Source organism: Cannabis sativa, chromosome 5 (assembly GCF_029168945.1).
Source record: "Cannabis sativa cultivar Pink pepper isolate KNU-18-1 chromosome 5, ASM2916894v1, whole genome shotgun sequence".
Classification (NCBI taxonomy): domain Eukaryota; kingdom Viridiplantae; phylum Streptophyta; class Magnoliopsida; order Rosales; family Cannabaceae; genus Cannabis; species Cannabis sativa.
This window is the reverse complement of record NC_083605.1, coordinates 45891813-45963901: the sequence shown is the minus strand read 5'-3', so window position 1 is coordinate 45963901 and position 72089 is coordinate 45891813. Positions and strand designations below refer to the sequence as shown.

The window sequence follows — 72089 nt, the reverse complement described above, 5'->3', positions numbered from 1 at the left end:
TTGGGCATAGGCTCACCTGATTAGGTGATGCAGTTATGCGACATATGGGTGCCAGGCTATGGCATGGGCTTGCCTGATTAGGCGATACAATACAAGATCATCAGATTAAAGCATCGACTTGCCTAATTAGGCAACATGATGTCATGAAGATGGTTGCTTTATGAGGTAACATATATATTATTTATATGATTAAATGAATATGAATTCCATTATTGGTATAATGGTTTTGTATTACCAAATATCTGTATACTAATGTTTATTCGTGGCAGATGCCAGTAGTGATTTGGATTTCATCTTATGAACAAAGTGTGATGGTTTGATTCTTATTGTGTATAAATGACAATATTCGAATAATAAGCTATATGATTGTTATTATTACTTTTCTTGCTGAGTCCTTGTGACTCACGGGTGCTATGTGGTGCAGGTAAAGGCAAAGAAAAGCTAGATCAACCATGAGGTGGCAGTCTTCTCCAGCAATGTACATATTGACCTCGCCGGCCTGCGTGCCGAGTTGCCAGGAGTTGTTTTAGACTGGTTGTATCTGCTGTGTATTTTGATTTTATGTTTAAATGGTTGTCGTACATATTTCTTTAGCAAAACTTTTTACAACAGGGATTCCCGGAACACACTTTTTACCATTTTTAGTGTTTTATTTTAGTCAAGTTTTTAATATTATCACGGTTTTTAATAATTAATTATTCTATTAGTATTAAACTAGTTTATAAAATCACACACGTGGCGTCCTTATAGATTAGGGCGTTACAACTTGGTATCAGAGCAGCCATGGTTTTAAAGGTCCTGAAGACTGGTCGAATATGTACATTTGCTGCGAGGACGGGTCGACCCATGGTATAGGAAATATTTATATTATTTGCTATTGGATTACCTGCCCTAGGCAATTATAAAGTATGTTGGGAAAAGTAACATACTGATAATTTTGATAAGAATATGTGTATGGTATATGCATATTGATATTAATATCCGTCTGAGTTTTAAATAGTTAGAAGACGTGGACTAAATATGTGATAAGTTATACAGTAAGGGCAATCAAATAGTCTGATTAGCGAGCTATTTGGGCTCAGGGCAAACAATATGGAAGAGAATTATTTATGACCATAATGCTGGGAACATGTAAATTCTGTTATACAGGACATGGTTAGACGACAAGGAGAAAAAAATAAATCTAAGATTTGAAAAGATAAGCAGGCTCATCTTGTGTACGTTCTTATACTACCGAGACTTCCTGTTGTACCACTAGATGTGGTGGAATATATGAAGCCACCTTACTAATAGATCAAGAAGCAAAAACTAAATGAACCACAAATTATGGGATAAAACGAAAGGTTCTAGGGTGACCATGATAGCGGTCAAAGTGAGTATAAGAGATGGTGACCTTATCCTGAGTGTTCAAGATGCAAAAAGGCGCCATTTGAGCCAATTTAGAGCCATATCTTGTTTTTTTTTATGGGGTAGCGGGTCATCTGAAAAGAACCTACACGTAGTTAAGAAAGACTTATGTTAAAGGAGAAAAGTGTACGGGTCTTGCCCAAGTGCTGGTTATGACTCAAGGGGACAGGGATATCGGTCCTTCGGCCAACTCAAGTTAGAATTTATGGGCAATATTATAATTACTATTGATATTAAACATTGTACATTTAGTTAGAGACATCAAGAAATGTTTGAATGGTGTGCATGTATGTTATTTAATGGTAATCCATTTAACAGGATAGACAGATTAGAAAGATGACAATATGAGTTAAATTGTTGATATTCCCTAGTGGAATATAGAAAATGAGTAGTTAATGGAGGCATCGATCTAATTGATTCAAATAACAAAATCTTTTGTTTAGAAGTGATCTAGCGTTACCAAAGGTGGGACAATTTATGAGTATTGTCTGGAATCCCAGATGAATTGAAGGTGATGATTGTGTAGTAATTTTGAGATTATGTAGTCGTTGGACTACCTATGTTAGCAAGAAGCATCTTGTTTTGGTAGCTCGGCATGAAGGAACTCCATGGTTGAGTGTCCTTGACTTGGGGTGGTTTCATTTAGGAAATTTTCCCATGAAGCGTGCGAGTCAGAGCAAAGCACGTTAGAAACACTTGGATTGGTTCGTGGGACCAGTCGTCAGTCCAAGAAACAACTAGAGTGATGAAGTCATGTATAAGAGCCATCATTCTATGGGCGTAAGGGCCCAATGGAGGCATAAAGTGTGTAACGTATAAAAGAACGTCAGGAAGAGTAGTGGTATCACTGAAGTAAAGAAGATTACCTAAATTACTTAAGGTGATACGGTAATGATGGAGAGTACTTTATAATTGTTGGATAGTCAATATGGTATATAAGGAGACCATTGACATTTTGGAAAAAGATTACTTTATTGTGCAATTATGGAAAGGCATACTCACCCAGAATGGAGAAAAGCTTATGAATTGAGATGCAATTTAATAGACACGTAATTGAGTGATTGGTGGATGTTGGATCACAAAGTAGGTTGTTTATTAAACAACGAGTTATATAATTGAGTGTAGAATAAGTTTTAAAGTGGTTAACGAAGTATGAAGATAGTGATGATTGCGAGAGAAGCAATGGTATCATATGAATCAGGGAGTGAAACCTTAGTGGTGATGATGAAAAGAAACTTCAGGATCAAGGAATGATCTTTAATTAATTGTTATTAGTTGAGAATTCGGGAAATGGGTATTTCCAGTTTAGTTGTGGGTACCTAGTATGAGCAGTGTTGCCTCTACTGTATAGGTTTAATCAAATTACTTTATAATGGTGGTTAATCGTAAATGATTGGAAAAAAAAAATTAATTAAAAGTTGTTTGTCAATTCAAGGGAAATTGATACAAGTCAAAATAAGTGGAGATGAACAAGATTTAAGTTGACAATAAGATGGGAATTCCTCGAGTTTAAGTGAACAAAAACCGATGAGGAATTGCAAGAGGTTTATGAAGGGAGTGATAGCAATTGAATTTTATTAATGAAAGAATGAAAGCAAGAAATACAATTAAGAACGACAAAGAAGCATCTACTTTCTGATAACCCACCATGAGTATACTTTGGAGTTAAGCATATTTAAGTTGGGGTAATCTCAAGATGGGAAATCCTTCGGGGAGTCACCCCGGGAAGTGTATGAGTGAGGACAAAGTACGCTAGAAAGATTCATATTAGGATGCAAAATCGGTAGTCGTTCCAGAAATTATTAAGAGGAAGTGATGTGTTAATAAGCAGAAATTTACAAGGTATTGAGACAAGTAAGTGAGTGGAAATAAGAAGTGCTCTAATTGAATATCTATCAGAAATGAATACTTAACTTGTTACTAAGTTAAGTCAGTAGATCGACTTAGGAGATCTCATAGAAGGAATAGAAAGACATAATTATGAATTATGTACTATGGGATCTTATGATTTTGACCGAGTAGTAACGATTGGACATACAGAGTTAATATGTTGTCTATCAGTGTAGACAATTTATACTATAAATGAGAATACAAAATTCATACAAAGGAATAGTCTAATCTTGTAAAATTCCAAGGTTGATATTTTTGGCTATGATGTTAAGAATTAAAGAAGGTTATTGAGAACCATGGAAGTTAAAGCGAAAATAGTATAATGCTTTATTCTTGAAAGGTGGGTAACTGCGAAGATCAATAGAATATTAGAAATATCTTGTGAGCATATTTGATAAAGGTTAGAATATCTTAGAATAATATCTTCCCTTATGAGGTGTTTATTTAAAAAGTGATAATTAAATGTACCACCTGGTTAGGTACCTTAATAAGTGTGGTACAAGAGAACTATTATATACATGTTCAACTGGATTAAATAGGCTAGGTAGCCTATTAGCTAGCCTTAACTCTGCGTTGTCGGAGTATATAATGTGTTTCATGTCTCCATGTTGAGAAAATATGAATCAGACTCGACCCATGTTCTGAGTTGTGACGATGTTAAACTTCAGACAAATTTATTATATGAGAAAAATATCTTGTCCAGGTTTTGGACTAGAAAGATGAAATGAGACAATTCTACTAGTTAAGAAAGTGCTATAAAAAAAAAACAGTAAGATAGAAGCAGCAATTTGAGAATTAGAATCATAAATATTGGGGTAATATCCCGAATTGTTAAAATAAATTTCGAGGACGAAATTTCTATAAGGAGGGGATGGTTGTAATATCCCGATAAGTTAAATGGTAAATAATTAGGGTTTATATTGATATTATGAATTAATCAGGTAATAAGTGGGATTATGATCCTACTAATTTATTTCAGCATAAAATTTAAATTTTGCTATAAGTGAGTAAATAATCGTAATTTGTTAATTACGGAGATTTATATAGCATGTGTGAATGTAATATGAGCTATGTGTGGAATAAAAATATTTCAGGTTCGACGACCCCGGAGACTCAATAAGTGGATATATAAGCGTAATTTGTTAATTACGGGGATTTATTTGAAATACGTGGATATAATATGAGTTATTTGTGAAATAAAAATATTTTCAAGTTTGGCGACCCTGGAGACCCGATTGGAGGCCAAAAATGTCACAACAGTTTTAGTTAGAAATATTGATGAGATTATTGGGATAAGTTGATTTTAGAAATATTAGGGTATTTTAGGGTACTCGAAGTTGACCAAATACCCTAAAAATAGAGATTTCTTAGTGGCTAAGAAATAATAAGATAATTATTAATAATAAAGTTTTTATTAATATTATTATATTATTATTATTAATATATTATATTATTATTATTATTATTATTATTATATTATTATAATATTATTTATATATAAGTTAACGTAAGTTAACTTTTATATATATATATATATTAAGTTATCAGTGAAACAGAACAGAACGAACGACGAACGAAACCCTCGTTCTCCCTCCTTCGATAAAACCTTCTCCCCTTATATCTATTTTCTTCAATTTTCAATCCAAAACTTAGCGATCTAAGCTGCGGTAGTAGCGAGGATAGCAAATCTTTGAAGAGGGAAGCTTAAGGTATGGTTTAATTTCGTTTTAAGTTTAAAAACAATTGGTTTCGTATAGGGGTTTTGTGAATTAGAATAGTTATGAAGGTTCTGACCTTATAGAATTGTTCTCGGGTAGTCATGGGACTAGTTTCGATATTTTCTTGTTGAATTAGAAGTGATTTTTGAGTTAGAAATCGAGTTTGGAACTTTTTAAAGCTTAGTCCGAACGTTAATGGCGTTTTTCATTTAAGGGGTCGATTTTTATTTCTGTTACGTAAGGATGGTAGTATTTATGGCATACATGCACCCTGTGAAGTTTGGAGTGATTTGGATAAGTTTTGGTAGTGTTTCGGTGAGTGCGAAAATTGAAATTTTCGTATTTCACAGTTTATAGAAATTCCTAAGAGATCAGAAATCGTATTTTTGTCATAACTTTTGACTCGGGTGTCCGTTTTGGATATTCTATATACCGTTTCGAAGCTTGAGACGAGCTCTACAATATGGTGTATGTTTTAGAGCTGAAATATAAGTTTTATTTTAGTGTATTTATACCGCGGGGTTTGGTAGAAAACCAAAGATTGTCTTATGTGAATATAAGCAGTGTTTTAGGATAAACACTTATTAGTTTATCGTTGTTGTGACATAGGGCCGGGATCATCGAGGATAGTTCTCCACTTGGATTGATTGAAATGTATGAACCTGGATTAAAGGTAAGAAAAGTATATTGTATTGCATAGTACTTTGTATGTAATACCGTTAGTATTGTTATGAATTGATCAATATTGAGATATAGTTAATATTGTTATATATAGAAAAGTATATTGTACTGTATAGTACGTTGTATGTAATACCGTTAGTATTGTTATGAATTAATCAATATTGAGATATAGTTAATATTGTTATATATAGAAAAGTATATTGTACTGCATAGTACGTTGTATGTAATACAGTTAGTATTGTTATGAATTGATCAATATTGAGATATAGTTAATATTGTTATATATTGAAAAGTATATTGTACTGCATAGTACGTTGTATGTAATACAATTAGTATTGTTATGAATTGATTAATATTGAGATATAGTTAATATTGTTATATATTGAAAAGATTGATTGGTTGAGTATTGATAATGTGATAATATTATGCATGTGATATGTTGGCTCACCTGATTAGGTGATGCAATTTTCACAGTAACGTCTTTTGGGCGTAAGTACGGGCGTTAGTGATATATGATGAGTACCGAGTGTAGGTACAGGCTCACGATTAGGTGATGCGATTTTCTGGCGACGTGCGGGCGTAAGTACGGGCGTCGGTGACATGATAAGTACGGGCGTAGGTACGAGCTCGTCTAATTAGACGATGCGATATATTGGTGCCGCATTGTGGCACGGGCTCACTGATTAGGTGATGCAATTGTATGATATATGGGTGCAGGTTTTTGGGCATAGGCTCACCTGATTAGGTGATGCAGTTATGCGACATATGGGTGCCAGGCTATGGCATGGGCTTGCCTGATTAGGCGATACAATACAAGATCATCAGATTAAAGCATCGACTTGCCTAATTAGGCAACATGATGTCATGAAGATGGTTGCTTTATGAGGTAACATATATATTATTTATATGATTAAATGAATATGAATTCCATTATTGGTATAATGGTTTTGTATTACCAAATATTTGTATACTAATGTTTATTCGTGGCAGATGCCAGTAGTGATTTGGATTTCATCTTATGAACAAAGTGTGATGGTTTGATTCTTATTGTGTATAAATGACAATATTCGAATAATAAGCTATATGATTGTTATTATTACTTTTCTTACTGAGTCCTTGTGACTCACGGGTGCTATGTGGTGCAGGTAAAGGCAAAGAAAAGCTAGATCAACCATGAGGTGGCAGTCTTCTCCAGCAATGTACATATTGACCTCGCCGGCCTGCGTGCCGAGTTGCCAGGAGTTGTTTTAGACTGGTTGTATCTGCTGTGTATTTTGATTTTATGTTTAAATGGTTGTCGTACATATTTCTTTAGCAAAACTTTTTACAACAGGGATTCCCGGAACACACTTTTTATGCCGTTATAATGTCCATTTTTAGTGTTTTATTTTAGTCAAGTTTTTAATATTATCACGGTTTTTAATAATTAATTATTCTATTAGTATTAAACTAGTTTATAAAATCACACACGTGGCGTCCTTATAGATTAGGGCGTTACACACTGTTTAAGTGGACTTGATAATTATTAATATTTTTTAAGTAATTGTACTAATTTTACCATGTTTTGAATTTTCTTTTTCAAAGTAGCTTGATGTACATCTCTGAAATTTGTAACTCGCACCCCTAGTCGATGCATGCAAGTTTCTTACATGACCAAGTTGGTCGAATGTCCACCAGTGACATTGTTTGGACATCCTACAATTCATGCATGACTTCGACCTGTTGGGAATATTTTACCAAGATCTAGATTTACTAACAAGTAAGTTGATTAACATCCTAAATATGAATATCTCTAAAACAATGAAATTAAACATATAAGATTTTAGAAAACCTTACATTGGTTGCAGCAGAATACAATGACTCCTTCCGCTTAGAGCTCTAACCCTTGTTATTTTCTATCGCAGAGTATTATCAAGATCTGAGCCTGGATCTCTTTCTCTCCTTCTGGTTTGGTTACCACCTCTTACTCACTATGATTGAGTACTTGACTTGCTATGTGTGGGCATGGCACTCTTTCACTAAGGGTTCGAATATGGTGAAGAACAATGAAGGAGGTGAAATCACTATAGAAAGAACTCTCTCATCTACTAGTTGTCTAATAAAGAAAACTAGATTTTCGGCAGGTTCAAAATCAAGTGGATGAGTGAGAGCATCATGTTCCTGTTATAGTGTTTCAACTAGAGCTTAGGGCTAAATTATATGGATTAAAAAAAAATATTGGGCAAAATCAACTTAATGGTCGGCTATGAAGTAGACCAGTTTCTAGTTACAATTTTGCTACTTTATTTCAACCAATTTGTTGACCGAGGTTTTCGGCAACTAATAAAATATTATAAGTTTATAGAGCTGTAAGAAAATTAGAGAAGGATTTTTACGTGGTTGGGGTGTTAATGAGCCTTAGTCAACGAGTCTTTTTTATTTATGGATGTATTTAATACAGCGAATGTATTTGGTGAGTGTTTTACTCTTATAAATACATAGAATGTTCTTGGTGAGTATTTACTCTTCTTGCTCTTATGCAGTCCAAGATTCTCGATCCCATTTAATGAGCTTTGAGGGGGTATTTATAGTGTTTTTTGGTGGGATGATCCCCAAAATTATCTTTACAAGTGTATCTGTAAGTATCCATAAAGTTGGGCATTCCCAATGAATATACCATGAGTAATGCATGGTCAAATCCCTAGGTGCTATAGGGCTTTTATGTGGAATGTCCTTATTGTCTTTTGACTGATGTGACTCTTCACAGTGTAGCCGTCGCTAGACTTAAATGATCATTACTTTGTAGCTGCTGGTTGGAGGTTGTGCCGTCAGACTTTATTGCGTGTAGCAGTCCCAACACGCTTCCTCCCATGCGGCATTAAATGCGACTTGATTGCTCAGGAGAAACCTGACACCTCGCGGAGATGCCTTAGCGTTACTCGAGCTTCCGGGAGCGTATGGGGTTCCATATGCCTTCTCCGGGAGCTACGTCCTGGACACTGCCTTACATCCACGTGTCCTTGTCTGGTTGGTCCACGTACATTGGGCAAAATCAGGGGCAACATTTACCCCCCAAGCCTTGTTTATTTGAAAAATAAAACAAGGCTTGCTCAAGTGCTTCCGGTTGACTCCTCGGTTTCCTGGCACGAGCTTTGAGCGCGTGAGGGTGTATTTAATGATGGCTTTTAATGCAGCGATTCACTTTTTGCAGAGGTCGATTCGTTTCACGCCCATTGATTGATACGGCGCATTAATGGTGTCAGACGGATACTCAAACGTTTCCACTGCCATAATTGCAAATCAATCTGGTCCGTTGATCTTTGAGAATTCGAATCGTGCGTTTCCTCCACCATTTAATTGGTAGGTGACGACGCCTGTTCCTCATGCAGCTTTGCCTATAAAAGCCACCACATTTCCTTCATTTCGGTTACTTCCCATTTCTTGCCAACTTTGCTCAAATTTCCCAGAGAGAAAAAATTCTCAGACCCAGAAAAACATTGTTGAACACTTTGCAATTTTTTTCAGTTCATCTTCGTTTACTACTGTTAGTCCTTCTTATCTTCGTTTGATTCACAGCAGGACCCCCAGTCTCAACACTTCATTGTAAGTTTCTTGCACCCTTTGCTTTATTGTTAAGATGCATGGCCTGCTGTTACTTATCTTCTTGTTTTTTCTGGGTTTTGTATTCGAAGTTTCTGGGAATGCAAATGTTTAGATTCTTCACATAATCGGTCTAGGTTCACCATTCTAGTGATAGGATTACTCTTGTCACGCATTTGTTATTATCTTTTTTTTTTTTAAAAAAAAAGACCATACGTTCTTCGTATACTGGTCGCTTAGGGCATAGGACAAATTGCTTTCTTTTGACTTTCTGCCCTTTCTTTTTCTCTGGTGCGCAATGTCGTCTTCTGTGAATTTATTGCACCCGACCCTTGTCCAGGGAATCCTTCTAGGGTTTCTTGTTTGACAGGTGTCCAGAGGGGGCCTCTTTCCAGCGGTTAGGGGACCCCCATTCCCTTTTTCTTGGTTTAGGGTTTGGTATGGGGCCTAACTGCTGGAACCTTAATTCTTTTTACAGAATCAAAACATGTCTGCTTCTGGCTCAAAGTCATCCAAGAAGAGTGGTAAGCGTCTGGCTACCCTCGAAGAGGTGTCGCTGGGTCCCGTTGCCCAGGAGGGGTACAAGTCTCGGGCCACCGGATGGGAGGCGGCAGAGCTTCACTCTACTCTAACTTGTGCCCATCAGTTGGAGAACATCGTGGAGGTAGCTGGAATCAAGCCTTCCACATGCGGGACCTACCACCGGCCACCTCGTGATGCGGAGACGCCCAATCACAACTACGGCGGCTTCGGGGCCTGGAGCCAGACGCACTTGATGGCTGGGGCCATGCTTCCTCTTCAAGATTATTTTGTTAATTTTTTAGTTTTTGTCGGCCTTGCGCCATACCAACTTATTCCCCAAGCATACCGCCTGCTCTCAGGCTTATTTATTTTTTACTCCGCCCGGGGATGGGGCTCTCCCAGCCCGGCGGAGATATTGTACTTTTATGAACTTATTTCTGTCCCCAAGAAGGGGGACAAACTTAAAGACGGTTTTTACGGGTTCCGGGCCCACCCTGCCAATGATGGGGTGGTCCCGTATAATAAGCAAACTCATGTTAAGGAGTATCGCCATCGTTTTTTCTTCTCTTCCAGGTTCCGGGCAGTGGACCATCCGGAGCTCCTCACTGAGTGGGTTAGGATTCCTCCTTACGAGTGGACCGCACCTACTCAGGTCTTTCTTCGGAGAGCCCAAGCCTTCGCCTCTTATGACCGAGCGGATCTCGACGTCGGAGGCCTGGTTACGACGGAGAACTGCAGGAAGGCAAAACTCATCCTGCCGCACCAATCCGTGGAGGACTCTAACCTTTCCCGGGTTATCTGTCCCAACGTGAGGGTGGCCGCCGCGGAGAAGACCTTCCGGGACAAGATCATCGCCACTGCCAAGAAGATGTACCAGGACTATCTCTACCGGAAGGCTTAGGAGAAAGCCTACTCTAAGGCTCAGGCAGCTTCCGGGAGGCCACTTCGTGTGGGGAGCCCGGTCGAGAGAAGAAGCCAGGAGATCGCTGGGAAGCCCCTTCATATTGGGGGCTCGACGGAGAGAAGGGCTCCCAGGCCACAGCCTTTGGCTCAGGAGCCGAACACTGGGGCTCCCGGCGCCAGCACTTCCGGCTCCGGTGGTAAGTCTCCTTTAGCAGTTCATTACGTCCCTTCTGTTGGCGAAAATGCCAGTCTTAGGCCTGTAGGGTTCGATGAGCGTCTTTATAGGTTTAGAATGCCCTCGACCCGGTGGGGAGACCATATGAAGGAGTTTTATTTTTCCAACTTAGGAGATTTCCTAGGTCGGTCCCGGATGGGTTCTGGTCCTCCGGAGCCCGTTCCCTTAGGCCCTTCAGCTTATATTACATCCAGCTGGTTTCGGCCTTCGGACAGCTATCTCGGAGACGATGCTGCCAGCATTAAAATTCAGAACTTTGCTAGGGCCGAATTAGAGAGTCAGGGTAGGACTAGCTTGTTTGTTATATCTGAGTGTTTGTGGTTTCTCCGAATTAGAGGCCAAGCGGAGGGAAGCGCAGGCAGAGGCAATGATCCGGGAGGAGGCCCTGCGGAGAGATAGGCTGGAGGCCAGGCACCAGGAGGAGCTGAGGAAGGAGGGCGAAGCCACTGCGAAGGCCACGCGGGAGCTTCGGAAGGCCAGGGAAGCCTTGGAGGAGATGGCTGCCAAGGTGAGGTCCTTAGAGGAAACTCACCAGGCAAACTTAGAATCCAGGGCCACCCTGGCCGCGGAGCTGAAGGAGCTCAGGGACTTCAAGGAACAAGCCTCAAAGAAGGCAAAAAGAGATGAGCTTCTTTCTCCCGTCTCCTGCAGCCGGTGCGTCAAGCGTTTTGCTGATGGCGTCTTCATGGCCTGGTCTACAAATGACCAGAACATCAAGCTTACCTTCTACCCCAAACCCGACGAGATGATTTCCAAGTTCCAGGAGAAGAAGAAAAAACTTGATGCCATGGTGGAGGCACGCATCGGACCTCGTCTTCCTCCTCGCATCGATTAGGCCGCTCCGAGTTTGACCCAGTACAACCAGGATTTCACTCTTTTTTTTTTATTTACAGCTATTTTTCTTGTATTTAAGACAATATTTACATAGCTGTTTTATTTAAAGGGGAGACAATTTTTAGGGCCTGTCCCCGGGCCATTTGTATATATTTTGACCTGCCCTTTAGGGCTAGGATTTTTATATTTATATATGATCTCTTTTGATGCACATATCTTTCTTTTGGACCTGTCCTTTGGATCAGGATGTTTATACTTATGCTTTTTATTTTTGTGCATACTCTTTTTTGACCTGCCCTTTGGGCCCGGATATTTTACTTAGTTTGGTTTTTGTCTGTCCGTGCGGTATACCCTAGTACCCCCCTGAGTGGCATAGAAACTTTGTTTTTGAGGCACTCAGTTTTATTTAACATGCGGAGGCTGTATACATTTTGACGGTACAAACTCTTTAAACAAAATCTAAGTTACATTTTGGCTATTGGTAATATTTTCTGAGGTGATCGGCGTTCCAGGCTCTTGGCACAATGGTTCCGTCCATACTTTTTAGCTTGTAAGTGCCTGAGCCAATTTCGTCCTCGATTTCATATGGTCCTTCCCAATTTGGCCCAAGTACCCCCACTCCGGGTTCTTGGGTGGCTAGGAAGACTCTTCTTAAGACCATATCCCCAATAGAAAACTTTCTGCTTTTAACTTTGGAGTTAAAATACTTGGTCACCTTCTTTTGATAAGCCGCCATCCGTATTTGAGACTCGTCCCGGAGTTCTTCAACTTGATCCAGGGCTTCTTGAAGCAAAGCTTGATTCGTGACTGGATCGTAAGTCGTTCTCCTGTGGGACGGGAGTAACGTTTCTACCGGGACCATCGCTTCACAACCGTACGCCATTGAAAAAGGCGAGTGGCCGGTCGTGGTTCTGGGGGTCGTCCGGTAGGCCCATAACACTCTTGGCAACTCTTTAGGCCAGTTGTTTTTGCAGGCCAGCAGCTTTTTCTTCAGGGTGACCTTTAGGATTTTATTGACTGCTTCCGCTTGACTGTTTGTTTGAGGTCTGGCCACCGCAGAGAAGCATTTCACTACTCCGTGTTGGTTGCAGAAGTCAGTAAATTCTTCGCAATCAAATTGCTTCCCATTGTCAGAGACTATTTTGTGAGGCAGGCCATATCGACACACTATGTTTTTGATAACAAAGTCTAGTGCTTTTTTAGCAGTTATAGTCTTCATGGGCTCAGCCTCCGTTCATTTGGTGAAGTAGTCTACTGCTACTATTGCATACTTTACTCCTCCTTTTCCTGTTGGCAGGGACCCAATAAGGTCTATTCCCCATACCGTGAAGGGCCAGGGACTAGTCATCAGGGTGATTTCATTTGGAGGAGCTCTCGGTATGTTCGCGAACCTTTGACACGAATCACACTTTTGGACGTAGTCTATACAATCTTTTTTCATTGTTGGCCAGAAGTATCCCTGTCTCAATATTGTCTTTGAGAGACTGGGTCCTCCCGTATGATCTCCACAGAACCCTTCGTGGACCTCTAGCATGATTTGTCTAGCTTCAGGGTCCGATACACACCTTAAATAAGGCATGCTGAGTCCTCTTCGGTAGAGAATTTGATCCATCATTACATAACGATGAGCCTGATACTGAATCTTTCGAGACAGTGCCCTTTCTTGGGGCAACTCGCCTTTTGTTATGTATTTTATGATGGGGACCATCCAGCTGGGTTCTTGCCCAACCGTTATTGTGGCCTCTTTTATTTTGATGCTTGGCTCTGCCAAGCGTTCCACTGGTACAACCCCCAGCTCTTCGATTTCACTATCTGAAGCTAACTTACCCAAACAGTCCGCGTGAGCATTCTTTTCCCGGGGGATTCTTTCTATTTTGTAGTCTGTGAACTCGTGGAGCAGCTCCCGGACTATTGTTACATACGTGGCCATTCGCTCGCCGCGTGTTTGGAACTCTCCCGATATCTGGTTTACGACCAGCTGGGAATCACTGTAGACTTCTACTCTTTTGGCTCCTACGGCTTTTGCTAATTTCAGCCCTACTATTAGGGCTTCATATTCGGCCTCATTGTTCGAAGCTGGGAAGTCGAACCGTAAGGCCGCCTGGAGTCGCAGTCCGGTCGGAGATATCATTGCCACTCCTGCTCCGGACCCATTTTCATTGGAGGCTCCGTCCACAAACACTCTCCATGTGGGGATCAGCGGTACTGGCATATTTGCGGTTGCCTCGGCTTCGTTGGATTCAGTAATGAAGTCTGCCAAGGCTTGGCCTTTTATGGAGATTCGGGGAATGTAGTGCAAGTCAAATTGACTTAACTCCATTGCCCACTTGAGGAGCCTTCCGGATGCTTCAGGTTTTTGGAGGACTTGCCGGAGCGGGTGATTGGTTAGTACCTTGATCGGATGTTCTTGGAAGTATGGCCTCAATTTCCTCAAGGCCATCAGGAGGCAAAAGACCAATTTTTCGATGATGGGGTACCTCGTTTATGCTCCTATCATGCGTTTACTAACATAGTACACGGGATGCTGAGTTTTCTCTTCTTCCCGGACTAGGGCAGCGCTGACCGCGTGCTCGGAGACAGCCAAGTATAGAAATAGGTCTTCTCCGAGAACGGGTTTTGACAGGATAGGAGGCTTGGCCATGTGTTCTTTTAGCTTTTTGAATGCCTCCTCGCACTCGTCTGACCATTCGAACTTTTAGCACTTCTTCAATATGTTGAAGAAGGGGATGCATTTGTCTGTAGACCGTGAGATGAAACGGCTCAGGGCAGCCACCTTTCTGGTCAGGCTCTGCACATCTTTATGCTTTTTGGGGGATGGCATGCTCAGGAGAGCCTGGATTTTTTCCGGGTTTGCCTCAATCCCCCTCTGGTTGACGATGAAGCCCAGGAACTTCCCTGACTTGACCCCAAAGGTGTATTTCTTTGGGTTGAGCTTCATGACGTATCTCCGGACTACTTCGAAACATTCCTCTAAGTCGTCCGCATGTCTATTGCATGCTTTGGACTTGACGAGCATATCATCTACATAAACCTCCATATTTCGTCCCAGGCCTTTGAACATTCGGTTGACCATTCTCTGGTAGGTCGCTCCGGCGTTCTTCAGTCCGAAGGGCATGACTAGGTAACAGTATACCCCCTTATCGGTCCTGAAGCTAGTGCACTCTTGGTCTGCCGTATGCATCTTTATTTGATTATACCCGGCATAGGCGTCCATGAAGGATAGTAATTTGAATCCAGAAGTGGCGTCTACTATCTGGTCGATCCTGGGTAGCGGGAAGCAGTCCTTCGGACAAGCTTTGTTTAGATCAGTGAAATCTATACAAACTCGCCAAGTCCCGTTCGGCTTGGGCACCAGGACCGGATTGGCTAGCCATTCTGGATAATATACGTCGCGGATCATGCCGTTGGTCAAAAGCTTATCCACCTCTTTCTCCAGATCCTCGGCTTTCACCGAGCCGAGCGGGCGTCGCTTTTGCTGGACTGGCGGCGTGTCCGGATTGACGTTGAGGATGTGGGTGATGACGTGGGGGCTTATGCCAGTCATGTCTTCTTGGCGCCATGCAAATATGTCGATGGCGCCCTTCAGTGTTTTTATTATTTTCTCTTTTTCCTCCGGATCTAGGCTCTTTCCCAGCCGGAGTACTTTGGTGGAGTCGAGGTCGCACACTGATAATTCCTCGACATCCTCCATTGGTCCACAATTCTTTCGGACCCCACACGGGGATCCAACTCATCTTCCTCAGCCATTTCTGGCTCAATAGATTCCCGGACCATCAATACTGGCAGGTGGGTTGCAACATTGTAACATTGCCTTGCTTCCCCCTGGTTTCCTCTCACCGTCCCGATCCCAGCTTCCTGGGTAGGGAACTTTAGGCACAGGTGCCGAATGGACGTGACTTCGCCAAAATCTACCAAGGCCGGTCGGCCGAGGATCGCGTTGTAAGCAGTCGGACAATCCACCACCACAAAAGTGCAGTATTTGAATGTTCTTTGGGGGGTGTCCGGACACAAGGTGACTGGAAGCCTTACTTTTCCCATCAGAATAAGTGTCGTTCCATTAAACCCTGTGAGTTGGGACCCACTGGGTGAGAGGTCTCGGTCCGTCAAGCCTATTGCGGTGAAGGCCTCCTTGAAGAGTAGGTTCATGGAACTTCCATTTTCAATTAAGACTCTGGCCACCACTTTATTAACGATGGGGGTCTCTATGACCAATGGGTCATGATGAGGGAAGCGCACCGTCTTGGCGTCTTCTTCCGTGAACGTGATGGGTTGGTCTATCAGCTGGGGCCTTTGAGCTGGGAGTTGAGTAACCTCCCAAACCACACTGTGTTTCACGGCCCCCGCGTACCGTTTGAGCTCCTTGCGAGTAGTACCTCCGATATGGGGACCTCCGGAGATCATGGCTACCCTCCCGTTAGGTCTGGGCGGCAGACCGGGGATGTGCTTGGCGTCGCCCGCGGGAGCAGCTGGAGCCAACGCTCCTGTTGTACCCCCCGGTGTTCCCTGGGGCACACCCCCTGTCGCCTGGCCCGGATTGAGGTGAGGCAGCCTATTCTTGATCCACTCATAGAGGTGGCCCAATCGGATCAAGTTTTTAATCTCGTCCTTGAGATTCTTGCATTCATTGCTGCTATGACCAACGTCGTTGTGGTACTCGCATCTTTTGCTCGGATCTCTCCGGGAGCTATCTTTGTACAACGGTTGTGGTCTCCGGTAGTGCGTATTTTGCCTAGTAGCAAAGTACACACGCTCTTGGGAGTCCGTCAGCTCCGTGTATTGGGTGTACTGGGGAGTGTACCTCCTTTTCTGGCGCTTCTCCCCTGTCCAGGTGCTGCCCTTGGAGGATCTTTTACTCCTCGAACCCTGGGAAGGGCCTGCCAGGCTAGCGGTTGGAGCGGAGTGCGAAGGAGCTTGTCCATTCATCCCGGAGGGGTTTCCAAAATGGGATGATGTTGGCGCCAAGGCCTGGCCGCGACTATATCCGGGAGTGGCAAAGAACTGTATGCCGCTTGTCTGTGGAGCCGCGGTCGGGGCAGTACCCGAGGGCGGTACTCTGGGTATGTACCCTGCTATCCTGGTGAGATAGTATCCTCCATAAGCCACTATTTGGGCTTCTTCGAGGTTGATATATCTTTGGACTCTCTTCTGGAAGTCCTGAAGGCTAGCAGCTCCCTCTTGCTGTAGTTCATTCCAGAAGGGAGTCCCCATACGGATGCCTGCTTGGAGAAGCGCAAGCTGTTGTCCATCGTCAACTTTCTTAGTTTTCGAGGCTTCCTCTCGGAACCTCTTTATATAGTTCTTCAAGGTCTCGGTGGGCAGTTGCTTGATGTTAGTCAAGGCACTGACCTCCAGGTTGACCTTTCTTGCGGCGACAAACTGTCTCCGAAAATTGGTCTGTAGCTTGTTCCAACAGCCCACGGATCCTGGTTCCAGCTTCTTGAACCATTCCTTCGCGGACCCACTTAGAGTAAGTGGGAAGCACAGACATTTGGCGTCATTGCTGACTCTCATGACCGTCATGACACGGTTGAACCGTGACAAGTGGTCGCTTGGATCAGAGTTCCCGGTATAAGCTGCCATTTCGGGCATCTTAAAGTTCTTTGGGAGCTCCGCCTCCAGGATGTGCTTAGCACATGGCTCTCGGTCCTCGCAATCTGAGTCGGAGTCGTCCCCTTTCTGCCTTCGGGAGACTCGGGCAATGTCTTTTCGGAGTATGGCGAGTTCTGCCATAATTCCTTCATTTAACGTACCCGTGGAGACCGCAGGTCCGTATCTTTTTTGGTCAAGGTGATCCCGGAGGTCACCTTGGTTCCCATTGATTTGATTTCTCAGATCAACGGGAGGACATCTCTGTCCTCTTCTTCCTCTACCCCCGGGCTCTTGGTGCACGGAAACGCTTTTTCGGTCCTCTCGATCCTAAGGGCCAAAACTCACTTTTTGGGGCTTGCCCCTCTGCGGACCTTTCCCTTTAGGGAAATCTGAGCGGACCTTTCGCGGATCCTGCGCCTTTTTCTTTCGCCCTGGGGTAGAGGTAGGGTTTTTTGTTTGATTCCCTTCAGCAGGGTACCTTATAGGGCTAGGCTCCCTAGACTTCTGCTGTTGGGAACTAGGCGAGGATGCCTCTGGTTCCTTGCCAAGTCCAGCAGTCATTACCTTGGGATGCACGTGAATGCCAGCCGCCTCCATGGCTTTTTGCATGGCCAGCATCACTTCTTGCATTTTTTAGTTTTGTGTTTTTTGAGCTTCGATCTCGGCTTCGTGATCGATAGCTTTTTGTCTGAGTAGCTACCTTCGTCATAGGCATACTCATCGAGGTTTCCCTCGTAGTCATCATCTGGAATTCCTTCTTCTTCCTCAGAACCCTCAGCTGCTCTTGAGGCTACATCTTCCTCATTTGGGTCTTGAGCATCTTCTAGTGGGCGAGGCTGACGAGTACTTCTAGTCTCCACCATTTTTGTGAAGTCAAGTGTTCGTTTACAGTAGCTTTCTTCAGCTCTCAATGAAAGCACCAAAATGTTGACCGAGGTTTTCGGCAACTAATAAAATATTATAAGTTTATAGAGCTGTAAGAAAATTAGAGAAGGATTTTTACGTGGTTGGGGCGTTAATGAGCCTTAGTCCACGAGTCTTTTTTATTTATGGATGTATTTAATATAGAGAATGTATTTGGTGAGTGTTTTACTCTTATAAATACAGAGAATGTTCTTGGTGGGTATTTACTCTTCTTGCTCTTATGCAGCCCAAGATTCTCGATCCCATTTAATGAGCTTTGAAGGGGTATTTATAGTATTTTTTGGTGGGATGATCCCCAGAATTATCTTTACAAGTGTATCTGTAAGTATCCATAAAGTTGGGCATTCCCAATGAATATACCATGAGTAATGCATAGTCAAATCCCTAGGTGTTGTAGGGCTTTTATGTGGAATGTCCTTATTATCTTTTGACTGATGTGACTCTTCACAGTGTAGCCGTCGCTAGACTTAAATGATCATTACTTTGTAGCTGCTGGTTGGAGGTTGTGCCACAAGACTTTATTGCGTGTAGCAGTCCCAACACGCTTCCTCCCATACAGCATTAAATGCGACTTGATTGCTCAGGAGAAACCTGACACCTCGCGGAGATGCCTTAGCGTTACTCGAGCTTTCGGGAGCGTATGGGGTTCCATATGCCTTCTCCGGGAGCTACGTCCTGGACGCTGCCTTACGGCATAAAGACTTAGCAAATATTTTTGGATTGTAAATTGCTTGATCCACGTGTCCTTGTCTGGTTGGTCCACGTACATTGGGCAAAATCAGGGGCAACACAATTATTCTTCTTTCAATAATACTATATTTTTCAATTCAATCATATAAATACCAAAACTATTTATTTAATAATTATAATTAATTACTAAATAAAATTATCATTTATATTATTTATTAATTAGACCATACAAATTCTCTTAATTAATAAATTGACCCTAAAACCTCTTTTCTTCACAATTAAGTCCTTGCTTGGTAAAAATTCTTAAATAAGACATAGTCTAATTTTAGAATTATAATTGATTAATTAAAATCAATTGACTGAGTCTACAAGCAGTATTATCTCAACTAGTGAGGGGACCGTTGGGCCTAAATAATCGAGCTTTCAATAAGTAGATTTAGAATTTACCAAGTAAATTCTCTAACTTATTAATTCCGCCTTGTGCCACTATAGATTTGTAATTGAATAGCACTCTCAATTATATAGAACGCTCTATATGTACCACAATATAGATACGTTATGATTATCCATTGTTAAAATCCTAATAGTCAAAGATCCTCTATAAATGATCTACATCGAAAAGGGACAAATTTACCGTTCTACCCTTCAATGTATTTTATCCTTAAAATACTTAGCTACCTATAAATGATACTTCAGTAAACTAATATAATTACTGAAATGAGGCCTCAATCATTTATCTCTATCCAGCCAAGCTCGAAGGAAATCATTGTTTCACTTCTAAATACTTATAGAAGTTATAGATTCCATATATATGATCAATGCTCTCACTCAATTGAACTACCATGTTTCCAAGATGTAAATATCCACCTGAACCATTTGTTAGCTTCCACGAACAACTTGAAGAACATAAAAAATACAACTAAGCTGAACCCAACCATATCAGGATTAAGATCCATAGACCTAAGATCAACCATTGATATTGACTTAGAAAGATATAACAGTAATCTTATGATATCTTATCTAAGATCAATATCGGTCTCTTCCAATGTATACTCCATACATTCGATACTGGTAAACTTTACCAATGTCTTGGAAAGGATATAACACTTATCCAAGGTGTAAGTATACTTTATCGTCAATTATCATGTCAGTCTATATCTAGTGAACTGACAAATCATGGGAATTAAACTTTTGAATATATAATCATGATTATATTCCACTGTGCTGACGACACTATAATCATGAACAAATATATATTTATATATATTCTAGACTTAATAGAATTTATACATTAAACATAATCATGAAATAAATCATGTGAACCATGCAACATAAAAGCAATTTCTACTCTTTATTAATCAGTAAATCTGATTATATGAAAATTGGTTTTATTTAGGGCACAAAACCCAGCACGAGCTTCATATCAATCTTCATAGGCTACTAGGAGCAGAATCATCTGACCAAATTATGAAATATGATACATGTGTTTCCTAGTCAGATGTCACGTCATAGTGTAAAATTAAAATAATACGTGTATCACCTATCCAAAAATGCAGATAACAAACTCTAACGAAGACTTTAAAAGTCTCATATGTCACTAACGTTCAAAGTTGAAGAAAAATGTAATATCCCGAAAAATAATATGGTATATATTTTATTAAATATGTAATTCTCTTGATAATGAAGTAAGATTATGATCTTACTTAAGCTAATTAGTGTGAATTTAATAAATGATTAAATAAAACGTAATTTATTAATTACAGAGATTTTTTTGAATTATGTGGGTACCGTAGATACCATTTTTGAAATAAAATGTTTTCGGGCCCGACGACCATGGGAGCACGGTGGAGTGGTCAGGAATGTCACGATAATAAAGTATAGATTGAATTGGAATTATACCAGACTAGTTTAGAATATTAAGTTGTCGAGTTAGCAGATTAGTTAAGAATTACCTAAATTACCCCTAGGTTATGTTTTGGTTTAAGTGTAGTATTGAGGGCAAAATGGTAAATGTGCTAAGTTTGACTTTAGGGTTTTAATTATTGTTTAGGTATTATTTTGTTAGTTAAAATTGTATATTATTAATATTATTAAGTTAGATATACATGAGATTAAAATTAAAAGCCTAGAGGAAAAAAATTATAAACGGATCACCATTCTTTCTCCTCTTTTTCGGCTAAAGGAAACCAGTTGAATGCCAAGGAGAATTCAGCTCACTTTAGCAAATTCTTGGTTGAATCTATAGCACTAGGTGTTAGCCAAGTTGAGGTAAGTTCTTGGTACAATTTCCTTTGATTTTTCATAAGTTTTAAGTTGATTTTGGTTAGGGTTTTATGGTTTCAGGGCTGTGATGTTAATTTGAGTTTAGATTGTGTTTATAGGTTTGTTTTAGGGTATGCCTGAGCTTAGGTTAGGTGATTTAAGTTGCTGATAGAGTTGGAGTTAGCAATTTTAGTTTAGGAACTTGATTTTGGCTCTAACTTTAAATTTTGTGTGGTTTGATAAATTATGGTGTTTTGATGCATTGAATATGTTGTATTTATGGTACTATAATGTTCTGGAGTTGTTGGACAGGTTTGGGAGGGTTTTGGTTTGAGTTTAGGGAGAAAAACCTAAGGATTTGTGGCCTGCCAGAACCGGTCGACAGGTTGGTTCTGGTGCAACAGAACTAGTCGACCGGTTGTCCTGCAAGGGAAATTCTTGGGTTTTCCTCAAGATCATTTTTGGCTCAGGGCGGTACCTAGTATCTAATTTAAGGTTATTTAGGTGTCATATGGCCTATTTTGGAGTTATTGGAGGTTAGGTTTTGTCCGAATACGAGAATTAGGGTTTGTTCTCAAAATTTTAGTTTAAAATATTTATTGAATTTTGTTGTCGTGACATAAGACCCGGGATCGTCAAGCTTTGTTTCCAATCAGGTTGGCCCGCACGCCTGATACTGCATTGAGGTAAGAAAAGTGTTACGCACCACTGAATGGTTAATTAAGAAGCGATTATGATCGAGATCTTGTTATGTGTTTGTCATGCCTCGATTATGATTGAGGGTTGGAAACAGTCATTACTGTTATGAATAGTTACTCGTTGAAATCGCAGATAGGTTTCTTACTTATCGTTCGCTTTATCGGGTAACGATAGTGACATACATAGCTCGTGGATAACGTGTGGTAAGGGTGCTTTATGAAGCACTGAGATTATGTGAATATGTGTTGTGATTGTATAAGCATGTTGTATTATGATTGCATACATTTTATCACGGTATAATTACTTGAATTTACATCGCTTTTGGATTCAGTTACTTTTCTTGCTGATTCTCTGTGACTCACGGGTGCTTAATGGTGCAGGTAAAGGGAAGGGTAAAGCTGATCAACTATGAGTTTGAAGCTTCTGTAGCAATGTACATATCAGTCGCGGTGCCACAGCTTTGGTGGACAGAATCCACCCTTTTTGGATGTATTTTGAAGCATGATCTTATTTTGTAAAATTACTTTTAAAACAGATTGTAAAAGTTTTTAACACAGGGGGTCCTCGTATTTACCAATAGTTATCTTTTATCAAATTTATGTACTTGACTTGATTAAGGATTTAATTACACCACTTTTCATAAACTACTTTTATAAAAATAGTAAAAGATTAATTTTGTAAAAGCACACACGTAGCGTCCATGTGGGACAGGATGTTACAAAAAATATTTAACATGGGCACAATCTTATTAATGGCAAAGTTCAATAAGCAAAATACATATTTATTTCATATGCTACTTAACAAATAGGTAAGTTAGTAAAAAGAAAAATAGCTAAGAAATTAATTGTTACTACAAATAAATTTAATTATTACTTTATTTATAAAATGTAAATTAAATAGCCAACAGAGGGGTCCATAGCTCAGTGGTAGAGCATTTGACTGCAGATCAAGAGGTCACCGGTTCGAACCCGGTTGGGCCCTTCAATTTTTTTTCTTAAAAATACATTAATCATAAAATGAGTTATTGATAATTGCCAAAAGTTAGTTACACCGAAGTTTGAGTTCTGCAACTTAGCTTCTTAAATTTTGAAAATTACGAATTTATATAAATAAATAATTAGATAAATGTTAGCTAACACGTTATTGGCTCATTACCATGTGAAATTGGTGGACATACCTTCAAACTTCAATACAAAAGTTTTGTTTAAATGCAGTGAACATAGCAATTGGAACTACCAATTTCAATACAAAAAGTTGTCTGATTTGATAATTATCATTTTACAAACATGTTAAAATGTATGTGGCTCATTACTTATCAGCATGCGAGTGATAGAAGCACAAAGCAATTGAAATAGCACACTTGGAAACAACCAATTTCCATAAAAATAACAGACAGCCATGATGAGCAAGGGAGCTTTACAAAAATTACAAGAAGAAGAACACCATCAATAACATCATCCCATAACCCTTTTCAATGTAACATTCTAAACAAAAGTTGAATCCTTTACAAAAATATAATCTGTTTCTGTTACTCCCATGAAACAGGCCAGGCAGCAGCAGCAACAACAACAAACCATTTGCAAATCCTGTCGTAAACAATAATTTTCCCCGACTCAACCCAACCCGACCCACCCCACCAACCCATGGCCTTGCCAACTCATCCACCCAATACCAATAATGTTACGTAGCAAAAGAATATGCTTCAAGATATAACAAATGAACCAGTTCATAATGCCATAGAAGATAACCCATTAACCATCACCACTACCACTACCACCACCCATTTCTAAATGTAATTCTGAGCTGCTTTGATTTTTGACAATATTAGAAACTCTGATCAATTTGCTCAACTCGAATACAAAGACGATGCCTGTACGCAATCTGGTGCTCGTCTTCTTCAACAAAAGAACAATTTTTTAAAATAAAATTTTGTTTTTGACCTTTCATTGTTTTGGTGGTCAAGCAGTTTAATATTTTTTACTTTCGAGGACAGAACCCTCTTTGAGGGCTACTTGTGCCTCATTTTCCTTTCCTTGAGCCAAAAGCGATGCAGCTTGCAAGTAGGATGCAATATGCCAAACTGGAGAAATTACTTGGGCTTGAATTGCATCATTCAAGGCTTCTTGTGGCATTTCACTTATGAGATAAGACAAGCTACGCCGTGCATAAACTGTTGGAGATACCATAGTTCCACCCTCTATGAACTGCAAGTCAAACAAAAAATTCCATCTGTGAGGACATTTCAAGGTAAACTAAAACCTCATTGGTGAATGAAATTGTAAGGTACATGGGACACATACCACCTCCATCAAATATAGACTAGGATTTAGCAATCATATTATACTATCATTCAAAATAAGTAACCACTTCAAAATGTTCCTTTAAAATTTGAGTTCATATAAAGAGGCAAAGACAACAGCAAGGCTGTATAATATAAGGGCTGGCAATTGGAGTACGTAATGCTTTAAGTGAGAAAATAGTGGCCATCCCCTAATGCTTAAAGTTAGAGTTCGAATCATACCGGTTGCACCCAAACCAGTTCATGTGAATTCAATTGTACCATTCTCACACAACATTTGTTCTTACTTTGTCATGTATACCACTAATGTATATTTGTAAAGATAATCAAGTTCCCAAAATTTCAAACAGAGCAGATCTATCAGGTATTAATCATGCCTTATCAGGTGAATAACTTTTCATGGTGAAATAATCTTTACCACGGTGTAGCACTCAATGGCAGCTTTAAAATCTTTATGCCGAAAAGCCACATCACCCTTCTTCTTTGAGTTTAATGTCTCCTGCATCTGGTTGGTCCACATCTGGAAGGAAAGCTACAGGTAAAAAAAACAAAATAGCAATTAGCTTTTGCAATCATAAGAAATCAATAGCATAATATGAATTAATTGAAGAGGGTAAAACACGTTGCTTGCTAGTTTATTTACCGCCACTCTAAAGTACATATGTTAAGTCCCAAGGGCACTTAATTTACCATCCCCTAATGACTTTATAACTTTTGCTAAATTACAAATCAAGAATCATAGTTGTAGGTTAAACTGCCAGAATGGTGCATGTATTATGATATTAGAATGTGATCCTATGATAGTAATACAACAAAACAAGCATCATTACAAAATTAATCATGAAAATGAATTTTCATTATTTTTCAAACATGCACCAAATATCCTATGTTAAATGATAAGATCCTTCTGTCGTTAATACTTAGTTCTGTTCTGATATATTGAAAACATACCTCAGTTGCTGCACCTTCATCATCCTTGTATCCAAGCTTTTCTAGGATCTCATGTATAGCTGTCAAATCCATTCTAACACATGCTTCACCAAGTGGTGAAAGAGGTAAGGCAGCACCATTCTGAGGGATCCCCATTAATTCATGCGACGGAACCTGCCCAAAATTTTACCACAGCTCATTCAAGATATTGTAAAAGTAGTATTCAAATTGGATACTGTCCGCAATGACACAAAGAGAGCAACATGCCTATAAATGATAGAACAGATATTTTCTGACGTTGAAAACTTAAGCACCAGATAGACTCCTATATAACATCTTGGTACTTACAGTTGACTACATTAACAAAATAATATAAACTCTAATAGGTTAAGCAAGTAAGGACAATTTCTGAAGACAGTTATCTAAAAAATTGTCTGATAACATGAAAAGGCAAAACTAACCTCAGTGTCCTTCTGAAGAGGATCTAGAGCAGTAACCAATGATTTCGGATTAGGACGTTCTCTGGGTTCATATTGTAGGCAACGCGAAGCTAAACGTACTAATTCTGTTCCCTCATCATTTGAAAACTGGCCTTCTAAACAAGAATCTGTTAGCATCTGAAGATTCCTGTCGCGTATTAGGTCGAGGGCCTGAAATTTATTTAAATTAAAATAAATATATTATAAGGAGATTTAAATGGAAATTAGAGTTGCATGTCTCAGAAAAACTAAACCAGAAAATGAGCACAGTAATTAAGAGAGCTTACAGAAATTTAGCATGGTATAAAAGGCATATAACCATTTATTTATTTGCACTAGGAATACTTTTTATTGTTAATGAGACTTACATGGCTTGGAGGAATATGTTTACCGCTGAGAAGGTCAAGCAAAAGAGTGCCAAAACTATACATTACACTTTCTGGAGTAACTCTTCCTGCAGAGAATCATATAAATAGTATTTAGACATATAGAATGAAAATTATCATGCACAAAAACACAAGATAAAAATAATTTTATACAGAACAGAGAATATCCGTGGAGAGCAGAGAATCAGAAGCAACAAAGATAATGTTGTATGAGACTACCAAATGAAGAATAATGATTGGATGGAAAGAAAAATCACAGCAATAACATATGTGAATTACATTATTTTGCATTGTGCTTTAGCTTAAAGAGAGGAAAACATAAACCACTTTGTTAAGAGAGAGAAAGGGAGAGAAACCAATGAGAAGGAATTACAGAAATTTTATAGCCAACCAGCTATGGCATATTTCAAAAAGTGGACCCAACAACGCAGTAACATCATACCATATAAAGAAAACAAAAGAAATGGTTATACCAACAGAATATGCTCACAAGAAATCATCACATGATAAACACTTCATAAAAACATGTCAGAAAGTTAAGGTCAACTGCCACATTTATTAATTCACTCAAATACATCACACTATTATTCATATGAATATCAATAAATACCAGCATGTGTAAACAGAAGCTTGATTAATTCTTTTCATAGATATGTACCTGTCCTTAAATACTCGGGAGGAGTAAATGCCAAGTTTGTACTGTAACTTTTCCCATCTCTACTGTTTTTCATCAGACCAAAGCATGAAAGCCTTGGGTTGCCATCCTGAGATTTATTGAGAGTAAAATTAGACTCTGACTATCCAAAATGGGCAAGAGTAAAAAAGCCATTGCATGTAACGAGATAAATAAATTACATCATCAAAGATGACTCTATAAGCATTTAGATCATGATAAAGTGCACGCCCTTTATTGGTACAGTATTCAAGAGCTTGTGCAAGATGTAAAGCTACACGTAATCGCATTGCCCACTTCATAGGTTGTGTTTCCCCTACATAGAAAAATGATAAAGTCTTACTAGTAAAAACTGTGTATAGGATAATCTACAAAATTGCCGAGAGAAGGAGGATGAACATTTTAGTACTAGAACCCTACATTCAATAAGCAATCACAAACAATTACACAATTTCCGAAAGAATGAATTTTAAAGTCATAATTAAGAAATCAACAGCAGATATCAATTGAGGGATACACAAGGGAGGGTACCAGAATAACACACTTACAATGGAATAAATGCTTTGCTAATGTATCATTGGGCAAATATTCAGCAACAAGTAACCTCTCATCACCTTCACAGCAACACCCAAGTAAATTAGCCAATCGTTGGTTCCGAAGCTGACCAACAGCTCTTGCTTCTTCCTGAAATTACAAAATAGAAAGATCAAAGAACTTGAACATTTAAACTCAATGAAGATGAAAATAACACATTAACAGATATTTCAAAAGTAATGAAAATAAGTTTTGGTTATTACTCACCAAAAATTGTCGGGAATCAGGCCAAGCTGATCTATTGAATCTTTTGACAGCAATTCGTCTCTGATTTTCAAGCTTCCCTTTATAAACCACATTTGGGGCTTTTTCACCATGTTCAGAAACTATATTTTCCGCAGCAAATCCCGATGTTGCCACCCTAAGTTGCTCGACCGTGTATTCATGAAATGCAGGCAAATCAAGTTCATTCTTCTCTTCAGGTTCTACACACGTATAGAAACTTTTAGACATTTCAACTTTACTCTTTGTAAAGCAGTAAAGAAACACTGGCTTGCTTACCAGCATTTGGGGCCTCAGTAGCTGGATTATTTTGCTCGGAATCCCAACAACAAGTCGAGAGCTTGGAACACTTGCAGCCCATCCCAATCTCAAAATTTTATATCAGACACTGGCAAGTTCTAAGCTTCAAATGTTAAACTTCAAAGTCTCCATTAACATTCACTGTAAAAAAACAAATTTTATCATTTCATTGAACAATCAATATATCACTAAATATCACAAACAACAATCAACCAAGTGACGAAATCTTAAAATGCACGTACAAATCCAGTTCAATTATGCAACACTTCCATTAAATTCAAAGACTTCGCTTCTAAAAGAAAAACAAAACCCTCCCTAAGCTAAACAAAAACAACTTCCTTTCAAAGGCTCCTTCCAACACGACGGGGATGCAGTTCTTGGTCAAAATTTTCACTTTTAGAAATTCCCAAACATTACATAATAGAGTAACTAATAATTTAAAAGCTACCACTAAACATGGATGTAGTACAAAGTATAAGCATCAAAAAATCAATTCCAACAACTACACAGCATCAGAAGACTGAATATTCAGCATTTCAGCAAACGAAAATCACATTTTTGCATCGATTTCAATTCTGGGTCAACTCAGTATGCCACCAAGCTAGTCAAATTGAGTCCACAAACTACAAACTCGGCCAAACCAAACCCCAGTACTCATTCAAACTCCAAAAACACCCCAGTACTTCCAGCAAAAACACACCAACCCACTAATGAAAACCACGAAAAACAAAGCCCCTTTACCTCAGATCAAAGATCACAACAAGCAAGCACAGTGCCCAAATCACTTCAATATAAACAAGTAGTATTCCCATAACAAATTAGATTAAACAGGACACTTTCTTAACCTGAGTGAATGAGTCAAATGAATCGTCTTCCTCGATTGAATCAAAAGTCAAGAAAGCAAAACCTTATTTTTTCCGTTCTCCTGGTTATATATCTATTTAAAAGAACTTAATTGCTGTTATCGAATTTCCAGTATAAATATATATATATAAACAAACATGTTGTAGAAAGGTGAGAGACTTTAAATCAGAGATCTTAGCCTTCGTCTTGGTTTTCGACTTCTTCGGCTTCCTGTCTCAAAAGTGCTTCGCTATATTTTCTGTGTGCGACTGAAATTTTTGTAACAGCTCTCCTCTCTCTGTGAGATTTGGATGAGAATTGTCTATATTGATAATTAAAATAATATTCAATTTTGTAACTTTATTATTATTATTTTTAAAGATTAATATAATATAGTGGGGCTTTAAAGTAATTTAATTTATTTTTTCCTATTTCCACCGACATGAACCAATTTTATTTTTCTCAATATTCACACCTAAGTCATCAATATTCAATAATGGAATAATATATTTGCCCTTATAAAGCACAATAAATGTCCTTACAAAAAAAACACGCACAATTAATGTAAAATATAAATGTCTAATTTTTCCTTTTATTGGAAACATATTTTTAAGGACATACATAATTTTCACTTCTAGATATTGACCGGAGTCTTGTTTTAGTCATTAACTAATAAATATTTTATTTGTTTTAGTTAAGTTTTTTTTTCTTTTTTTTTTTTTTGAAAGAAGTTTTTTTTTCTTTTTGAAACGTTGTTTTAGTTTTTTTTTTTTTTTTTGAGAAATTTTTCATATTATTATAAATTAATAGTCATTTACAATAATAGAGAAAATAAGATAAGGTATTTTGCCTATCCAAGATACATCTTCATCCAATTTTAGAGCGTACTTTGCTAAGCTATGGGCAGCTTGGTTAGCTTGCCTACGAGCATAAGTAACAGTAACTCCAGGAAAAGAGAATAAAAGACAACGAACATCAACAATTAGATCAGAATAACAAGATACGTCTCCATGCGGAGAATTCAAAGCAGAGGATACTCTTAGGGCATCAGTTTCCACATGTGTTATTAGCAATTGTTGTTGTGTAGCCCAATTCAGACTGTGGAAGAGTGCCTTTGCTTCCATTTCATCACTTCTAAAACAACCTTGGACTCTTTTTGAAAATGCAGCAATTACTTCTCCTTTGTTGTTTCGTACCACAGCTCCAATACCCAATATTTTGTCATGAAAGTTGGCAGCAGCATCAATATTCATTTTAAGCAAATTACCTTTTGGTGGCATCCATGCTATCTTATTTTTTTGCCTCCCATCGTCACTTGTGACATTCTGCTGTAATATGCCATAATTGTGCAACTCAGATGTTAAAGGCAATTGCTGCTGGTTTGCTACATGACATGAATTGAGGTTGTGATTTGAGGCATCATGGTGAATAGTATATCGAGCAGCCATATTATGTGATTCATGGTTTATGGTCAAATTATGGTGTTGTGCTAACTGCTGGAGAGTGTCCAAGTATTGCCATGGTTGTAATTGCTGAGAAGATGAATCCTTGTTTGTAGCATCAAGCCCTGTTCGTGATATCTGATCGAAAGTAGTGCCAAGCAAATGTGTAGAGAGCTGCTGGTCAAGATCAAAGGCTGTATGGTTCTGCTATTTTATTTATTTATTTATTTATTTTTTTGCAGCAGGTAAGTTTGGCCGATTGGTAGTTTTTCATGTAGTTATTTGCATATGTTGTCAAAGAAGACGGCTCACGATGTGAACCACCATGGAGAATTTTATTCTTATCATTCAGATACACCACATTACACATATTAAGAGCTCAAAGTCAGCTTTCTCCATCGATTTTGCCAAGTGAATTAGATAATCCACATTAAACATACCATGTGCATGATGAAAATCAATTGTAAAATTGGTTTTCTTCCAAACAGATTTGGCATATTTACATGTGAATAGAGCATGTCCAATCGACTCCCATGCGTTTTTACACCTTGAGTATGAAGCTGAATTAATGACTTTTCTCTTGTGTAAAGCAGAGGCCACAGGTAAAGCTTGTTGAATGACCTTCCACGCAAAAAAAAATTTACTTTCGGAGGTAACTGTAGAGCCCAAAAAAATTTCCACCAGCTTTTGAAATCATCAGAAGATGATTCTTGAAGTTTCTCTGAGATTGAATTCGCAAGGTGGAAACTTGATTTAACCGAATATACCCCAGATGTGTTATGGTGCCAAATAAGCCTATCTTGTGATTGGTAAAAGCTCAAGAGAATGGTAACAATATGATCAATATCGATTTGAGCAAAGTTGTCTTGTAGGAGATCCATATTCCATTCCATAGTGTCAAGAATAAAAGTGGATACAGGCAAGGATGGTTGACCAATAAAGCCGATTGGTCTGAATTCATCATGTCCTAGGATCCAAGGATCTAAACCACTTCTAACTTGAAATTCGTTACCAATCTTGTATCGCAGTCCCTTTAGGAGCATGTCCAAGATGCGCCTCTAGGAAGGAGTTTCTTGAGAAGTATTTATGCTTCAAAAGGCGGCCTAATAGTGAGTTTGGATTTTCAAACAATCTCCAAGCAAAGTTGTCTTGTAGGAGATACATATTCCATTCCATAGTGTCAAGAATAAAAGTGGATACAGGCAAGGATGGTTGACCAATAAAGCCGATTGGTCTGAATTCATCATGTCCTAGGATCCAAGGATCTAAACCACTTCTAACTTGAAATTCGTTACCAATCTTGTATCGCAATCCCTTTAGGAGCATGTCCAAGATGCGCCTCTAGGAAGGAGTTTCTTGAGAAGTATTTATGCTTCAAAAGGCGGCCTAATAGTGATTTTGGATTTTCAAACAATCTCTAAGCCTGTTTTGTTAGCATAGCTTGTTTGAAATCAACAAACGAACGAAAGCCCATACCACCTTCAAACTTTGATTTGCATAACAATTTCCACCTTTTCCAATGGATCTTTGAGCCATCTTTGTTAGTACCCCACCAAAAATTAGCCATCATAGATTCAATTTGATTACAAAACCCAATTGGTAATCGAAACGTTGTTTTAGTTAAGTTTGATAAATCCATTATTCATTCTTAGTTGATAGTTGATAATATTATAAATTTATTGGCCTGGTTGATAGTCACTCATTTTAAAGTTTTGTTTATTCTAAAGTGATTTGTTGATGGAAATTGGTTACAAAACATTTTAAGACTTGTACAAAAGTTTAAAATTAGACCTTTTAAAAAAAAAATCCTTTACATTAAGACCACAATTTTATAATCAGTCTTTCATTTAGATTCGTTCTTAAACATTCAGTTATAAATTTTTTATTTATGTATGTAAAATACGAAAAAAAAAACATGCATTTTCTTTCAAAGAAAAAAATAATTTTCTCATAAATATGAAAATATATAGTAGAGTTTATTTCGATATGGCATAAATAAATAATGTAAAAAAATATAACATCAAAAAATAATTAAAGTTAAAAATATAGAAAAGAAACAATAAATAAATTTGATAAAACTTGTAATAATAAGTTTTGTCGGAAAAGTCACATGTGCCGAAAAAGTCACCGGTGCCATAAAAGTTATTGTCGTAGGAAAAGTTGCCAAAACAATCACCGTCGTCAAAAAAGTCATTGGAAAAATTACCAAAAGTAGATTTCTCAAATATAAATAAAAATAGAATCAGTTCTATACCATAATGAATAAAAACAAATAGCTCAAACCGATTATAATTGAAATATAACCGATTCTGTGATATAATTAATAAAATAAATAATACAAAATAACTCAAACCAGTTATAATTAAAATAGAATCGAATAACACAAAATAACTCAAACCGGTTATAACTAAAATAGAAACAATTATATAACATGATGAATACAAACAAGTAACACGCAATAACTCAAACCGATTACAATTAAAAAATAAAAAGGAAATCAGTTCTTAAACACTGAAACATAAATTAAAAAAAAAACTAGTTCCACAACAAAATACATCATAACACATAATACCTCATAAAACCGGTTATAATTTTTTTTTTTTTTAAAAAAAAGTGGGAATTCTAAAAAATATTGACGCATTGTTGACCTCGCTTTTAGCCAACGACAGTGAGTCTAATTTTGTAAGCGACAAGTAGTTTATAACGATTGAATAGTAAAGAAATTTAAACACACGGAAATTTTATAAAGGTTCAGCCCCGAGCAGTTCGGTTATTAGCCTAATCCTTGTTATTTGTATTGACTTAAGAACAAGGAGAAAGGTTCATTTTCTTATAGCTCTTACAACAGTATCTCTGAATATGAATTCTTAGACAAAATCTTTCGACCAAAATATTTTCGACCCTTTGCCCAGTGAATATGCATCACTATTTATAGGCTATGAGCTTAGAGAGGAAGTCCTTCTTGTTACAATTGATATAAGTAGAAAGATTTCATAGTAAATACAGAATACACTGATCATGGGATTTGGACAGCTTGCCATATCTCTGTAATCTGATCCCAAAGTTATAGGGATTTCCTTGATGACTCACGATGCGAAAGCTGAATTCGCTAAGTGTTTGTTGTTCTGCGCGGGTTGCTTACTGCTTCATCTTGAGCAAGCATACGAGGTATCCTGTTCGGCCTGTATCTTGCGAGCAGATACCCAGAGTCGATTCCACGTGTCACCATCGAGTGATGCCACGTCAGAGTGTAGAAATTTGGATAACATTTACCCCCAAGTCTGTACGGGACTTCCGAAGTTGCGTGTAGACTTCATTCGAGCTATCTTTGCGTTTGAATGGGTGACACGTGTCAAGCGCGTCTGTTCGCGACTCGATGTGAGGCTGACTGGGCGTCCTTTCGATTTTTGACTAATAAATTGTAACGCCCCGACCCGTAGGGACGCCACGTGTGTGTGCTTTTACAAACTTATTCCTAGCTATTTTATTAGTTTATGAAAAGTGGGGTTTAATTAAAAACTTTTTGATTAAATCGGAATAAAACTTCTTTATGAAATACCACTAAAATATAGGGATCCCCTGTTTATGAAATTTCTTTATAACAAGTTACAAAACCGTTAATACAGAAATAAAGTTACACTTTCACACATAAAAGAAAAGAGGTTGATCATGCTTCTCAGAAGCCAAGACACCACGGCTAATATGTACACTGCTAGAAGACTTCTGATTTATGGCCGAACATAGCTTTATTCCTCTTACCTGCACCATGAAGCACCCGTGAGTCACAATGACTCATCAAGAAAAGTTATTAGATTAAAGCATTATAAACGCAGATATTCGCATCTCAATATAACAAGTATATATATATTTGTGACTCTCACATATCCATTAAGCATAACCATATAGTATTAGCATTTATACATTTCCACATACTATGCGTTATGAGAAAATCACAACACCCTACAGTCAACAACTTTATCGTTGCATTAAATGAATATCTAATCAATACATAACCACACATTTTCAGGGCTTCATAAAGCATTCTAATCTTACATCCCTATAAACACATATTCTTACAACCCATGAGTCACTGAAGCTCGGCAAGGAAAGTGACTAATTTTATAAGTAATATAACATTCATCCAGTCACACTATAATAAAAATGTATTCAATTACAGCTCATGACATAATATCACGCTTGATCCATTTCACAACATCGTAACCCTACAATCCTGGTACTTCATAAAGTACCATTACCACTCGTTAACCACGAGCTACATATGTCACTATCGTTACCCGATACAGCAAATGATAAGTAAGAAACCTATCTGCGGTTTCAGGAATAATTACTCATAACGGTAATGACCGTTTCCAATCCTCACCACTCGTTATCCACGAGTTGCATATGTCACTATCGTTGCTCGATAAAGCGAACGATAAGTAAGAAACCTAACCGCGGTTTCAACGAGTAATTACTCATAACAGTAATGACCGTTTCTAACCTTACCACTCGTTATCCACGAGCTGCATATGTCAATATCGTTGTCTGGTAAAACAAATGATAAGTAAGAAACCTATCCGCAGTTTCAAGAATGATTACTCATAACGGTAATGATCGTATCTTAATTCATTCACAACAACGGTGATAACCGTGTTTTTTCCTTATTCATAAACTATTCACAAACAAAAATAATTGTTTCTCATCATTGCCTCGATTACCATCGAGTCACAACAAATATATATCGTTAACCTCAATTAAGATTAAGTCACAATAAACACATACCGAGATCTTGATCATTATCGAGACGATAACAATCATAACATTACCATATACAGTGCTTAATACTTTTCTTACCTCAAGTCTAAAGTCAAGCATGTGAGCCGACCTGAGTGGAATGATGCTCGACGAACTCGGGTCCTCAAACTTCAATAGTGTTCTAAGGAATGATTCAGCAAGAGAGGGGGATGAATTCCAGCTAGGTTTCTCCCAACATGGCTGGCTTCTATGCTTGCACGAGAGAGAGAAGAGAAAGAGAGGGAGTAGGTTGATTATGGAGTGATTACTTGGTTCTTAAGTAATTTATAGTAAAGGTCTTCTTTTCTTTCTTTTTTTTTATTAAAAGTCAGCCCATAAAACAAATAAAACATAATACTTCTTTCTTCTTTTTTTAAAGTATGACTAATTTACCCTCAAATAAAATAAAACTTTAAAATAACCTAGGGGCATTTTGGTAATTTTACTAATCCATTAAACCGACATTCTAATATTCAAAACTAATCCAGAATACCCTCAAAATAAGTCATCCCTTAATGTCGTGACATTTCTGACCACATCTCAAATTTCCACAGTCGTCGGTTCCGAAAAATATTTTTATTTTAAAATAGTATCCTCGATACCCACATATCCCAATTTAACTTCTGTAATTAATAAATTACGCTTAACATAATCATTTAATAATTTCTCACTAATTACCCTAAGTAAGATCATAATCTTACTCCATTACCAAAATAATTACATATTTAATAAAATATGTCTATTTAAATATCACTTTATTTTCCGGGGTATTACATAAATGCTTTGACGCAATTAATGATTCAAAATTCGATTTTCTCTCACCACGTTTGACGGTTGCACTTGATTGCTGTTGATTTCCCATATTCGCTTTTTGGGGGGAACCGAGGTGTCTGAGGTTTTTTGAAATGATTACTCCTTTTCATTGTTTTCCTATAAATACCACTGAGCATTTGTTCACAAACTCATTTTCACCAACCTTCTTTGCTAAGTAAGTTTAGAGCGAAAAGAGAGGCTTTAGCTTCAAGTTTGCTGAAGGATTTTCACGAGAGCCATTCGATCAGCTTTGCATAACCTGAACCCAGACGTTCGATCTTTGAGTAAGTCTTCGATTTCTCTTACTTTACTTTGCACATTTATTTTCTGAATGTAACTTTAACTTTGTTGTAGAAGATATGTAGGAAACCCTAAGTTTTAGAAACTTTGTGATTTTCCTTGGTAACGATTCATGCGATTTCATCGTCCATAATGCTTGCTTTTTGAACTGCACAATGCCTGTCCTTCATCTTGCTTATCCTAAGCTTCATGAAATTTTTTGCCCTAACTCACGAAAAATTTCAAACTTCTGAGTTTTAACTTTTCGTCGAATATCTTCATTCTTTAATCTGTTGAGTATGCCTGGTCGGCATATTTTCCTGTTTAATGTTCGATATCCCGACCAAACACTCATCTTGTGTGTTGTCTTTGGTGTTTAGAAATACTCTTATTAGGACCATATCACCCACAAAGAATTTTTGAGCCTTCACTTGTTTATTGAAATATCGAGCTACTTTTTGTTGATGGGCTATCAACTTAAAGTTTGTTGTGGTTCGCTTCTCTTCGATTTCATCAAGTGATTCAGCCAAGAGTACGTGATTTGATTCTTGGTTGTACGTCAATCTTCTGTGGGATGGTGGTTCGAGCTCTACAGGCAGCATAGCTTCATATCCATATGCCATGGCAAATGGAGTCTGTCCAGTTGCCATTTTTTCAGTTGTTCGGTACGACCATAGAACCTCAGGGAGCTCCTCCGGCCTATTTCCTTTAGCATCCTCGAGTCTTTTCTTTGGTGTATCCTTCAGGGTCTTGTTGATCGCTTCAAATTGACCATTTTCTTGGGGATGTGCCATTGCAGAGAAACTTTTGATGATACCATGGTGTGCACAAAAATCAGTAAAGGACTGGCTGTCAAACTATTTGTCGTTGTCCGAAACTATTTTGTACAGCAATCTGAACCGGTAGATTATGTTCTTCACAACAAAGTCTTGAACTTTCTTAGATGTAATGGTTGCGAGTGGGTCGACTTCCGTCCACTTAGTGAATTAATCAACCGCTACCACTGCGTACTGCACTCCTCCCTTGCCTTTGGGTAATTGTCTGATCATGTCAATTCCCCAGATGGCAAAAGGCCACGGACTTTGCATATGAGTTAACTCGTTGGGCGGAGCTTGAGGTATCTTCAAAAATCTCTGGCATTTATCACATTTCTTAACATGGGCCTTTGAATCTTCAATCATTGTCGGCCGGAAATAACCTTGCCTTAGAATTTTCTTAGATAAGCTTTGCCCGATGGCATGATTTCCACAAAATCCATTGTGCATCGTAGATAAAAGTCGTGCAGCTTCTTCTTGAGTAACAAATCTGAGCAATGGCATAGAGAATCCTCTTCTGTACATAATTCCCTCTACTATGATATACTGTGCTGCCTTCCTTCTCATCTTTCGAGCTTCATTTAGATTATCTGGGAGTTCCCCAGTGTTGAGGTAGGCTGCTATCGGTGTCATCCAGTTTGGGGAAGTATCAATCATTTCGATCTCTTCCATGCCAGTAATGCTAGGCTCTTCGAGGAACTGGATAGGAACCAAGTTCGCTTTATCATTTACATTACTGCTTGCAATCGAGCTAATGCATCCGCAGTCGTGTTTTCTTCCCTTAGAATTTGTCTGAGACCGTAGCTTTTGAATTATGCGAGCAGATCATGTATTTTGCTCAGATGTGCTATCATCTTTTCTCCTCGAGCCTCGTATTCTCCAGGTACATGATTTACCTGTTGGGTTTTATGGCCTAAATAAAACTCTTTACAATCTGATTAGTTATCAATATAAGAAATTTGAAGTGATTTATGTTTGCATGAATTTTACATGCTAATGGTTTATATGTTTATTACATTTACACACAAAATCAGTTAAATCCACATCATATGTTTATTCACAATTACAGTATCGTCAATACAGTGGAATGTGATTGTGATCATATGAATCAAAAGACTAAGTCCCTATTTCATCAGTGTTTTGGATTTACACTAATGTGATAATCAGCGATGATGTGTACTTACACTTGGAGTAAGTGTTATGTTCTTTCCAGGACATTAGTAAAGTATACTAGTTTCGAATGTATGGAGTATACATTGGACTGGACCGATATTGCAACTTAGTTAAGATATTATAAACTTACCGTTATATCTTTCCAAGTCAATATCAGTAGTTGATCTTAAGATTAAAAGAATCTAAATCCTGATATGCTTGGGCTCAACTCAGGAGTGCTATTCATGTTCTTTGATTTATTATTTAAGTCTACTTTTGGGTCAGGGTGATACGTATATTTTGGGAATATGATAGTATGATTGAGTGGGAGTGCTGAACATAAATATGGAATCTATAGCTTCTACTAGTGTATAGAAGTCAAGTGATGATTCCCTTCGAGCTTGGCAAATAGAAGTAAATGGATGAACTCTTGTTTAAGTGACTAATTCTTAGATCACTAAACACCATTTACAGGTAGCTAAGTGTTTTAAGGGGCAAAATACATTGAGGGGTGAGAACGGTAAAATTATCCCATCTCGATGTAAATCATCTATATAGAGGATCTTTGATCACAATAAGATTATAACAATGGTTAAATGAGATAGCATATCTATATCGTGGAACATATAATATGCTCTATATAAGTCTGAGAGTGTAATTCTAAGTTCTAAGAGTGGATTCAACGAAGAATTAATAAGTAGGAATTTACTTAGTAAATTCGATTCACTTATTGGAAGCTCAACATATAGATCCATGGTCCCCATTCTAGTTGAGAACATACTGCTTGTAAGACTCAATAATTGATTTGTGATTAATCAATTATAATTCTAAAGTAAGACTATGTCTAATTTGTGAAGTTTCACTTAGCAGGGGCGAAATTGTAAAGAAAAGAGATTCTAGGTTTATTTATTTATTAATGGACTTCATATGTCTAGTTAATAATTAAATTAAATGACAATATTATTTAATAATCTATAATAGTTATTAAATAATTAGTTTTGACATTTAAATGGTTAGAATTGGAAAATTGGCGTTTTTGAGAAAATAGAAATAAAATTTGTGAAAACTGCAAAATCCAAGTAAGGCCCATTACACACCATGGTCGGCCACTTGGATAGGTTTTTCAAATTGATGCTTTCATTATTTTAATGCCAAATAATTCCTAACCTAAACCTAGTAGTTGCATATAAATAGAAAGTGATTGCTCAGTCAAAACACACTACTTTCAGAAAAACAATTTTTCAGAAAAACTGAGCCTTCCCTTTCCTCTTCCTTGGCCGAAATCTCTCTCTCTCTCTCTCTCTCTCTCTCTCTCTCTCTCTCTCTCTCTCTCTCTCTCTCTCTCTCTCTCTCTCTCTCTCTCTCTCTCTCTCTCTCTCTCTCTCTCTCTCTCTCTCTCTTTTCTTCTTCTAAATTTCGAACCTTAGTGATAGAGTAAGTACCCACACACAGCAAGTGGTAACTCAATCATAGATTGGAAGACTGTGAAGGATCACAAACAAAGAGAAGGACATTCAGGCTCGGATCTTGATAATACTCCGCGACAGAAAGGATACAAGGGTTAGAGATCTGAGTGGAAGGAGACATTAATTTCGCTGCATCAATGTAAGGTTTTCTTAACTTTATATGTGTTTATTTTATCGTTTTAGAAAGTTCATATTTAGGGTGTTAAACAACATACTTGTGAGTAGATCTAAGATCCTGGTAAAATAATATCCAACATTACCACCAGCTGTGAATCACTGTAGATTTCAATGTGCTCGGCTTTCATTTCCCGGGCTAATTTTAGGCCAGCGATTAAAGCTTCATACTCGGCTTCGTTATTGGATGCCTTGAATCCAAACCTAACTGCAGCATGCAGGTGTTACCCCCCAAGCGTGACAAGGGCGATTCCTGCACCAGATAGTTGATCTGTAGCCAACCCGTCCACATGTATTTACCTGTCCTCTCTTTTGGGCCTTGTGTGAGAGTTGGGAGCCATAGTAGTGGGTACGACATACTGAACCCAGCACCCCCTGACATGAACCACCCCAATTGTGAAGGCCCATTTGCCTGATTTGAATAACTGTACTAGGTTAATTAAACTAGTTTAACCTAATAAAATTGATTAGCAACATAATTAATTTCATTTATTTTGAAATTAATTTAAGAAAATCATAGTTTAAAGAATTTTATTCTAAGCTAAACTATGTGTATTTTCTTGTATTTAATTAAATATACAATTATAACCATCTAGATTCTTTCTGAAGCTTAATTTAAATTTTTCATTAAATATTCCTATTTAAGTTGATATTTAATTATCTCTAACTAATCAACTTAAATCTGAATATCTTTTGGATTTAAAATTTCAAAATTAAGTTGAGGAATTTTAGGCGTTGGTTATTAAGATTCTTTAAATATTTTTTAAGTTAATATCTTTTCGAATATTAACTTATAATGGAATATTTTAGATATTTTATAAGTTGATATCTTTTCGAATATTAACTTAAAATGGAATATTTTCAAATAAAGTGGTTACAACTTAATTTTTGATATTTAATTAAATTTAAATTTGAAAATATTTAAGTTCTAGATTTTTTCTAATACAACTTAAATTAGACATTTTTTTTTTCAAATTTTGTGGAAAAGATACTTAGTCAAATAAGATATTTTCTAGATAGTTATTTCTGGACTACTTATTATTTCTAATATTAAATACACTACAAGAAATATGATCTTTACCTACAAATATTTTACCTACAATTAAATATTTGTATATAAAAGGTATATTTAGCTACTAGTATTTAATGGTACTAATTATTGGTTGGTATATATAAGTCAAATCTCATTAAACTTTCCGAATATAATTGCTACAAATAAATTGTGTAGGTGTAGAGTTTTACAAACATATATTTTATGGAGAAAGTCTCGTTTCCCACTTTTATTTCATTTTATAATTTTATTAAAAATTAAATGATGATGTGTATTCGTATGTGTCAAAATTTATCCAAATGTCAATATGTAAACCCTACATACATGGAAAATTTTACTTAATATTATATTGATAAAATAAAGGATACAAAAAATACCTAGGGTTTTTTAACATCATCACTAACACTGAGCCGCCTCTATCTCTATGTTTCTCACATTTGCAACTTTCCCCTTCTTCGTGTCTATCAAGTAGCAGCTCCCTTCTTTCTCTTCGTTCTCTCTATTGTTGGTAAGCTTTGTTAATTTTAAACTTCTTAATTGGTTTCAGTTTGATTTTTTAGATATTCTAAACCTTGAACCCACGACTCTTTGCTCATCATCGACGAGACCTCCATTGAAAAGATCTTAAGTCTCTGCCTATATTTCGCTGCAGCAAGCCTCTCTCTTCACATTAGTTTAAGCTCAATTCGATTTCCCTCTCTTCAGTAAGGCTCTCTCTCTCTCTCTTTCTCTGTTTGTTTCTCTCTATTTTCCTGTGTCTTTCCCTTTATCTTGAGTCAGATCATCCTTTAAACCATCTTTCAATTTTTCTTTCGATTTCAATATATATATATATAATATTTCTATTTTATTTGCTCTATGTTTCGATCAACGAACTTTAAAGTCTCTTCTATTTTATTAATTTTATAAGAATGTATTATATATTGTCTCAGAGTTTTGTATATAATTCATTGAATCTTGTAAAAACTTTATTGAATTTTTGTAATCTTTTATGTGTAACTAGTAATGCTGGAGATGCTTGAGCCTCTTTTGTCTCTAATATTTGTTATATACTATTATATATTTGATAATCTTGTGAATAATTGCTCAATGCATTTTCCTTTTGTATTCATTTTAGGCCCCAATGATTTTGGAAAAAATGAAGAACAACCTATCTACACACAGGTTAATTTTATAATACAAATTGGTATATATATAATATTCTTTTTGCGATAGGGTTTGATTAGTTACTTAGATAATTTAATTTGTATTGAAGATGAACTAATTATGGTTGATGAGGCATAAAGTATAATGTCCAAACAACGATTTGTATAGGTACCTATAACATTGAATTGAATAATGAATAAATATTCTGAAGAACTTGAGAAATTTTGGCAATCATTAACCAAGGTTGAAATGCTATTTTGTCAACTTTTCTGTCTCAAGTTAGCTAATTTCCCTAATGTTGTTATTAATTAAATTGTATATAAATAAAAATATTGGTACATTTGACTTGCTTCCATTTTGAAATTTTGGAATTCTATGATTGTAAATCATAGCATTACAATATATATTTAAAATTCCTACTATGCTACTTGTACACTTTTCTTAACATAGTTTTGGCACATTATTGCTTGCCATCATATTGCAAGTATACAAACTAGAATTATTATCCAAATTTATATGCCATGGATACATGACTTTAATTGTAAGAAATTGTGATATCACCCTTATTGTTTTTAATTAATTGCTACAAAAATTACTACTCCAATATATTCTAGTTTTAGTTGTGGGACGATTATTTAATGAAATTGGTAATATAATTTTGATCAACTCATACTACCCAATCTTATGTTTTTTTTTTCAAGAGACAACCCAATCTTTGAACAAAGCGAGAACAGTTGCTACCATATTTTACTATTAATGTCATATTTTTTGTAATTTTATTGACTTTAAGATATGTCTAAATAATTTTTCTTGTCTTATACTTTTAGCACTTGCCATATGGAACAACTCTTGAAGACATCAAGAAAATGATTTAATTAGAAGGCTCTTCGCCAAAACCATCATCAAGATTGTTCTTCAGCTTTATGTTGCAATCATGTCTTTCATCAAGCAATCAAGCATTTCAAGATAGGAGGAGACAATTTAGATATGAAAAAAAAGAAAAAGAAGGGAAAGAAATTTTTTTCTTCCCAAAATGTGTTTCAGTTTTGTAAAATAGAGTTATGTTAGGATATTAATCAATATTGGTGTCAGATTTGTAATTGAAATTACATTGAAATAAATTAATGTATATTTTATAATTAAATTTGGTCTGCTTTATTTTTTTTTTTTAAAAAAATGATATTATATAATTTTAAAAAATTTATTAAAATAATAAGATACTAGCAAACTTGTTATGTGAACCATTCAATGGGTGACACGTGGTAAAATTATTAAATCCCATATTGGTTGGCCAAATAAATTTGACACGTGGACAAGTAAAAATGTTTCATGTTTTGTCCTATGTGGCTGCCACATAAGATGACATGTGATTGTATACATCATTTGCTTAATCATCATTGTAGGGTCCACCATATAAGTTACCTACAAATAAGAATAATTGTAGGTATAGATCTTTCTCCACAATCTTTTACCTACAATTATAAATTATTTGTTTATTTGTAGGTAAAGTTGCTTACCTACAATTAGATAATTTTTACCTACAATTACAGTATGTAGGTAAAGAACCTATTTTCTTGTAGTGATAGGAAAATATTATACATTGTGAAATTAATTATTTAAATAATTAATTTTGGTACAATTTATTTTAAGTATATTTTTTCCTAGTATTAAACTAGAGATTAATAATTAAGCCTTCTCTACACTTAATTATTCATTTCTTGAATTTAATACATTTAATTAATTTGAAAATTAAATATCTAAGTTGATTTTCATCATGATACTTAAATATTTCTTTTTCATGACACTTAATTAAATAGAAAATTATTTTTAGTTGAAATTTATTTTTTCGACTAAATTTAAATAATTTTTCAAAATATATATTTTTTTTATTAATCAAATTTCGAAATTGCATTTCTTAAATGTTGGAATTTCGAATTTTATTTGAAAAATAGATTAAAGTTGTAAATTATTTATTTTAATTTTGGACCAACTTAAATCAATGATTTTTTCATTTAATGATTAATTAAAATAAATGAAGTAAAATATATTTTATTAGAAATTTAATTAATTAGTCAAAGGAAAATCTAGATAGGTGATATTTTTGCTTGAAGTATTTTTCTAGTTTATTTAATTAAATAGAAAATTAATATTTAAGTTGATTTTCATCATCATACTTAAATATTTGAAATTTTTCTTATATATTTAATTAAATAGGAAAATTATATTTTTTGTTGTAAATTAATTTTATTAATTAATTTTAGGCCAACATTAAATTAGAATAATTTTTCCAGGATTTATTTTTTATTTTAACATGCATTTTCGAAAATTGTATTCTTAAATACTTTAATTTTTTGAAATGCAATATATATTTATAGAAAATAAAATTTGAGTTGTAAATTAATTTAAATTAATTTTGTAACAACTTAAATTGAATATTTTTCTAAATATTTATTGGAAATTATTACTAAGATGGAAATAATTCATATTATTTTCATATCCATCTAAGTAAAATTTATAAATATTAAATTAAAATTTATATTTAGAATTTTTCATTCTAAATTGGAAATTTTAATTAAATAAATATATATTTAAAATAAATAGAATAAATAAAGAGAATCAAAGAAAATACAACTCTCTTTAAATAATGAGCTTTATTATTAAGATATTCGATCTCCATTGTTGGTTTTACATCGCGTTTGTTTTAGTGAGTAATCTTCCCTAATGGAGAAACGTTCATTAGCAATTTCGCACCGTTTAATCTCGAAAGATAAGTAGTTTGTAAGTGTTTTATATGGTATGGATCACCTTAATGGTGACGACCATATTTGACTTGCAAATTATGAAACAATGGTGGAAGCTCATAAGATAGAATTGCCTTGACTCTTGCCTAAACGGGATAACGCTGAATTCCAATCTTGATCGAATAAAAGGTTGCTAGAATGTTTAACATTTTAGATGAGCTGACAACTCTATTCAATGGATGGTAGCTTTGACTCTCGCCTAAACGGGACACTGATATCAGTTTGTTGAAAACCTTGGAAATTATTTAGGATTGTATGTTTTAGTATTTTCACTTGTCATTCCTACTTGCTATATGTTTAATAATTTCTGAATTGTGTAAGAATTTATATTGAACCATGTTATTTTCTGTTATTAAGTTGTAGTTTAATTTCGAATCTTCATTGTTGGTCTAACTTGGTTTGTTTATCTAATGAGATAAATTCCTAGTGGATTTTCACCATTAGACATACATAATAGTGTTAGATCTCGAAAGATAAATATTATATATGCAACATCTAGCTGTTCATCAATTGATGACACCTTAGACTAGTATTTTTACAATATGAAACAAGAAGATTAAATAAATAAGATTACTTTGTCTTTCGCTAATCGAAGCATCGTTGGATTCTTATTTAAACAACGAAATTATCCTAATTCCTCTTAGCTTATTCATTTCGAATTAGCTCAATAACATATCATTGGATGAATGGTCTATATATCATATCATGTCATTCTATATTTTCTCTTAAGAAATTAAATGACGCATATGATTATAATCCCGAAATTCTATTCCCAATTGATATAAATCCTCAATCTTAGAAATCTCCTACTTGTATGGGCAAATCAGACTTAGAGTTAAATTAGTAGTGGTGGTCCAAGATAGAATTACTCATTATATTTGGTATAAATTTAAGTCTTTGACTTTAATTTTAGATTCCAAACAGAAATTTTCTTATATTTCTAATTCCAGGATGCAATACAGTTACACCTTCATAAGGGTTTAATATCCATCTTCTATTAGTGGATTCAAACTGTATGGAATATGAGTTTAGTATTCTGTGACCAGGATCCAGTTGCAATATTCTAAGAACTCTTTGAGGTAACTATACCTAAATCATCAAAAAGACACAACCGCATTTTTTTTAATCTATGGCATTTGTATCTTGATCACAGTGGTTTTGACAAGATCAATCTCTACAAAGAGTTAATATGCCTACATCCACTGAAAGTAGTTCATCTCATTCGCAGATGGATGCACATTCAGGGGTGGATATGAGTTTTTCGTTGTATTCTTAAAACGATAACTCTAGATTATACCTTATGCAAAGAAATTTGAAATGTTTGAAAAATTTCATTAATTTCTAGCAATGGTTAAACACCATTAAGGTAAGTGGTTAAAGATCTTGCGAACTGATAGGGGTGGAGAAATAGTTAGTAGATATGCAGTTCAAAGATCATTAAATTGATTTTTGAATTATATCCAAACTTACTTCCCTAGAAATTTCGAGTTGCATATTGATGATTAGTTACTAGTCGTTGCCTAAATCCTTCTATGGTAATACAATTTCAGAATGATGTAATGGTTAGGTACTTAATGTAAATCATTACTAGATTCATGGATGACCTAATCAAAATCTTAAGAAAAGCTAGAACTGTTAACCATGGTTTGTTAGCTATTCTAAGTGATTAAGGGTGGACCATCCCATAGTCAATAGATAAGAAAGTGTTTATTTAAACAAATACTACTTTTCTAAGATAATGACTAAGTCTGAAAATAAAGGAGATATTTAATTCTTGATTCCAAAAGTGTTCTATCATCTTACTTGACATATGATGATCCCACTGCCTCTGTTGTCTTGTCACAATCGAAGAGATCTATACCATTTAGTTTTCTTAGACATAATTCACGGTACCTTGTCGTAGTGGGAGAGTTTCTAGGAGCTCACCTTCTTATGACTTGGGAGACACTAGTGATTAAAATCCATTGTGAGTTTAAACAAGTAATGGATTGTCAAGATAAGAAACTAAGAAGAAAAGCCAATAGAACTATGGTTTAATCCATTCACATGGAATAACCTAAAGTTTTCTAATACAAGGACATAAAAGGAAATTTTCGTTTATAAGTCTATTCAATGGACTTAACAAAACTTCCTGTTCCTAGGTTTGAGTTTATCTAAACCTATGGCTTGTGGTATACCTGGTAATTACTTACTCTAATGCAAGCAACTTACTTTAGTAAGATGCTGAAGCATTTTCTTTCAAATGGCAATCTATAGAAGCTTCACAACTTCTTAGGCATAGATTTTATTTATCTAAGGAAAAGTCTCAACTATTCCAGAAAAGATAAAGCCATGAAATAATTTCTTATATCAACAGTGAGAGGTCTCAGATATGCTTTTGTATGCCTTAGAGCAGACACCTGCTGTTGAGTGGGAGTAACGAGTAAGTATCAGATTAATCCAGGAGAAGAACATTGGAAGACAATCAAGTAAATCTTAAGATTAAGAAGAGGAACTATATGTTAGTCTATAAGGGTGTGTTTAAAACTCTTAGACTACACCACATCAGATTTCGAAATTTGCCTTTGTGCTAGAAAATCTTTCTGATAAGATGGTGATTACTCTGGGGGTGGAATAGTGATTTTGGAGAAGTGTAAAGACCTATCTGAAGTTTCTAGGTCTACCAGGAAGGGATTGAATGTTAAAGTTACAGGAAAGGTACTTATTCAGTCTAAGGAAAGTTCTATACATTTTTGGCACCATTCCAAATTGCCTTAACTACTTGTGTTACATCCTGAATAACCAAGAAGTAGTTGCCAAAGATATAGAATCCAGTATCCCAAGAGAGTAGACATATAGAGAAGAATTTCACATTATTAATGATTTTGTGATTAAGGAAGAGTAATGGTGGAGAAAAGGTTGTGTTTAAATCAACCTTTCAGATCCTATTACAAGGAGTTTACTACTACTACACTTGATTTGTATATCAAGGTATTGAGATTATTTGAAATGCACTTTTTGTTTTATATTAGTGCAAGTGGGAGTTTGTTGGGTTTTATGCCCTAAATAAAACTCATTTCAATATAATCAGATTTACTTATTAATATAGATCAGAAATAACATTTAATGTTGCATGGTTCACATGATTTATTTCATGATTATGTGTACATAATGTATGAATTCATTTGAAACCCTTTTCACATACTTGATCATGTTTATTGTGCTGTCAACACATTGGAAAGTAAACATGACTATGTGAATAAAGTTTCCTAGATTTATCAGACATAGGGTTTTACTGATATGATAATCTACAACAGAGTTTACTTGCATTTGGAGAAGTGCTATGTTCTTTCCAGAGCATTGGTTAAAGTAAAGCTCAGGTTGGATGCATGGAGTATGCATCGGAAGGGACCGATATTGAACTTTGACTTAGATTTATTAAACTTACCGTAAAATCTATTCAAGTCAATATCGCCTAGTTGATCCTAGATCAAATGATCTTAATCCTATTATGATTAGGCTCAATCTCAAGAGGCTATTCGTGTTCTTTGATTTGTTAGTTAAGCCTACTTTTAGGTCAGGGTGATACGTACATTTTGGGAACACGGTAGTGCAATTGAGTGGGAGCGCTAACATAAACATGGAATCTATAGCTTCTATCTGGCGAATAGTAAGCAAAGGATGATCTCCTTCGAGCTTGACCAAACGAAAATAAATGGTGGAGATCTCATTTCACATAAGCTGAAATATCATTTATACGGGCTTTTCGTATCAGCACAGTGGCTTGCCGACTACGATTATCAATGACTGCATGATGAGCCCTTAACGCTTCTATCTCTTTATTCCTCCATTCAGCAAACATGTGCCACTGCTATTCGAACGCGAGATTTACTGCAGCGCGGAGTTCCTCCTGATCATGATGTAGGGTGTTGGTATGACCCTACATGAGTCCAAGAGCAGCACGGAGGTTGTGGATCTCAATGTCATCTGCAATGGTTGTTTGAACATTGGTGGCAGGCGGAACGACTGTGCTATGAACGCCCTGGTCGGTTGCTGAACTGGTATTCCCAGTCTCTTGCACACCAGGCGCAATCTCATTCACAAGAGTCGTCACACCATGACCCGCAATTGATGGTTGTCCGGGATTAACGGCTGGCGGAACCCTTGTGTTTCTTGGATTTTACAGTGTAAGATCCACCGTCTGTAGATTTGTTGGATCAACCACGCCCCTACGAGTTTGTACCAGCATCGTACTTATGATTAAATTTGCAATAAAGAGCGATCCTTGAGTTCAACTCTCAATGAAAGCACCAAAATATTGACCTTGCTTTTAGCCAACGACAGTGAGTCTAATTTTGTAAGCAACAAGTAGTTTATAACGACTGAAATATAGTAAAGCAATTTAAAGACACAAGAATTTTATAGAGGTTCAACCCCGAGAAGTTCGGTAATAGCCTAATCCTCGTTATTTGTATTGACTTAAGAACAAGGACAAATGTTCCTTTTCTTACAGCTCTTACAACAGTATCTCTGAATATGAATTCTTAAACAAAATCTTTCGACCAAAATGTTTTCGACCCTTTGCCCAGTGAATATGCATCACTATTTATAAGGCTATGAGCTTGGAGAGAAAGTATTTCCCTTCTCGTTACAATCGATATAAGCAAAAAGATTGCATAGTAAATACAGAATACACTGATCATGGGATTTTGACAGCTTGCCATATCTCTGTAATCTGATCCCAAAGTTATAGGGATTTCCTTGATGACTCACGACGCGAAAGCTAAATTCGCTAAGTGTTTGTCATTCTGCGCGAGTTGCTTATTGCTTCGTCTTGAGCAAGCATACGAGGTATCCCGTACGGCCTGTATCTTGCGAGCAGATACTCGGAGTCAATTCCACGTGTCACCATCGAGTGATGCCACGTCAGAATGGAGAAATTCGGATAACACAATTATTGATTGATTGTGATATATTGAAATCCCTACAAGTGTATTGATATTATTAGATATCACAATTTTTTTAAAAATTCTCTCAATCAGGGGGAGAGAAACAGTTGGGATCGATGATAATTTTTGAAAAATGATCCTTGCACAAAGTATAAGAACGATATAGTTCAAAATGATATATACCAACTGTAAATTAATATTATTCAAAGTTGAGATAGAATGAGTTGAAAACGCCTGAAGCGTAAATGAACAATGTATAAGTTATTAATAAATGTTCATTTGATTTGTCCTAAAGTTGTTAAATCTAGAGGTACTCATGGAAATACCTTAATGTTATAAAGTTTTGATAATTTAAAAATGATAACCGTGATGAAAACGGTACTCTAGAAGAGACTACCTAGAGAAGTTAGACATAACATATTTGATTATAATTGAATCCCTAAAGTGGTTCTATATAGGTACCTATAAATGATAAACATATTTGAAAAATATGTAATTTAAAGAGAACTCTATAAGTTATGTCAATATGGGAGGAAATTATCATATAATGAAATTTTTATCGATAATAGATGTCAAATATTTGCATATGCAATAAACTAAAATGAGATAGCAAGGATCATGGTCAGGGTCGGCCCTAAAAATTTATGAGCCTAAGGCAAATTTGATTTTAGGGCCCTTCAAAATATATATAATTTTCTTTTTTTTGAAAAAGAGTGTTATGGGATTCGAACCCATGACACTGTATAATATGACATACACCTTCACCAACTAAGCTATGAATATTTATTGTTTACAATACACTTAATTTTACTTAAATAAAAGCCTAATAATTTTTTTATTATTTTCTATTTTGGGCCCCCGAAAGGTGTGGGTGTTGGAATATATTTTACCAGGATCTAGATTTACTACCATGTATGTTATTTAACATCCTAAATATGAATTTCTAAAACAATGTAAATAAACACATATAAAGTTTAGGAAACCTTACATTAGGTGTAGCGGAATATTAATGGCTCCTTCCACTCAGATCTCTAACCCTTGTACCCTGTCTGTAGCAGATTATCACCAAGATCTGAGCCCGAATGTCCTTCCCTTGATTCTGGATTCTTCACAGCCTTACACACTATGATTGAGATACCACTTGATGTGTGTGGGCACTCACTCTATCACTCAAGGTATGAAAATAATATGAAGAAGGAAGAGAAGGGCTAGTTCGAATATAGGTATAGAATAGATGGCTCAATTTTTCCTAAAGACAAGAAATTTCATCATCTTTTAAGTGTGAGTCATCACTATCTATTTATAGGCAACCACCTAGGTTTAGGTTAGGATTTATTAGGCACTAAAATAATGGAAAAATTAAGTGAAAATTCCATAGGAGTGGCCGGCTTTAGTAATGGACCCCACTTTGGAATTTTTCCACTTTTGACAAATTTCCTTTTATTTTCTCAAAAATACAATTTTTCCAATTCTAATTATTTAAATGCCAAAACTATTTATTTAATAATTAAAATTAATTATCAAATAAAATTTCCATTTAATATATTTATTAATTAGACTTAATAAAGTCTCTTAATTAATAAATAAGACCTAGAATCTATTTTCTTCACAATTAAGCCCTTGCTTAGTGAAAATTCATAAACTAGACATAGTCTAATTTTAGAATTATAATTGATTAATTAAAATCAATTATCTGAGTCTTACAAGCAGTATGGTCTCAACTAGTATGGAGACCATGAGCCTATACAACTGAGCTTCCAATAAGCAGAACTAGAATTTACCAAGTAAATTCCCTAACTTATTAATTCCTTATTGCATCCACCATAGAACATGAAATTGCACTCTCCGTCATATAGAACGCTCTATATGTTCCAGTATATAGATACGCTATAAACATTTAACCATCGTTCTAATCTCAATAATCAAAGATCCTCTATAGATGATTTACACAGAGTAGGGATAAATTTACCGTTTCACCCCTCAATGTATTTTATCCTTAAAACACTTAGCTTCCTATAAATGATATTTCAGTGAACTAAAATATAATCACTGACACAAGAGCTCTTCCATTCACCTCTATTAAGCCAAGCTCAAAGGAAATCATCGTTTCACTCCTATGTCCTGATAAAAGTTATAGATTCCATATCTATGTTTAGCGCTCCCACTCAATCACACTACCATGTTCCCAAAATGTACGTATCACCCTAACCAGAAAGTAGGCTTAACTAACAAATCAAAGAACATGAATAGCACTCCTGAGATTGAACCTAAGCATGCCAGGATTAAGATCTTTTGATCTAAGATCAACTAGTGATATTGACATAGAAAGATACAACGGTAAGATTATAATATCTTTACGAAGATCAATATCGGTCTCAGTCTAATGTGTACTCCATACATACGAAACTAGCATACTTTGCCAATGTTCTGGAAAGAACATAATACTTATGCAAAGTGTAAGTACACTTCATCGCTGATTATCACATTAGTGTAAATCCAGTGCATTGATGAATCAGGGAGATTGTCTTTTGAAGCATATAATCACAATCACATTCCACTGTGTTGACATCATTGTAATTGTGAATGACTATATGTTCTGGACTTAACAGATTTTGTATATATTAAACCATAAACATGAAAACAACATGTAAACATAAATGACTTCTAATCTTTCATTGATAACAAATCAGATTAGATTGAAATGAGTTTTATTTAGGGCATAAAACCCCAACAGTGGGCCCTAGGCACGGGCCTAGCCCGCCTATGCATAGGGTTGGCCCTGCATATATATCAAGTAAATTTGGGAAAAACTTATTTATTTGATCATGTACATAGAACGCAAAATATGAAGTTTTCATAACCACATTATCTTCATTTTAATTTTAACGATGAATAAAACTAACAGAAGAAAAGAAAAAAAGGAACATTAAAAGAACTAAGGGGAGCAATGAATAAAATGCTAAGAAGTCTCTTTAAGGGTAAAAAAAAGTAAGAGGAAATATCAATCTGAGAAGCCTGATCCAGTTCCAGTGGCAGTGGATGAGTCCCTGAGTGACGATCATCACTCGGATCATTTTTCTAATGATCCTATTTATGATGTAGCAATATAAGAAAAAAATGATTATCATAAATTTGAATTTACTCCTAAGGAATTTTCATTCCCAGTTGGTGATCTAGACAATCAAGATGGAAATCTAAATAACCAATATCAAAGAAAATTATTTTGGTACTGAACGTGTAATTAAAATTTTGTTATAATATAAAGTATTTTTCAGCTGTTCTTTTAAATTTTCTTAATAATATTCACTTTTTTTTATGTAATTTTGTTCAAATTAGTAATTTATTAATAATTTAATTGGTTAAGTTATTTTTTTTAGTTCTATACATTGTAATACATAATACGACTATATATATCAAGTAGATATGAGAAAAGGTTATTTATTTGATCATGTACGTAGAACGCAAAGTTTGAGAATTTCATCACCACATGATCCTCATTTTAATTTTAACGATACACAAAAACCAACAGAAGAAAAGAAAAAAGGAACAGTAAAAGAGCTAAGGGGAGCAGTGAATAAAATGCAAAGAAGTCGCTTTAAGGGTACAAAAAAGTTAGAGGAAACAGCATTCTGAGAAGCCTGGTCCAAATCCAGAGGCGGTGGATGAGTCTTTAAGGGACGGTTATCACTCAGATCATTTTTTTAATGATCCTATTTATGATGTAGCAACATATGAAGAAAATGATTTTCATAATTTTGAATTTACTCCTAAGGAATTTTCATTCCCAGTTGGTAATCTAGACAACCAAGATGGTGATCTGGATAACCAAGATCGAAGAAAATTATTTTAGTACTGAACGTGTAATTAAAATTTTGTTATAATATAAAGTATTTTTCAGCTGTTGTTTTAAATTTTCTTAATAATCTTAGCTTTTTTATGTAATATTGTTCAAATGAGTAATTTATTGATAATTTGATTGGTTAATTTATTTATTTTTTAGTTCTATACATTGTAATACATACGGAGTGCAAGGCCGACCTTAATAATTTATGGGCCTAAGGCAAATTTGATTTTATGGCCCTTCAAAATATATATAATTTTTTTTTTGAAAAAAAAAATGTTATGGGATTCAAACCCATGGCATTGTATAGTATGTCCTACACCTTAACCAACTAAGCTATGAATATTTGTTGTTTACAATACACTTAATTTTACTTAAATAAAAGCCTAATAATTTTTTTTATTTTTTATTTTGGGCCCCCGAAAGGTGTGGGCCCTAGGCACGGGCCTAGGTTCGGCCCTATATATATCAAGTAGATATGGGAAAAGCTTATTTACTTAATCATGTACGTAGAACGCAAAGTATGAGGTTTTCATCACCACATGATCCTCATTTTAATTTTAATGATGCACAAAAACCAACAGAAGAAAAGAAAAAAGGAACACTAAAAGAAATAAGGGGAGCAGTGAATAAAATGCTAAGAAGTCTCTTTAAAGGTAAAAAAAAAGTAATAGGAAACAACATTCTGAGAAGCCTGGTCCATATCTAGAGGCGTTGGATGAGTCCACGAGTGACAGTTATCACTCAGATTATTTTTTAATGATCCTATTTATGATGTAGCAATATATAAAGAAAATAATTATCATAATTTTGAATTTATTCCTACGGAATTTTCATTCCCAGTTGGTGATCTAGACAACCAAGATGGTGATCTAGATAACCAAGATTGAAGAAAATCATTTTGTTACTGAACGTGTAATTAAAATTTTGTTATAATATAAAGTATTTTTCCAGCTATTCTTTTAAATTTTCTAAAAAATCTTATCTTTTTTTATGTAATTTTGTTTAAATTAGTAATTTATTGATAATTTAATTGATTAATTTATTTTTTTAATTCTATACATTGTAATACATAAGGGAGCAGGGGCGGTCCTGACAATTTATGGGCTTAAGGCAAATTTCATTTTGGGGCCCTTCAAAATATATATAATTTTTTTAAAAAAAAATGAGTGTTATGGGATTCGAACCCATGGCATTGTATAGTATTACATATACCTTAACCAACTAAGATATGAATATTTGTTGTTTACAATACACTTAATTTTACTTAAATTACAGCTTAATAATTTCTTTTATTTTTTATTTTGGGCCTTCGATAGGTGTGGGCCCTAGGCACGAGCCTAGCTCGCCTATGCCTAGGGTCGGCCCTGTATATATATGAAGTATATATGCGAAAAGCTTATTTATTTGATCATGTACGTAGAACGCAAAGTATGAGGTTTTCATCACCACATGATCCTCATTTTAATTTTAATGATGTACAAAAACCAACAGAAGAAAAGTAAAAAGGAACACTAAAAGAACTAAGGGGAGCAGTGAATAAAATGCAAAGAAGTCTCTTTAAGTTTAAAAAAAAAGTAAGAGGAAATATCATTCTAAGAAGCCAGGTCCAAATCCAGAGGCAGTGGATGAGTCCATGAGGGACGGTTATCACTCGAATCATTTTTCTAATGATCCTATTTATGATGTAGCAATATATGAAGAAAATGATTATCATAATTTTGAATTTACTCCTAAGGAATTTCATTCCCAGTTGGTGATCTAAACAACCAAGATGGTGATCTAGATAACCTAGATCGAAGAAAATTATTTTAGTACTGAACGTGTAATTAAAATTTTGTTATAATATAAAGTATTTTTCAGTTGTTCTTTTAAATTTTCTTAATAATCTTAGCTTTTTCTATGTAATTTTGTTCAAATGAGTAATTTATTGATAATGTAATTGGTTAATTTATTTTTTTAGTTCTATACATTGTAATACATAAGGGGAGCAGGGACGACCCTAAAAATTTATAGGCCTAAGGAAAATTGGATTTTATAGCCCTTCAAAATATATATAATTTTTTTTTTTAAAAAAAAGTGTTATAGAATTCAAACTCATGGTATTGTATAATCTGACATACACCTTAACCAACTACGCTATGAATATTTATTGTTTACAATACAGTTAATTTTACTTAAATAAAAGCCTAATAATTTTTTTTATTTTTTTATATTGGGCCCCTGAAATATGTGGGCCCTAGGCCCGCCTATGCCTAGGGTCGGCCCTGTATATATATCAAGTAGATATGAGAAAATCTTATTTATTTGATCATGTACGTAGAACGCAAAGTATGAAGTTTTCATCACCATATGATCCTTGTTATAATTTTAACGATGTACAAAAACCAACAGAAGAAATGAAAAAATGAACACTAAAAGAACTAAGGGGAACAATAAATAAAATGCTAATAAGTCTCTTTAAGGGTAAAAAAAGAGTAAGAGGAAATAACATTTTGAGAAGCCTGGTCCAAATCTAGAGGCGGTGGATGAGTCTACGAGTGACGATTATCCCTCGAATCATTTTTCTAATGATCCTATTTATGATGTAGCATTATATGAAGCAAAAGATTACCCTAATTTTGAATTTACTCTTAAAAAAATGTCATTCTCAGTTGGTGATCTAGACAACCAAGATGGTGATCTAGATAACCTAGATTGAAGAAAGTCATTTTGGTACTGAACGTGTAATTAAAATTTTGTTATAATTTATAGTATTTTTCAGCTGTTCTTTTAAATTTTCTTAATAGTCTTAGCTTTTTTTTTTTATGTAAATTTTTTCAAATTAGTAATTTATTGATAATTTAATTAGTTAATTTATATTTTTTAGTTCTATAATTGTAATAAAGGGAGTAGGGCTGACCCTGAAAAATTTATGAGCCTAAGGCAAATTTGATTTTGGGACCCTTCAAAATATATATAAATATTTTTTTTAAAAAAAGAATGTTATAGGATTCGAATTCATGACATTGCATAATGTGTCATACACCTTAACCAACTAAGCTATGAATATTTATTGTTTATAATACACTTAATTTTACTTCAATAAAAGTCTAATATTTTTTTTATTTTTTATTTTGGGCCCCCGAAAGGTGTGGGCCCTAGGCACGGGTCTAGCCCGCCTATGCCTAGGGTCGACCCTGTATATATCAAGTAAATATGGAAAAAGCTTATTTATTTGATCATGTACGTAGAATGCAAAGTATGATGTTCTCATCACCACATGATCCTCATTTTAATTTTAATGATGTACAAAAACCAATAAAAGAAAAGAAAAAAAGAACACTAAAAGAACTAAGGGGAGTAGTGAATAAAATGCTAAGACGTGTCTTTAAGGGTAAAAAAAAAAGTAAGAGGAAACATCATTATGAGAAGCGTTGTCCAAATCCAGAGGCAGTGGATGAGTCCACGAGTGACGGTTATCACTCGAATTATTTTTCTAATGATCCTATTTATGCTGTAGTAATATATGAAGAAAATAATTATTGTTATAAATATTAATAATTATGTGGATGTCCAAATCTTTTATTTATTACCATTAATTGTAATCAACATTCCTCTTTTTCTTAGTTTCCCGTTTTCTTAGTTTCTTAATATTTCACTCTTGTATTTGTATAAATAGGGGTTCACCCCATTGGAATAAACAACTGAGAAATTCTCATTCACTTTCACTTTCTCTTTCTCTCTTCATCTTCTTCTTCTTTCTTTTCATCTACTTTATATTATTTTATAATACGTTATCAGCACGAGTCTCTACCCAAGCTTCAAGCATGAGTCTCTGCCCAAGCTTCAAGCATGAGTCTCTGCCCAAGTCCCAATGTAAGTATTTTGTTAAACTTCTTGAATTGTTTCAAGGTCACGATACACTAAATATATATTTATATATATACTTATCTGACTGAAACAATTTTAAGAATCCTTTGTTTTCTTTTTTCTTTTTATCTATATATCTAAATATTATATATGTATGTATATGTTTTATATGTTTATTATTGATTTCATATATATATATATATATATTATGTTCTTATTATTCATAATATTTACAATATATGTGTGTCTATGATATAGTAGAGAAAATCTATATACATATATCCTGAAGATTATGTATCATCAATAAAATATTGCATATATCCTAAAGATTATGCATCCTCAATAAAATATTGCATATATCGTGAAGATTATTCATCATCGATAAAATATTACATATATCCTGATGATTATGCGTCCTCAGTAAAATCTTGCATATATCCTGAAGATTATGCAAACGTAATATGTTGGGTTTTATGCCCTAAATAAAACTCTGTTTCAATGTAATCTATTTTATTTAACATCAATAAAGAAACAGAAGTATTTTTCATTCATTTGTGTATGTTTTGGTTCACTTTATCAATTGCTTGTCTATTTGATTTATAAATTCATCTTAAACCCTTTTCACATACTTGATCCTGTTTATTGTGTTGTCATCACATTGGAAAGTAAACATGACTATGTGAATAAAGTTTCCTAGATTTATCAGATACAGGGTTTTACTAATATGATAATCTACAACAAGAGTTTACTTGCATTTGGAGAAATGCTATGTTCTTTCCAGAATATTAGTTAAAGTAAAGCTCAGGTTGGATGCATGGAGTATGCATCGGAAGGGACCGATATTGAACTTTGACTTAGATTTATTAAACTTACCGTAAAATCTATTCAAGTCAATATCGCCTAGTTGATCCTAGATCAAATGTTCTTAATCCTGTTATGATTAGGCTCAATCTTGAAAGACTATTCATGTTCTTTGATTTGTTAGTTAAGCCTACTTTTAGGTCAGGGTGATACGTACATTTTGGGAACACGGTAGTGCAATTGAGTGGGAGCGCTAACATAAACATGGAATCTATAGGTTCTATCTGGCGAATAGTAAGCAAAGGATGATCTCCTTCGAGCTTGACCAAACGAACATAAATGGTGGAGTACTCATTTCACATAAGCTGAAATATCATTTATACGGGGTCAAGTGTTTTAAGGATAAAATACATAGTAGGGTGTAACGGTAATCTAATCCCTTTACAGTGTAGATCATTCATATAGAGGATCATTGATCAAATTAGGATTATAACAATGGATAGCTAATGATGTGTCTATATGGTGGAACATATAGAGCATTCTATATACTGAGAGAGCAATTCTAAGTTCTATGCGTGGATTCAACGAAGAATTAATAAGTTAGTGAATTTTAGTAATAAATTCTTGATCTACTTATTGGAAGCTCGGTTATATAGACCCATGGTCCCCGCACTAGTTGAGATAATATTGCTTGTAAGACTCATGTAATTGGTTTTGATTAATCAATTATAATTCTCAAAGTTAGACTATGTCTATTTGTGAATTTTTCACTAAGTAAGGGCGAAATGGTAAAGAAAGAGTTTATAGGGGCATATTTGTTAATTATGATACTTTGTATGGTTCAATTAATAAATATGATAAATGACAATAGTATTTAATAATTATTTATAAATATTAAATAGTTAGAATTGGCATTTAAATGGTTGAATTTGAAAATTAGCGTTTTTGAGAAAATCAGATACAAAAGTGATAAAACTACAAAATTGTAAAAAGTGAGGCCCAAATCCAATAAGCCATGGTCGGACACTTTTATAAGAGTTTTGTAATAACCGTTTTACTAATTTGTTTTAGTAAAGGCAATTAGCACTAATTTTTATTATTTTATTATTACTTGTGAATTAATTTAATTGTGGACCCCAATATTTAGAAATAAATATTAGAGTTATAATTTCTCAATTCCGGAGATTTTATTAAACTCTAGGGGTATTATTTAGCTTATATGTGAAATATGTTATTTTTGTAATTTTTGCTCGGTGACAACGGAAAATACGATGGATGGCTAGATTGATCACATGGGTAAGTTTAGAACCTTATTTCATAGTGGATAATATTTTAGAGAAAATAAATTATTGGGATTGAGCGGGGTTATGGATTTTGACCATTTTACCCCTAGCTTTAGAAAAACCTTAATATTGGGTTAAAGGGCATTTTAGTCTTTTGGTTAACGGGTGAGTGAGGTGGCTGCCCAATTAATTGACACCTAGCACCACAATTATTCAGCAAAGAGTTAATTGGGGAAAACCCTTTTCATTTGAGAAAATTAAAAGAAATTAAAATTAGAGAAATATCATTTCTCCTTTCTCTCTCTTGGTGTTCGACCCTCTCAAACCAGACGGAAACCCAGCCATTTCTTCATTATTTTCTGTGTTTTCAATCAAGGATTCAAGGAAAAATAACTAAGGTAACCCTAGCTCCTTTCCTTTTAAGTTTATGAAGTTGTGTTTCGGTTTTAAAAAGTGATTTTGGGTTATAGGGGCTGTTAGGGTTTGAGGTTTGCTTAGTTCGAATTTTAGGGTTTATTTGACTTAATTTTAGTTCATGGCAGCTGGTTTTGAGATTGATTGTTAGTTTTATGCAATTTTAAGCTTTGAGTTCAAAGCTTTGAGCTTTAATGGAATAAATTGATTTGGTGTGTTTTTCTGTGAAATACTGGTTGGTTTATGTTGTGGATGCATTGTTTAGGAGCTCTAGAAAGTTTGGTAACATTTGGTAGAAAATTGAGCAAAAGATGAAGTGTTTTGGGATTACTGGTGCAAACCGGCTAGCCGGTTTGCAGTGCCACAAAAACCGGCTAGCCGGTTTTGGCAGGATTCCCGAACACTTTGTTTTCTCAATTTTTGTCCATTTCAGTGCCTCGGGTGGGTGTTTCCCCATTTCCAGGGTTAGAATAACCCTTTAAGAGCATGGCAGAACCTAGGGTTTTGGTTTTGGGTTTCCCGGGATTAGGGTTTTAATCGTGTGACTTACCCGGTTTCAAAATGTGATTAGGGCATCCATCTAGCACAAGATTTCTATTCAGGTCGGCCAGCACACTTGAATTCGGAAAACAGGTAAGAATTGTGTATAATGTATGATGTGATTATCTGAATGTATGTATGTGTTAATATGTATACATGCTTATTTATTATGATTCATACACTACCAACACTTGTACGGTTGCGGTACGAAGTGCATTGGTAGGGTGTATGATGTTTGGAAGTACGTCATGGTGTTACCAGCACTTGCACGGGAAGGTACAAGGTGTCTGTGGTACAACACTAGATAGTACTCAAGGTGCGGTCATACCTTACCTACACTAATACGAAGGTATACTGAGTGCATGTGGTACATGGTACATGGTCGTATCCTAGTTAGAACGTTCATACTTATCTGTTAAGCTCTGTAAATAGGTGTATGGGCGCCTATTTACAGGTCGGAAATTATATGATATGTTATATGCATTTCTTACTGAGTCTGTTGACTCACAGTTTCTGCTTCCATGTGTAGGTAAAGGAAAGGCGAAGGCTGAACAGGAGTGAACCTGAGCTCGGGTGAGATTGCACATGTCAAGCAGCGCGACCTGGAGTGTTCGGTCTCGAGACATCTGGGAGTTGTATTTTGAAAGTCGCTGTGCGACCAGTAAATTTGTGTATTTTGGAATGTAAATTTTACAAAGTTTGAAAAACGGGATGACGGCACTTGTAAATATTTTACTATATTACAAAGTTTAATATTTAATGCAAAAGTTTTAATTTGACACGTTTTTCCAGAAAATTCTTTGATTAGCAAAGATTGCACTATAATTGAAAAAGTACTGTAGCGTGCCTTAGCATTAGGGCGTTACAATTTTGGTATCAGAGCCGCCAGGTTTGTCTACCGAAGCTTGCCAAGACATGTACAATCTTCATTAGAGAAAGCTCGGTTCACGGTTCAGTAAGCCCGTACTTGTTTAGTACTTTAAATATATGTGACTGTGAAAGCATGTTAGGAAGCATATTAGATTTTAATTAAAAAAAAAATGTGTTGTCTTTAAGTTATTAAGAGCGGTGTTAAGTTTTGATCGCTGTCTAACCTGCCTGGCTTATGGATTCGCAGGCTAAGTCCTATTAAATGGACGCCCCGCGAAATACAAGAAGTCAGGGCGATATGGTTGAGACCGGAGGCGGTCAGAGGAATCCCCAAAATCCTCGTGGTCGCGGCCGTGGCCGTGGCAGAGCTCAGGGTGGTTGCCCTGTAAATCCACCTCAAGCTCCTCCTGACTGGGAACAAAGATTTGCGGAAATGCAAGATAGAATCCGCCAACAAGATGAAGAGATTCAAAGATTGAGGCAGCAGGGTCCTCCTGCCGTGCCTCCTCAAGTGGTTCAGGCCGTGGCGGTTCCAGCAGTGCCAGTAGAACAACCTATTGTTGGCAACCGTATGGAGCCGTTGTACGAAGGGTTCCGGAAGCAGGCACCTCCAGTGTTTCTGGGAGGTCCTAATGTGATGAAGGCCGAGCAGTGGCTTTAGGTGATTGATCGTATCCTCAATTTTATGGGAGTGGTTGGAAATGACCGGGTGACCTGCGCCACTTTTCAGTTTCAGGAAGACGCTCTCGTGTGGTGGGAGTTGATAACCCTCACTCGAGATGTCACGCTGATGACCTGGGAAGAATTCAAGGAGTTGTTTAACTCCAAGTATTACAATGAAGCAGTCCGCAGTGCAAAGCGGAAAGAGTGCACTAAACTAGTTCAAACTGAGGGAATGTCGGTCACAGAGTATACGACAAAGTTTGACCGTTTGGCCAAGCTTGCAGCGGGAATTGTCCCAACCGACTTCAGTAAGAAAGAGAAATACTTGGCGGGTTTGAGTGCAAAGATTACACATGATCTGGTTAATACTACTACTGAGGCAACCACTTATGCTGAGATGGTTGAAAAGGCTTTGAGAGCCGAGGGTGCGGTGAAATTCCTTCAGGAGCCCCGTGTGACTCCGAGTGTTGGTGGAACCCCCACTATTCCTACTTTTGTTTATCGTAGGGATGGTGGTGACTCCACCACCGAGCAGAAAAGAAAAGTTGCTCCAACTTCTGGTGGCTCAGGGCAAAGTAAGCGGTTCCGTGGGAACCAAGGCAGAGGTGGACGCCAGGGTTACTCTTACCCTGAGTGTCCACGGTGCAAGAAACATCATCCGAGAGAGTGTAACCGGAAGACATGCTTCCTGTGTGGCATGGTGGGGCATTTCAAGAAAGATTGCCCCCAGGCAAAGAAAGAGGAGCCAAAAGCTGAGGTGAAACCGGTTCCTGCTCGAGTGTTTGCCATCACCCAAGCTGATGCTGCAGCCAGTCCTTCTGTTGTGACAGGTCAGCTTCCCGTCAACAACTTATTGTTTACAGTATTATTTGACTCGGGAGCTACACGCTCATATGTAGCTACAAGAGTAATTGATCTTTTGGGTAGGCCTTGTGATATTTTAGAAAGAGGGTTTGGAACCCTAATGCCTAGCGGGGAATTGGTTATCTCTAATAGGCGCATTAGGTCTATGCCGATTAGGATCAAAGATAGGGAATTGAGTACTGACCTCATAGAATTGAGATTAACTGAGTTTGACATTATACTGGGAATGGATTTTCTATCCAAGTATTCGGCCAGTATAGATTGTAAGCGGAAAATGGTGATTTTTCAGCTCGAAGGTGAAGATCCATTTGTTTATGTTGGATCAGTTCAGGGGTCTCGGATTCCGGTTATTTCTGTATTAAGGGCTAGGGATTTACTATGCAATGGCTGTGTAGGATTTCTAGCGGTGGTATTTGACTCCAGCAGACCTGAAACATTGGGCCTGAGGCGGTCAGGGTGGTGAAAGATTTTCTTGACATGTTTCCCGAGGAGTTGTCGGGATTGCCGCCACAGCGAGAGATTGATTTTGTAATTGATTTGGCACCTGGAGTCGAACCTTCTAAAGCTCCATATTGGATGGCTCCAGCATAACTCAAGGAGCTTAAGTTGCAACTTCAGGGGATGCTTGACATTGGGTTTATCCGACCCAGTGTATCGCCCTGGGGAGCTCCGGTTCTGTTTGTGAAAAAGAAAGATGGTTCCCTCAGAATGTGTATTGATTATCGGGAACTAAACAAGCTGACGATTAAGAATAAATATCCGTTGCCCAGGATCGACGATCTGTTCGATCAGCTTTAGGGAAAGACAGTGTTTTCGAAGATTGATCTACGGTCTGGTTATCACCAACTCAGAATTCGAGAGGAGGACATACCGAAGACTGCCTTTAGAACCAGATATGGGCACTATGAGTTTCTGGTAATGTCATTCGGATTGACTAATGCTCCAGCGGCCTTTATGGATCTTATGAATAGGGTATTCAAGGATTTCCTCAATAACTGCGTTATAGTGTTTATCGATGACATCCTTGTATACTCTCAGTCAGAAGAGGAGCACGAGCATCATCTTCGAATGGTATTACAGCGACTTAGGGATCACAAGTTGTATGCCAAGTTCAAAAAGTGCGAATTCTGGTTGTCTGAGGTGTCCTTTCTGGGTCATATTGTTGGGAAGAATGGAATTACGGTTGATCCAAACAAGGTAGAATCAGTGAAGAACTGGGCGAGGCCCAAGTCTGTGACGGAAGTTCAAAGTTTTCTCGGATTAGCAGGGTATTATCGGCGTTTCGTCAAAGGATTTTCTAAACTTTCTGTGCCCCTAACCGAATTGACCAAGAAAAATCAGAGATTTGTGTGGTCAGATAAGTGTGAAACAAGCTTTCAGGAGTTAAAGCAACGTTTGATAACAGCTCTGGTGTTAGCTTTGCCATCAGATCAAGAGAAATTTGTGGTGTACTGTGATGCATCCAGACAGGGTCTGGGATGTGTTCTGATGCAAGCTGACAGAGTCATAGCCTATGCCTCTCGTCAACTGAAAGATTATGAGCACCGTTATCCAACACATGATTTAGAGCTTGCTGCTATGGTTTTTGCCTTAAAGATATGGCGACATTATCTTTACGGTGAAAAGTGTGAGATTTATACTGATCATAAGAGTCTCAAATACTTTTTCACCCAAAAAGATTTGAATATGCGGCAGAGAAGGTGGTTGGAATCGGTTAAGGACTACGACTGTGAAATTTTGTATCTTCCCGGGAAAGCCAATGTTGTGGCTGATGCTTTAAGCAGAAAAGGTCCCGGGCAAGTTTTTACTACGGTTATGATAGCCCCTCAACTAGCCTCGAAAATGGTTAGTACAGGGATTGAGTTTGTGGTCGGAAAATTGCATAATTTGACACTCCAATCTGATCTATTGGAGAGAATCAGAAAGGCACAACTGGAAGATCCCGAGCTAGTTAGGGTTCGAGACGAAGTAATGGTTGGTCGGCCTAGAGGCTTTTCAGTCTCGAACAGTGGAATGTTGTTATATAAAGCTCAAGTTTGTGTTCCTAGTATTGATGAGCTTAAGAAAGAAATACTGAATGAAGCTCATATGACACCTTATTCGTTGCATCCGGGAACCACCAAAATGTATCAGGATTTGAAACCCTACTTCTGGTGGTATGGGATGAAAAGAGATGTGGTGGACTACGTGTTCAAGTGTTTAACCTGCCAGCAGATTAAAGCTGAACATCAGAGGCCAGCAGGGTTACTGCAACCTTTAGTCCTTCCAGAATGGAAGTGGGAGGACATTGTAATGGATTTTGTAACTGGTTTGCCTAGAACTACGGGGATGTATGATTCAATATGGGTCATCGTGGACATATTCACAAAGTCGGCTCACTTTCTACCAGTGAAAGTTACATATTCAGTGGATCAGTACGCTGAATTGTATGTGAAGGAGATAGTTCGTCTCCATGGAGCCCCTAAATCTATTGTGTCATATAGGGATCCAAAGTTTACATCGAAGTTTTGGGTGAGTCTTCAGAAGGCTATGGGTACCAAGTTAAAGTTTAGTACAGCCTTTCACCCTCAAACAGATGGTCAGTCAGAAAGAACTATTCAGATTTTGGAGGACTTACTGCGAGCCTGTGTCATGGACTTTGAGGGTTCATGGAGTAAGTACTTGCCCTTAATTGAATTCTCCTACAACAACAGCTACCAGAGTACAATAGGGATGGCTCCCTATGAGATGTTATATGGTAGAAAATATCGTTCTCCTATTCATTGGGACGAGACGGGAGAAAGGAAGTACTTGGGTCCAGAGTTAGTGCAGAGGACCAATGAAGCAATTGATAAGATCAAAGCTCGGATGCTTGCTACTCAAAGCAGGCAGAAAAGTTATGCTGATCCGAAGCGCAGAGATGTTACATTTCAGGCAGGGGAACATGTTTTCTTGCGGGTTTCACCAATGAAGGGTATTAGGCGCTTCGGGAAGAAGTGTAAGTTAAGCCCTAGGTTCATTGGGCCATTTCAGATACTTGAGAAGGTCGGGCAGGTAGCGTATCGGCTAGCCTTACCACCAGCATTATCGGCTGTTCATGACGTATTTCACATTTCCATGTTAAGGAAATACGTATCAGACCCGACTCATGTCTTGAGTTATGAAGCCCTTGAACTGCAACCAGACTTAACCTATAAAGAACAACCTGTACAGATTTTGGATAGAAAGGAAAAAGTTATTCGGAACAAGACTATTGCACTGGTTAAGGTGCTCTGGAGGAACAGTAAGGTGGAAGAAGCCACCTGGGAATTGGAGTCGGATATGAGGACTCAACATCCAGAGCTATTCAGGTTAGATTTCGAGGACGAAATCCTATTAACGGGGGGATAATTGTAATAACTGTTTTAGTAATTTGGTTTAGTAAAGGCAATTAGCACTAATTTTTATTATTTTATTATTACTTGTGAATTAATTTAATTGTGGACCCCAATATTTAGAAATGAATATTAGAGTTATAATTTCTCAATTCCGGAGATTTTATTAAACTCTATGGGTATTATTTAGCTTATATGTGAAATATGTTATTTTTGTGTTTTTGCTCGGCGACAACGGAAAATGCGATGGATGGCTAGATTGATCACATGGGTAAGTTTAGAACCTTATTTCATAGTGGGAAATATTTTAGAGAAAATAAATTATCGGGATTGAGCGGGGTTATAGATTTTGACCATTTTACCCCTAGCTTTAGAAAAACCTTAATATTGGGTTAAAGGGCATTTTAGTCTTTTGGTTAAGGGGTGAGTGAGGTGGCTGCCCAATTAATTGACACCGAGCACAACAATTATTCAGCAAAGAGTTAATTGGGGAAAACCCTTTTCATTTGAGAAAATTAAAAGAAATTAAAATTAGAGAAATATCATTTCTCCTTTCTCTCTCTTGGTGTTCGTCCCTCTCAAACCAGAAGGAAACCCAGCCATTTCTTCATTATTTTTTGTGTTTTCAATCAAGGATTCAAGAAAAAATAACTAAGGTAACCCTAGCTCCTTTCCTTTTAAGTTTATGAAGTTGTATTTTGGTTTTAAGAAGTGATTTTGGGTTATAGGGGCTGTTAGGGTTTGAGGTTTGCTTAGTTCGAATTTTAGGGTTTATTTGACTTAATTTTAGTTCATGGTAGCTGGTTTAGAGATTGATTGTTAGTTTTATGCAATTTTAAGCTTTGAGTTCAAAGCTTTGAGCTTTAATGGCATAAATTGATTTGGTGTGTTTTTCTGTGAAATACTGGTTGGTTTATGTTGTGTATGCATTGTTTAGGACCTTTAGAAAGTTTGGTAACATTTGGTGGAAAATTGAGCAAAAGATGAAGTGTTTTGGGATTACTGGTGCAAACCGGCTAGCCGGTTTGTAGTGCCACAAAAACCGGCTAGCCAGTTTTGGCAGGATTCCCGAACACTTCGTTTTCTCAATTTTGTCCATTTCAGTGCCTTGGGTGGGTGTTTCCCCATTTCCAGAGTTAGAATAACCCTTTAAGAGCATGGCAGAACCTAGGGTTTTGGTTTTGGGTTTCCCGGGATTAGGGTTTTAATCGTGTGACTTACCCGATTTCAAAATGTGATTAGGGCATCCATCTAGCACAAGATTTCTGTTCAGGTCGGCCAGCACACTTGAATTCGGAAAACAGGTAAGAACTGTGTATAATGTATGATGTGATTATCTGAATGTATGTATGTGTTAATATGTATACATGCTTATTTATTGTGATTCATACACTACCAACACTTGTACGGTTGCGGTACGAAGTGCATTGGTAGGGTGTATGATGTTTGGAAGTACGTCATGGTGTTACCAGCACTTGCACGGGAAGGTACAAGGTGTCTGTGGTACAACACTAGATAATACTCAAGGTGCGGTCATACCTTACCTACACTAATACGAAGGTATACTGAGTGCATGTGGTACATGGTACATGGTCGTATCCTAGTTAGAACGTTCATACTTATCTGTTAAGCTCTGTAAATAGGTGTATGGGCGCCTATTTACAGGTCGGAAATTATATGATATGTTATATGCATTTCTTACTGAGTCTGTTGACTCACAGTTTCTGCTTCCATGTGTAGGTAAAGGAAAGGCGAAGGCTGGACAGGAGTGAACCTGAGCTCGGGTGAGATTGTACATGTCAAGCAGCGCGACCTGGAGTGTTCGATCTCGGGACATCTGGGAGTTGTATTTTGAAAGTCGCTGTGCGACCAGTAAATTTGTGTATTTTGGAATGTAAATTTTACAAAGTTTGAAAAACGGGATGACGACACTTGTAAATATTTTACTATATTACAAAGTTTAATATTTAATGCAAAAGTTTTAATTTGACACGTTTTTCCAGAAAATTCTTTGATTAGCCAAGATTGCACTATAATTGAAAAAGCACTGTAGTGTGCCTTAGCATTAGGGCGTTACAAGTTTTACCTCTGATATTTTCATTATTTTAATGCCAAATAATTCAAACCTAACCCTAGTGGAATGCTATAAATAGGTAGTGAAGGCTTCAGAAGAATAACACACTTTTCATTCAGAAAAACCTGAGCCTCTCTCTCTACCTTTGGCCGCCACTCTCTCTCTCTCTTCTGCCTTAGAATTTCGAAACCCCTTAGTGATTAGAGTAGTGCCCACACACAGCAAGCTATACCTCAATCATAGTGAGGAAGATCGTGAAGAAAGATCATCAGCAAAGGGAGTTTCTGTTGGGTTTTATGCCCTAAATAAAACTCTTTACAATCTGATTAGTTATCAATATAAGAAATTTGAAGTGATTGATGTTTGCATGAATTTTACATGCTAATGGTTTAAATATGTTTATTACATTTACACACAGAATCAGTTAAATCCAGATCATATGTTTATTCACAATTACAGTATCGTCAACACAGTGCAAGGTGATTGTGATCATATGAATCAAAAGAATTGGTCCCTGTTTTATCAGTGTTATTGGATTTACACTAATGTGATAATCAGCAATGATGTGTACTTACACTTGGAGTAAGTGTTATGTTCTTTCCAGGACATTAGTAAAGTATACTAGTTTCGAATGTATGGAGTATACATTGGACTGGACCGATATTGCAACTAAGTTAAGATATTACAAACTTACCGTTATACATATCTTTCCAAGTCAATATCAGTAGTTGATCTTAAGATTAAAAGAATCTAAATCCTGATATGCTTAGGCTCAACTCAGGACTGCTATTCATGTTCTTTGATTTATTAGTTAAGCCTACTTTTAGGTTAGGGTGATACGTATATTTTGGGAACATGATAGTATGATTGAGTGGGAGTGCTGAACATAAATATGGAATCTATAGCTTTTATTTGTGTATAGAAGTAAATTGATGATTCTCGTTGAGCTTAGCAAATAGAAGTAAATGGATGAGTTCTTGTTTAACTGACTTTTTATTAGATCACTAAACACCATTTACAAGTAGCTAAGTGTTTTAAGGGGCAAAATACATTGAGGGGTGAGAACGGTAAAGAAATCCCATCTCGATGTAGATCATCTATATAGAGGATCTTTAAATCACAATAAGATTATAACAATGGTTAAATGAGATAGTATATTGATATCGTGGAACATACAATATGCTCTATATAAGTCTGAGAGTGCAATTCTAAGTTCTAAGAGTGGATTCAACGAAGAATTAATAAGTAGGAATTTGCTTGGTAAATTAAGTTCACTTATTGGAAGCTCAGCATATAGATCCATGGTCCCCATTCTAGTTGAGAACATTCTTCTTGTAAGACTCATTAATTGATTCGTGATTGATCAATTATAATTCTAAAGTTAGACTATGTCTAATTTTATGATTTTTCACTAAGCAGGGGTGAAATTGTAAAGAAAAGAGTTTCTAGGTTTATTTATTTATTAATGGACTTTATATGTCTAATTAATAATTAAATTAAATGACAATATTATTTAATAATCTATTTTAGTTATTAAATAATTAGTTTTGGCATTTAAAAGGTTAGATTTGGAAAATTGGCGTTTTTGAGAAAATAGAAATAAAATTTGATAAAACTGCAAAATCAAGTGAGGCCCACTACTACACCTTGGCCGACCACTAAATGAGGAGTTTCAAATTGATTTTTCATTATTTTAATGCCAAATAATTCCTAACCTAAACCTAGTAGTTGCCTATAAATAGAAAGTGATGGCTCAGTCAAATCACATGCTTTCCATTAGTTTTCTGACAGAAATTTCTCTCTTCAGAAAAATTGAGCCTTCCCCACTTTCTATACCTGGCCGAAATCATCCCTCTCTTCTCTTTTCTCTTCATCAATTTCGACCCTAGTGAAAGAGTGAGTCCCCACACACAGCAAGCAGTAACTCAATCATAGATTGGAAGACTGTGAAGGATCAAACTTGAAGAAGAAGGACATTCGGGCTCAGATCTTGATTATACTCTGCTACAGAAAGGATACAAGGGTTAGAGATCTGAGCGGAAGGAGACATTAATTCCGCTGCATCAATGTAAGGTTTTCTTAACTTTATATGTGTTTAATTTGTCGTTTTAGAAAGTTCATATTTAGGGTGTTTAAACAACATACTTGTGAGTAGATCTAAGATCCTGGTAAAATAAATTCAACCAGTTTCAGCATCAAAGATTTAGAGAAAGAGATCCAGGTTCAGATCTTGATAATACTCTGCTACAGAAAGGATACAAGGGTTAGAGATCTGAACCGAAGGAGTCATTTAATTCCGCTGCACCCAATGTAAGGTTTCCTAAACTTTATATGTGTTTATTTCATCGTTTTAGAAAGTTCATATTTAGGGTGTTAATCAACATACTTGTGAGTAGATCTAAGATCCTGGTAAAATAATTTCCAACAACTGGCCTCAGAGCCATGGTAATGTATTTGCTTGCAAGAAATTTGGACTTTAAAACGATTGTTTGATGTTTTGGATGGTATCATGTTGTATTGAGTGTTATTTGATGATTGATTGATGTTTCTGAATTTTCGTGAAAAATAATTGAATATCTGTTTCTGGAATTATTTTTATTGGATAGTATGGAAAAAATTAAGCAAGTTACTTTTTTACAGAACTCAATTTCGATTTAATTTGAATTAGTTATGATTTTTTGAAGTTTTGAAAAAATAGGGGTTGAGCTGAAGGCATCCTGCTCGCGCGAATTTCATGCAAATCCTTGTGCCGGCGAGATACCTCGCCCATAACACACGCGCGGACGGGTATGCACAGCATCCCGTCCGTACAACTTGTAATTTTTTCGTTTTTCTTCGTTTTTTCAAGCTTTTTCATGGAATTAACTTCCGATTTTTTGTGTAGTTCTGTATTTATACATTTACTATTCCTAATTCAATTCTAATTATCATAATTAATTTAATTAATATTTTTTAAATTTAATTCATGATATTAGTGTAATTTGAATTTGAAATAGTCAATATCTATTTTTTTTTGCTTAATTATCTATCTTATTTTTAAATTTGATTATATCTTATCTTATTTTTCAAATTTAAGGTTAGATTTTAAATTTTTTAAATTAAATTTTTTTAAATAATTTGACCTTATTTAAATTTAAAATAAGATAACTATAATCATGTAATTTTAAATAGATGTAAGATATTTTGCTAACTTTTCAATTTTGTTATTTTATTTATTTAAATTACATTTAAAATCTGAAAAAAGATATTCATTTATCTTTTTTAATTTTTTATTTAATTTTTATTTATAAAATAACATTTAATTTTTAAAAGTAGTTAGCAAATTTTGAAATGATATTTAGGTTGGTTGAAACCTAATTTTTCAAAATTGTAGGTTTAATTGTAAATATTTATTTTTAAAATTTTGAAATTTTTTAATTTTTTTTTTAAATTTTCAAAAATAAATTTTTATTTAATTAATTATTTTTCGAAATTATTTATTTAAAATTAAATAAATCCTACATCCAACTATCCAGCTAACCTTGTTGTAGGAGTATGTATTTTTTAGCTTGTTTGTAAGTTTTCAAAACCTATTATTGCTTGATTGCAAATAGCCATGGTTAACTTGTTGACAGATCCAATGATCTGATTTTAACTAATGGCTCCCTTGGTCAAGTAAATAATTTGTAACAGGTATATTTACAATCTTCTTTCATCTGTGTATAACCTAGCAACATGATAGGACCCATCCAAAGTGTGCTTGTGTGAGCCTATGTGTTTAATTTCATTATAGATGCATGTAGGTTGTTGTTGCTAAATAAAATATCATAGTTCTTGATAGATTTTATTTAGGCCCATTTAGTTTTTGGGCCTATTCAATTAATAACAGTTGTTCATTTTAAGGTTAAATTCCTCTCTTTTGGGCCTTGTGTGAGAGTTGGGAGCCATAGTAGTGGGTACGACATACTGAACCCAGCACCCCCTCACATGAACCACCCCAATTGTGAAGGCCCATTTGCCTGATTTGAATAACTG

The 72089-nt window shown here is 36.0% G+C and overlaps 2 protein-coding genes, 1 long non-coding RNA gene and 1 other non-coding gene across 5 annotated transcripts; 2 read left to right on the top strand and 2 right to left on the bottom strand.

Annotated features, from left to right (window-relative positions):
• The first annotated feature begins 22842 nt into the window (after positions 1-22842).
• TRNAC-GCA (transfer RNA cysteine (anticodon GCA)) lies at positions 22843-22914 on the top strand. The gene has a single exon. It is a non-coding gene; the product is annotated as a tRNA-Cys (tRNA).
• A 371-nt stretch (positions 22915-23285) lies between these two features.
• On the bottom strand, positions 23286-28990 carry LOC115716204 (serine/threonine-protein kinase BSK7). Of its 2 annotated transcripts, XM_030644945.2 has the most exons (12): positions 28840-28988; positions 28662-28753; positions 27796-27957; positions 27502-27719; positions 27249-27384; positions 26883-27016; positions 26686-26791; positions 26010-26095; positions 25624-25812; positions 25184-25336; positions 24651-24764; positions 23286-24137 (listed from the first exon to the last, which is right to left on the bottom strand). In XM_030644945.2, the coding sequence occupies exons 3-12, from the start codon at positions 27875-27877 to the stop codon at positions 23901-23903; spliced, it is 1455 nt and encodes a 484-aa protein (XP_030500805.2). In that variant the 5' UTR covers positions 27878-27957; positions 28662-28753; positions 28840-28988; the 3' UTR covers positions 23286-23900. The 2 variants fall into 2 exon arrangements, with proteins under 2 accessions (XP_030500805.2, XP_030500806.2); XM_030644946.2 differs by lacking the exon at positions 28662-28753 and having other exon boundaries at positions 28840-28990.
• A 7275-nt stretch (positions 28991-36265) lies between these two features.
• Positions 36266-36781, bottom strand: LOC133038357 (uncharacterized). Its single transcript, XM_061116479.1, has one exon. The coding sequence runs from the start codon at positions 36779-36781 to the stop codon at positions 36266-36268; it is 516 nt and encodes a 171-aa protein (XP_060972462.1).
• Positions 36782-41038: 4257 nt separating this feature from the next.
• Positions 41039-42947, top strand: LOC133037648 (uncharacterized). The gene is made up of 3 exons (XR_009687709.1): positions 41039-41349; positions 41763-41809; positions 42619-42947. It is a non-coding gene; the product is annotated as an uncharacterized LOC133037648 (long non-coding RNA).
• The last annotated feature ends 29142 nt before the right edge of the window (positions 42948-72089 follow it).

Excerpts from the sequence above, each read along its gene's own strand:
- LOC115716204 (XM_030644946.2), bottom strand. The coding sequence starts at position 27,877 with ATGGGCTGCAAGTGTTCCAAGCTCTCGACTTGTTGTTGGGATTCCGAG. Across the intron at positions 27,385-27,501 it reads CTGATTCCCGACAATTTTTG|GAAGAAGCAAGAGCTGTTGG; the intron begins GTGAGTAATAAC and ends TTGTAATTTCAG. Across the intron at positions 27,017-27,248 it reads AGCAAAGCATTTATTCCATT|GGGAAACACAACCTATGAAG; the intron begins GTAAGTGTGTTA and ends TTTTCTATGTAG.
- LOC133038357 (XM_061116479.1), bottom strand. The coding sequence starts at position 36,781 with ATGGCACATCCCCAAGAAAATGGTCAATTTGAAGCGATCAACAAGACC.